General features: G+C 47.0%; 3 protein-coding genes and 1 pseudogene across 15 annotated transcripts in view; 2 read left to right on the forward strand and 2 right to left on the reverse strand.

Annotated features, from left to right (window-relative positions):
* Window positions 1–981, forward strand: part of PRAM1 (PML-RARA regulated adaptor molecule 1) — a 19,605-nt gene extending 18,624 nt beyond the window's left edge. The window contains exons 10-14 of the mRNA XM_032252483.1: window positions 69–177; window positions 303–465; window positions 549–582; window positions 672–706; window positions 815–981. Of these exons, the coding sequence (XP_032108374.1) occupies window positions 69–177; window positions 303–465; window positions 549–582; window positions 672–706; window positions 815–852 (379 nt within the window). The 3' untranslated portion in view covers window positions 853–981. The remainder of the gene's footprint in view (window positions 1–68; window positions 178–302; window positions 466–548; window positions 583–671; window positions 707–814) is intronic.
* A 1,057-nt stretch (window positions 982–2,038) lies between these two features.
* Window positions 2,039–46,081, reverse strand: HNRNPM (heterogeneous nuclear ribonucleoprotein M). 10 transcript variants are annotated; one of them, XM_032251931.1, is made up of 17 exons: window positions 45,549–45,894; window positions 34,993–35,162; window positions 27,980–28,032; window positions 27,055–27,062; window positions 26,871–26,964; window positions 25,204–25,242; window positions 25,051–25,086; window positions 23,879–24,032; window positions 22,743–22,792; window positions 21,813–21,873; window positions 18,909–19,010; window positions 16,746–16,790; window positions 16,212–16,289; window positions 7,533–7,586; window positions 4,647–5,449; window positions 4,005–4,056; window positions 2,043–2,465 (listed from the first exon to the last, which is right to left on the reverse strand). In XM_032251931.1, the coding sequence occupies exons 1-17, from the start codon at window positions 45,659–45,661 to the stop codon at window positions 2,302–2,304; spliced, it is 2,076 nt and encodes a 691-aa protein (XP_032107822.1). In that variant the 5' UTR covers window positions 45,662–45,894; the 3' UTR covers window positions 2,043–2,301. The 10 variants fall into 10 exon arrangements, with proteins under 10 accessions (XP_032107818.1, XP_032107822.1, XP_032107823.1 ...); XM_032251927.1 differs by having other exon boundaries at window positions 2,039–2,465; window positions 25,051–25,242; window positions 45,549–45,694; XM_032251932.1 differs by lacking the exon at window positions 16,746–16,790 and having other exon boundaries at window positions 45,549–46,081.
* Window positions 46,082–51,167: 5,086 nt separating this feature from the next.
* Window positions 51,168–70,393, reverse strand: part of MARCHF2 (membrane associated ring-CH-type finger 2) — a 22,464-nt gene continuing 3,238 nt past the window's right edge. The window contains exons 2-6 of one of the 4 annotated variants that reach the window (XM_032251938.1): window positions 65,340–65,405; window positions 63,493–63,720; window positions 58,744–58,939; window positions 57,676–57,885; window positions 51,171–51,793 (exon numbers count right to left, since the gene is read on the reverse strand). In XM_032251938.1, coding sequence (XP_032107829.1) covers window positions 51,635–51,793; window positions 57,676–57,885; window positions 58,744–58,939; window positions 63,493–63,668 — 741 coding nt within the window. In that variant the 5' untranslated portion in view covers window positions 63,669–63,720; window positions 65,340–65,405 and the 3' untranslated portion in view covers window positions 51,171–51,634. Of the gene's footprint in view, window positions 51,794–53,709; window positions 53,790–57,675; window positions 57,886–58,743; window positions 58,940–63,492; window positions 63,721–65,339; window positions 65,406–70,393 lie in introns of all 4 variants that reach the window. The other 3 variants (XM_032251939.1, XM_032251937.1, XM_032251940.1) reach the window with 3 other exon arrangements.
* On the forward strand, window positions 67,079–68,161 carry LOC116532625 (annotated as a pseudogene).

Genomic DNA, 70,393 nt, shown 5'->3' on the forward strand with positions numbered 1-70,393 from the left:
GCTCCAAGAACCCTGAGAGGAGCACACCTTACTCACAAGTACCCCAATTCCTTGGTGGGCGTTATCAGAAAGGAGAAAGATCCCCAGCCACAGCAGTTGCCACCCATGGACCCAAAGTTGCTGAAGCAGATGAGGAAGGCGGAGAAGGCTGAGAGGGAGTTCCGTAAGAAGTTCAAGGTGAGCCTCGGAGCTAAGCAGGAGTCCTGGCAGGGCTGGGACCAGGGCCCCACAAATCCCACACTCAGAAGACAAAGGCCTAAGGGCAGCAGCACCAGCAGAGGCTCTAATGTTTTGCGCCCCAGTTTGAAGGGGAGATTGTGGTTCACACGAAGATGATGATCGACCCCAATGCCAAGACGCGTCGCGGGGGTGGCAAGCACCTTGGGATTCGGCGCGGGGAGATCCTGGAGGTGATCGAGTTCACGAGCAAGGATGAGATGCTGTGCCGGGATCCCAAGGGCAAGTGTGAGTGTACCTGGCCCCGCAGCCCCAGGAGGCCACCCCGCCACCCTGGGCCTGAGAACCTACCCTGCCCGTTCTCTCCACAGATGGCTACGTGCCCAGAACAGCGCTCCTGCCTCTGTGAGTACTGGTCCTGACTGTGTGTGTAGGGGTGCAAGTGCGGGAAATAAGGCATGGTGCCCCTTGCTGACTTAACTATGCTTTGCCAGGGAGACGGAGGTGTACGATGATGTCGACTTCTTAGGTATGTAGACACTGGTTGGGCTGGAGGGACCCTGGTGATTCCTCTGGGGGCTGCTTACTATTGGGCTTCTGGGTAGAGAGGTCAATGGAAGTTACGTTTCCTCGGCAGACCCCCTGGAAAACCTACCACTCCCACTGGGACGGTAAGGCTTGTAGGCCTGGAGCCAGGACAGCCGGCCAGCTGTGTCATTCACCCAGGAGCTCTGGATCCTGGCGCAGAAGAGTCACAGAGCTGCCTGTGCTGTGCTGAGCCCCATAAAGCCCTGGTTTAAAACAGTCCTTGCTTCCTGTCTTTTATTTTCCTCCCGAATTGGCCACAGTGGAGTAAAGGCACAGGAACCCCCTGACCAAACACAAAAGGGGGTGTGTCTGGGGTCACCCTGCCATGGTCTCACCCCTCAGGGATGAAGGCGAGGAAAGAGCAAAGGGTGGCAAGAAGCTGGCAAGCAAGGGTGGCTCCCGGTGACTAGAACCCCGCGTGCTGCCAGCCAGGGTCAGAAGGGTCTCAGGTAAGACGTGCCCTTCCACAACAGCAGCAGCAAGGCCGCCTCGCCTGCTGCACACGTGTGCTTGGCCTGGGTGGATCCCGAGGGTACTTCATGAGAGTCTGGGGTGGGGCCTATGCCCAATTCTGGCAGAGCCCAGTTATCGGATTTGGCCTGAGCCTCTGGCAGGATTGAACACGCATGGAAGCTGGCACACGGTTCAGTTTCAGCAGGAAAAACACTGAAGCAGAGCCTGATTCAAGCATGGTCTGTGCCACAGGGAGTTAACCTCACAAAAGGGAGACTGGATGGCTTGGGAGGCTTTTTTTGATGGCGTCTCACTGTGCCACTTGGGCTGGAATGCAATGGTGCGATCTTGGCTCACTGCAACCTCCGCCTCCTGGATACAAGCGATGCTCCTGCCTCAGCCTCGAGTAGCTGGGATTACAGGTACACCCCCCCACACACACACCTGGCTAATATTTGCATTTTTAGTAGAGATGGGGTTTCACCATGTTGGCCTGGCTGATCTCAGAACTCCTGACCTCAGGTGATCTGCCCACCTCAGCCTCCCAAAGTGCTGGGATGACAGGCGTGAGCCACCATGCCAAGCCTTGTGAAGCTCTGAACAGCAAATGCCCCATTATCAGCCCAGGGATAACAGCCCACAGGAAGGCAGTTTCCAAGGAAGAGTCTCCCTTTCTGAGGGCAGGCACTCACCTCTGGACCCTCAGACAAGCAAGAGTGGGGATGAGGTTCCTGGAGATCCCTGCTCCTCAGACTAGAAGCCCAAGTGGCTCTGGCTCCCCACACTTCAGGTGGTTGCCCACATACCACACACAAGCAGGCTGCTTTCAGGAACCAGTATTTATTATCAAAGTCATATTCGATGTCAACAAGATGCCACAACTACAAAAAAAATTGCGCACATTGCAATCTCAATGCAAACAGTCAAATGGAACCCCAGTCATTAAAAAAGTAATTCAAATTACCCCAAAAAGCAACTGAATTTTTTAAACATCTTTATACATCCAGCCAACAAATTAAAATGGTTAACAAGAAAAAATACAAATTCAGAGGTCTGGTTTCGATGTTTAAAAAAGGCAACTGCTTAAGCATTTCTATCGATTCGAACGTCAATCTCTCGGCCACTGAGCTTCATGCCATTCATCATCCGGCAGGCTCTCTCAGCCACCTCTGGTGACTCGAACTTAACCACACCACACCCCTTGGACTTCCCGTTCTCCATCTTGATGTCGGCATATAGCACATGGCCTGCACAGGGAGGGAAGGAGAGACCACGTCAGGCAAACCCAGAGCTCAGCCTGTCTAGGCTCCACTCAGTCCCCATCACCTGGTGGATTCTGGTGGACAGAGTCAAAAAGGAGAGGCCCCAGGAACCAGTGACTGTGGCCCTGGGCCCACACTGCCGTTCTTCTGCTAACAGAGCTTGCCCCTGCCCCAGGAAAAGCCTTCCTGAAAGTTCAAAAAAGAAGGCACCATGTCAAGTCAGCTTTAGAGGCAGAAGGCTGGCTATATATATTTTAGAGGCTTCATTTTTGATACGCCACTGTCTCTGGTTACAAAGCCATCCACGATCCAATGGACATCTGTACTGTCCAAGTGTAAGCCAGCAACATCACATATATTCATTTCAACATCTATTCAGCATCCAGAGATGTGTCAACACTGGAAACAGGCCAGGCCTACAGGGTCAGAGCACTAGAGGCTAAAGGTGCTAGGGCCACAAAGCCAGAAGCAGGAAGGAACTCAGCCTAGGAGAGGGCCCAGGGCAGGAAGGATGGAGGGGTCCTCAGGGGTAAGTTCTGAGAGCTTACACAAATTCACCAGAAAGATGACTTGCCAGTAGGGGCTCGCACACAGCACTGCAGGGTGCCTGTAGCACTTGCTGCTCAGGTTCTGGGAGGGGAGGGGAAGGAGATGGAGGAGCAAGGGACCAGTCTTCAAGGGCTTGAGAGGCTAGACTTTCTCTTGAAGGCTAAGGGTCCCTCCAGGCATTGCAAAAGTGGGGGGCTGTGATCCCACTGGCCTTTTCAGAATATCTAGCTACAATGTGGAAACTCAGGAGTGGGGAAAGAAGCAGGTCATGACTCAAGGGCTTGCCCCAAAAACCATGGAGAAGCAGTAATGGTGGTGAAATCGGAGCAGCTGCTGAAACAGGAAGTGGGAGGACAGTGCGGGAGCAACTGCTCAGCCCTGGTTCAGGCCCCTCTGGTTAAAGAGAACAGAGGTAGTGCATGAGGGGTGAGGGCTTACCCTGGAGGGCAGGGAAGGAAGACAACTTGCTTTCAGCCACAGAGGGAGCCTTCCAGAAGGGTTGTCTGCCATGAAACCACGTGACCTTAGCCTCACCCTCACATGAGTAGCTGTGCACCCAGAGCCCACAGCGCCTCCCCATGGCACCTGCTGGTGGGGCATTCTCTCTCAGGTCCTCAATCAGCTGTGCTGAGGGGGAACCAACCTCGTCTGGGATGTATTTGCCACCTAGAAGCCAGATGAGCTCAAAAAGAAGACTTTGCCTGACTCATCTGTGAAATGTGGACACTACTACCTTGTTTCAAAAGCCTCAACAAAGGAGGAAAAAAGTAATTAAGGATGAAATGATAACAGGTGAAAAATGTATGACACATCACAGGACACTCAACCTAACCTGAGCATTGGCATGGGCAGAACAATGGCAAGGCCATGAGTCCTGAGCTGATGGAGAGGGATGGGAGGGAGGCTTTGCTGCTGACTCGGCTGCATCACCAACAAGCGTGAGGCAAGACTTAGAAAGCCGTTCCCAACACTTACCGCACTCGTTGAATTTGTCCTTTAGCATCTTCCATGTGAAATCGAATGGGAGCTAAGGGGGGAGAAGAAAAGGGAGACTGATGTGTGATTAAAGCAAATCCTAAGGCATGCCTCACAGCTAAATTTCTTACTACACCAAGAAGTGCTGCCCTTCAGACTGATGGGATCAGCAGGGACTAACAGGTCCACGTGGGACAAGGCTGTGAAGGGGCACAGCCAGCTCCTCCCTGGGGCTCTGCCAGGGAGAGCACCAAGCAGGGCGGGAAGCTCGGACCTGCAATGCACAGCCCACAGTCACTCAAAAGAGGCTAACGGTGGCTGAGCTGGGGAAACTAATTCTGTTACAGCCACTTCTTTCCCTGGATCACTGTGCAAGACTCGGGCTCATTAAACAATCAGAAACTGGAGTCTCTGAGCTCAGAGTCTGCTCCATATTCTAGCACAGTGGAGAAGCCCAGGCAATTCCAGAACCCACCATTCTCACATTCCTTACTTGTCCTGCTATCACAAAACATTAGGGACAGTGGCAAGGAGGTGTGGTCCCCTCTGTGGGGTGCCACCTCTGACTTCATCCTGCTGATCTCTGCCTCCCTCGTCCCCTCGTGCTCACCACCACCAAGAAGTTACCCAAGAGCCACTTACATTTCTCACAAATATCTGGCAGGCCTTCCTGGCCACCCCAGGGGCATGGCCTCCAGCTCCACCAAAGGAGCCTGCGAAGCTTCCTCCAAAGTTGCCACGCTCCATCTCGATGGCGCGGTCAAAGCTGGCACCGCCACCGCCACCCATGGCCAGGCCCATGCGCTCGATGCCAGCGCCCAGGGCCGGGCCCATGGCAGGGCCCATGCGCTCAAGGCTGTTGGCACCCATGCGCTCCAGGCCCATGCGCTCCAGGCTGTTGGCGCCCATGCGCTCCAGGCCCATCCGCTCCAGGTTGTTGGCGCCCATGCGCTCCAGGCCGGTAGCCATGCGATCCATCACGGGGCCCATGCGCTCCAGGCCAGCCCCCATACCTGCGGGCACCATGCGCTCCATGCTCAGGCCCATGCGCTCAATGGCAGGGCCCATGCGCTCCACGCCAGAGCCCATGCGCTCAATGGTCTGGCCCACACGGTCGATGGGAGCGGCCATGCGCTCGAGGCCGAAGCCCATGCCGGCACCCATGCGCTCCACGCCAGAGCCGATGCGCTCCATGGTCTGGCCCATGCGCTCAATGCTGGAGGCCATGTGGTCGAGGCCCAGCGGGCCCATGCGCTCGATGCCAGAGCCCATGCGCTCCACGGAACCCATACGGTCCATGACCAGGCCCATGCGCTCGATCTCAGAGCCCACGCGATCCATGCCGTGGCCGAGGCCTGCGCCCATGCGCTCCATGCCGGCACCCCCGAGGCGGTCAATGCCAGGACCCATCCTCTCGATTCCAGGGACGCTGCCTCCACCTCCACCTGAAACAGGGACACAAAACAGTGAGTGCCAAGAACTTCTGTGTGCATGTGCACAACATGCCAGACCACTTCAGCTCACAGGCACAGATCAGGGGTAAAGGCCTGCCATAATTTACCATTAAGACACCCCTCGAATGTGACAACAGCTACAGCTGAGTGGTGGGTGCATGGGGGCCTCACAGCATTCTCTCTGCTCTATGCCACAGCTCAGATTTCTATAACACAACTCCCCTGCATGTGCCTGTGAGGTGCTAGTATCTGTGACAAGCTTTGTAAGCCATGGATGTCAACTGCTGAGACCTGAGGTTTCTCCATCAGCAGACACTGAGAAATGCTCCAGGGGGAGGCATGGACATGCCCCACTCAGAGGGCCACCCAGGCTCATGAAAAGGAGTGACGTGGAGGCAAGTCAGAGTCACTCCCACTTGTCTGCTCCCACCCTGTCTCCTAGGATGCTCTGCTGGGGGCCAATCCAGCTGCATTTCCTCAGCACTTCCAGGGTACAGAGAAGAGATTTGCAGAGGTAAAGAAAACACACACCAAGAGAGATCCTCTGTGTACAAATGCACACAGCTGGCCACTTCTGGGGACCTTTTTGTTAGGGAAACCAAATGACTTGCTAGCTTTGGAAAGATGTCGATGGCACTGCAGAGTTAGCTCTGGCAGCGGCTGGGGTCAGTCAGCAGAACGAAAGGACCCCAACTGGTGGTGCTTGCAACTCTGGACAGGAAGGGTCTGGCTCCATCAGTAAGGCCACCCCTTTCCACATGCCAAGCTCAGAGTTCCTCCCCCAAATGCCGCTGCCTGGCTCTGAGGGTGGCTGTCAGCCACGAGCCAGCCTGTGACTGATCCAAGGAGCTAGTCCAAGATACTAATTCAAAAGAAAACTCAGCAGTTTCTCTAACTGGCTCTCTAACTGACCATGGCCGAGTGGCTCTGCTGCTCCTTGCCTGCTTCCTTAGCTGCCCAGCAGCACACTGGGCAGCAAAAAGCCCAACTTGAAGAATGGAAGATTTTCAGAGGGGAGAGGTCTCAGAAGGTAACCAACTTCCCCACAATAGAAAGAACCTAGTGAGAATGGGCACTTTGCCCAAAGGCACCAGAAATGAGGCAACTCCCAATGCCAACTGCAGCAAAAAACTGGGAAAAAATGGTGCCAGTGTGGAGCTCCAGAGCAAGCCCAATACAGAAGTCAGCAGGGAAGATGCCAAGACACTCAGAGCCTTGAGAAAAATCAGGCTAAAAAAGTACATTTAGGCCGGGCGTGGTGGCTCACACCGGTCATCACGTAACTCTGGAGGTGTGCAGGTCACTTGAGGCCAGGAGTTCAAGTTCCTGGGCAATATGGCAAAATTCCGTCTCTACACAAAACACAAAAAATTAGCCAGGCTGGGTGATATGCGCCCGTAGCCCCAGAATTGCTTGGAAGGCTAATGTGGGAGAATTGCTTAGGCCTGGGAAGTCCAGGCTGCAGTGAGCCGAGATTACGCCATGACACTCCAGCCTGGGAGACAGAGCGAGACTGTCTCCAAAAAAACCCCACAAAGTATATTTTGTTCTAAGCGTCCAAAAAACTGTGTATTCATGAAAGGTGCAGAACAGAATGTTTCCAGCACTCATCACTGGGTGTGGGGCTTCAGATAATACTTTCTTCCTATTTTCCTACTGAGTACATGTATGTATTTTAGTAAGCATTTATTACATTTCTTCTACTTACCAAGTAGAAGGAAAACATTTACTTTTAGGAATGTATAGTGTGGAAAACAAAATCCCCAAGTTCAAGGTACCCTGACAATAAGGATGGTCAGCCTGTGCAGAGCCCAGGCTTCAGTACTCTTTCACACATATTCCCTCTCCATAGCGTCCCTGAGGCAGGTACTATTACACTCCCATTTTACAAATGAGCGCCATGAGAAACAGGTTCAGTGACTTGCCAAATGTCACACAGCTAGAAAGCAGCAGAGCTGGTCCCACCCCAGGGAGTCTGTGTCAGAGCCCGTGCTTCTCACCACTAAGCTCTATGGTCCCCAGCGATAACAGCCTATGCTAAAAAAAACAAAACATCAAACTAAGTGGTTCCTACCTCCTCCCTGCTTTGCAATGATCTCTCCTCTCTTCAGTGCATTACTTAGGATTTCTAAGGAAATCAGGAAGAAAAAAAAATTAGCCAAATTTCTCTATGGCAACAGAAATGTGCTCATTACAGAAATACTACTAATAAAAATGAGAAAAAGGGAAAGGGGTTGAGAAACATACACACACAGACAAGATCATTATACAGAGAACTAGGAAGTCCTTGCTGCTGGTCACGATACCAAAACCCCAGGGAGCTCCAGAGTCCGAGGCCCAGAGTGGGGGATCACCTGAGAACGCGCCCGGCACAGATGGAGCCGTGTACATCCGTGAGCTGAGAGCCAGAGCAAGAAGGGGGCCGTCGCGTCTTGCTCAGCGGCAGTTTTCTAATTCTGGTCCAGGTTCTCAGGACTGAGGCTTCCTTGCCTCACCTGAGCTGGAAACTAAGCCCCCAGCTCCACCCCAGGCAACTTCTTGTTCCAAAGACTGCCCAGCATCACCCACCTGAAGCCCACATTTGCCCACCCAGAGGCACCTCTTGTTATGACAGAGCAAATTAAAGCTGCAGCTCCGTGGACAGCCTCAACGCTGAAAGCCCCCATTACCTAACAAATGAGCTCTGCACGGAAATCCTTGAGGAGCATGCCAGTCCTGCCTGAAATGAGCTCCGTGTGCTGTGCTAAGCAATAGATAAGGTTTCAGAAAAATACATCAATGCACCCCCTGCCAAGTGACCCAAACACAATGCTGCTGGCTCACTTACCCATGGCTCACCCACACATCATTAAGGTTTGTCTGATGCTATCATAGCGTTACCTTTCCAAGCTTCTGGTCAGTCTTTTGCTATGTAGAAGACACGTGTACCCACCTGCTCTGGTCTCAAAGTATATGCTCAGCAACCTGGACACTGGCCACCAGGTACATTTCACTTTATGATTGAAGCCACACAGGCATTAACACCTGTCCCATGGCTGCGCATGTTCACGCCTGTAATCCCAGCACTCTGGGAGACTAAGGTGGTTGGATCACCTGAGGTCAGGAGTTCAAGACCAACTTGGCCAACATGGTAAAATCCCGTCTCTACTAATAATACACAAATTAGCTGGGCATGATGGCGGGTGCCTGTAATCCCAGCTACTCATGAGGCTGAAGTGAGAAATATCACTTGAACCCACAAGGTGGGGGCTGCAATGAGCGGAGACTGTGGCACTGAACTCCAGCCTGGGCGACAGAGTGAGACTCTGTCTCAAAACAAACAAAAAAAAGAAAACACCTGTCCCCCACACAGCTGCTTCTTATATCCCAACTGCCCCAGGAAGAGGTAGGAAAGTTCACCAAGAGACACAGACTTCAGCCTACCAGCAGGTACAGTTCACTCCCAGGACGCCTGCAATCCTGCCCAGCGTGCCTGAGCAGAGGCTGGCTTTCCAAAGATAGCACCTCGACCAAGCTTGTCCAACCCACCTTACTTTGCTGTTGTTCTGTTTTGGGCTTTTGGCAGCAAAGCCATGGTTTTTAGTTTCTGTCTCTAGTGATAAGCAGAAAAGAGGGAAGAGGAAGGGGCTATACTAACTCAACCAGAAACAAGCTAAGAACCTATGATTATATTCTCCTCTGGACGCCCCTGACCTAGATCAAGCTTTCAACTAACACACCTCCAAGACACCTGCAAAAGCTTGCAACCAGCAAGCCACTGACAGGAAGAGAATTGCCAGATTCTCCTGTCAGCATTCACAGGCCTCCCTGCGCTGACCACAACTGAAGCCTGTTCTGCCCATGCTCCTCCCCTGCCCCACGTAGACCCTCACCTCCAACCTCTGCACCCAACGCCGCCAGCCGCTCTATCTGTACACACCTACTGCCTGTGCCAAGCCCACTCAGTCCCCAGCCCCACAGCAGATCTGGTGTTCTGAGCAACAGCATCTGGGAACCCACGTCCCCACCAGCGTTCTCACTAGGCCATTTGGATGCAAAGATCTCTGGCGCTGTTCCAAGTCACCCTTAGTATCACCTCGGCTGCACCTTGTCCTTGAAGGTCAAAGACCACAGATCTATCCAAATTTCTGAAGCAGAAAGTACAGTTGTTTGCACAAAGAAGCGCAAAGATCTACTGTCTCGGCACGGGAAGGGACACCAAGTAGGAAGGCACTACAGAAAGGAGTACCACCATGAAAGGAGTACCACCAACTCTCATGGCAAGGACACAGGAAAAAGAGACCAAGAATACAATCTTGGAAAAACCAATCCAACCACTCTGAGAATCTGACTACATCACTTTACTAATGTAGGTCTGATCATAAGCAGCAGCAGGATTCCAGGACAAAGAGATCGCATGGTACCAATCAGAAAGAAGGTGGAACTACAGCAGGAGAGGTGGCACCCTACAATGTTTCTATTCCAGTCAGGACAGGACAGTTTCCTGCGACCACATGAAGCGACCTCACAGGCAAGCAGCCCACATCCACCTCTCGGTGTGCCACTCATGTGCCACTGCAGGAAGTGGAATGAGGCGAGAGGTGCCACATAGTGGCAAGGAACTGAAGGTTCTGAGCAAGAAAAAGTACCTACGAGAGTAAAGTCACATGCCATCTATTCTTGCCACAGCTATCCTATCCACAAATTACTGTTTGCAGCCAAATGGTAGTGTTTTAAAATATATATATTTTTAAATACACCACTAGGGCCTGGTGTGGTGGCTCACACTTGTAATCCCAGCACTTTGGGAGGCTGAGGCAAGCGGAACACAAAGTCAGGAGTTTGAGATCAGCCTGGCCAACATAATGAAACTCTGTCTCTACTAAAAAGACAAAAATTAGCCAGGCGTGGTGGCACACACCTGTAACCCCAGCTACTCAGGAGGCTGAGGCAGGAGAATTGCTTGAAACCAGAAGGCGGAGGTTGCAGTGAGGCAAGAAGATCACGCCACTGCACTCAAGCTGAAGTGAAAGAACAAAACTCCGTCTCTTTCAAAACAACAACAACAAAAATACACTGTTGGCCAGGCATAGTAGCTGCTGCCTGTATACCCAGCACTTTGGGAGGCCAAGGCGGGAGCATCACTTGAGCCCAAAAATTTGAGACCAGCCTGGGCAACATACGGAGACCATGTCTCTACCAAAAGATCAAAACATTAGCAGGGCATGGTGGCATGTGGCTGTGTTCCTAGCCACTGAGAGGCTGAGGTGGGAGCCTGCTTCAGCCCACTACATTGAGATCAAGCCCACTGCACTCCAGCCTGGACGACAGGGCAAGACCCTGTCTTAAAAGAAGAATCAGCCAGGCGCAGTGGCTCACGCCTATAATCCCAACACTGAGAGGCCAAGGCAGGCAGATTACCTGAGGTCAGGAGTTCAAGATCAGCCTGGCCAACATGGTGAAACTCCATCTCTACTAACAATATAAAAAATTAGCTGGGCATGGTGGCAGGTGCCTGTAATCCCAGCTACTCAGGACGCTGAGGCAGGAGAATCACTTGAACCCAGGAGGCAGAGGTTGCAGTGAGCCAAGACTGTGCCATTGTACTCCAGCCTGAGCAACAGAGCAAGACTCCATCTCAAAAAAAAAAGAAAGAAAGAAAAAAAAGAAAAAGAATCTTGCCCCTCTGAGCTGAAGGATGAATCTGATGACCACGTTTCTAGGGCCTTCATAAATTCTAATAATACAGCCAATATAAAACAAGAACAGACCTGGTGCAACGGCTCACACCTGTAATCCCAGTACTTCAGAAGGTAGAGGTGGGTGGAATGCTTGAGATCAGGACTTGAGACCAGCCTGGCCAACATGGTGAAACCTTATCTCACTAAAAATACAAGAAAATTAGCCAGGCATGATGGCACGCACATGCAGTGGCATGATCATGCTTCACTGCAGCCTTGACCTCCTGGGCTCAAGCCATCCTCCCACCTCAGTTTCCCAAGCAGCTAGGACAGGTGTGTAGCACCGTGCCTGGCTAATTTTCTTTATTTTTTTGTACAGATGAGATCTTACTATGTTGCCCAGGGTGAACTCCTGGACTGAAGTGATCCTCCTGCTTCAGCCTCCCAAAGTGTTAGGATAACAGGTAAGAGCCACCATGGCCGCTTTCAATTGTTTTCGCAGCCGCTGCTGCACCGCCGTTGCTCTCCAACACCAGCGCCGCCTCTCGCTTGCCGAACTCCAGCCGAAGGAGAAGGGGGTAAGTAAGAAGGTCTCTCTATACCATAGCTTGTACAAAGCAGACTGTCTGCAAATCTAGCGGTGGTAAAGCACCCAGGAAGCAACTGGCTACAAAAGCCACTCGCAAGAGTGCGCCCTCTACTGGAGGGGTGAAGAAACCTCATCATTACAGGCCTGGCACTGTGGCACTCTGTGAAATTAGACGTTATCAGAAGTCCGCTGAACTTCTGATTTGCAAACTTCCCTTCCAGCGTCTGGTGCGAGAAATTGCTCAGGACTTTAAAACAGATCTGCGCTTCCAGAGCGCAGCTATCGGTGCTTTGCAGGAGGCAAGTGAGGCCTATCTGGTTGGCCTTTTTGAAGACACCAACCTTTGTGCTATCCATGCCAAACGCGTAACAATTATGCCAAAAGACATCCAGCTAGCACACCGCATACGTGGAGAGCGTGCTTAAGAATCCACTATGATGGGAAACATTTCATTCTCAAAAAAAAAAAAAAAAATTATCTTCTTCCTGTTACTGGTAGTTCTGAATGTTACATTTTTTTTTTTTCCATGGGGTCAAAAGGTACCTAAGTATATGATTGCGAGTGGAAAAACAGGGGACAGAAATCAGGTATTGGCAGTTTTTCCATTTTCATTTGTGTGTGAATTTTTAAAATAAATGCAGAGACGTAAAGCATTAATGCAAGTTAAAATGTTTCAGTGAACAAGTTTCAGCGGTTCGACTTTATAATAATTATAAGTAAACTTGTTAAATTTTTCTGGACAATGCCAGCATTTGGATTTTTTTAAAACAAGTAAATTTCTTATTGACAGCAACTAAATAGTGTTTGTAGCATTTTATCATACAGTAGATTCCATCCATTCACTATACTTTTCTGAGTTGTCCTACATGCAAGTACATGTTTTTAATGTTGTCTGTCTTCTGTGCTGTTCCTGTAAGTTTGCTATTAAAATACATTAAACTATTTAAAAAAAAAAAAAAAAAAAAAAAAAAAAAGCGCCACCACGGCCAGCCTTATGATGTCTTTTAAAACAAGGGTCCAGGCTGGGCGTGGTTGCTCACGCCTGTAATCTCAGCACTTTGGGAGGCCGAGGCAGGCGGATCACCTGAGATCCGGAGTTCAAGACCAGCCTGCCAACATGGTGAAACCCTGTCTTTAAAAAAAAAAAAAAAAACACAAGGGTCCTAGCTTCTGCAGAGAAAGCCCACCCCAGTGGTCACTTGTTTGAGAAGGCCTTTCGTGATTCCTATTGCTGGCTACTTCTTTTCTTGTGTGTCCATCTCATGCAGGCTAAAATGGGAATCACACTCTTCTTGCTGCAAGATCCATAAACAATCTCTCCCTCCCATGCTGAGAGGTCCTTGAAGAGTCTAGTTGTTATTAATCTTAGTCCTTAGAAATGTCCGGTAAGACAGGTGCTATGTGATGACTGCCTTGTACTACACAGCTACAAAGAATGTTTCTACACAGCCAGAATCCCTATCTTTCAATGAAATAAGCAACTCCATTAGAGATGTGGCAGCAGCCACATATTATGAATTAACAAGGACTGTGGCCGCCAATGGTGGGCTTAATATTCCTAGTTTGAATTAACTCAAGTGACCTCAAGGTTCAGCATACTCCTCATGGTGCTATCTGCTGGACAGCAGAGCCCAGGAGCCTGGGGGTAAATGGGGAGGGTGGGCAGGTGTGTAAAACAGAACCCCACAGGCCCACAGTGGCATCTTTGTGGAGCTCTGCTGCTCTCCTTCCATCCTGCCACCTGCCTGCAAGAATGCAGCACCCCACTCCAGACACACATACCACACGCCAGCATCAGCATGTTGGCAAGGGCCTCACAACTTATCTTGCTGGCTGTTGACGGGGCCCCAGAACTCAGGGAGCACTCTGCACTCCAATTTACACCTGCAAAGGGCAGCATTTTCACTGTCAAATATTGCCTCACAACAGTCAGTTTCTGACATTTAACAATCTTTTTTTTTTTTTTTTTACTTTAATCCCTAAGTGTTGGGATTACAGGCATGAGCCACCACACCCAGCCAACATTTCACAATCTTTTGATTTAATTTTTTTTTTTTTAAATATCTGAAGAGATTTATTCTGAGCCAATTATTGTGGGTAACCCCCCATACAGGCACTGAGGAAGGAGAGCTAAGGAGAACGCTGGCACAATTAAGGCCTGAAGAATATATCAGTTTATAGTGTTACCACTCAGTTATTTCCTTTTATATAATCCTTTTTTTTTTTTTTTTTTTTTGCATTTTAGGTTTTGGGGTACATGTGAAGAATATGCAAGATTGTTGCATAGGTACACACATGGCAGTGTAATGTGCTGCCTTCCTCCCCATCACCTACATCTGGCATTTCTCCCCATGCTATCTCTCCCCAACTCCCCACCCCGATTTAAATTTTTATAGCCAGTCTATCAAGATTTGACTCACGCTGAGTGATGGGCTCTGGGAGTCTGCCTGACCACTGGTCTAATGGCAGCACCCATGACCGTAATGGCTACACTCTGGTCATGAACATTTTATTAAACCCAAATGCCTTCTTCAATTCTTTTTCCACTGTGATTTACAGGTTCCTTGCAGTGCCCAAGGGCTCTAGAGGTCATTCCTTCTACTCTGCTGTAGAAGGAGCACTCCGAGTGGTGAATCTGAGAACATCTAAGAAAACAGTCCAGGAACATACACTCCACTTGTGGTTCTCCTAAGAGAATCGGCACTTGGAATCCTTTGCCACCCCCTACCCCAGGCTGTGAATCCTGACTGCTAGATTACACCTGCCAGTTCACCACTGACTTTGCCACATGGCTCAGCACAGCTCCCAAGCCAAACCATCCTGGCTTCCATCTACTTATAACTGCACCACTCTGCTTCTCACAGCAACAACTCAAATTCCCTAATGACTAATCTGTTTTTAAAAAATAAGAGATGGGGTTTTGCCACGTTGCCTAGGCTGGTCTTGAACTCCTGAGCACAAGCGATCCTCTCACCTTGGCCTCCCAACGTGTTGGGATTACAGGCGTAAGCCAACAAACCCAGACTAATCTGCTCTGAGTAACATTTTAGCAAGCCAGATTTTGGAAACTTTTCTTTTTTAAATTAAAATCCCATGCACACGCAAGTTACAAGCTTGAATGTACTCTGGAAATACAGACCTTTGTTGCTTTATTACTAATGATGACAACTTTCCTACACCCTTTACCACCTTCTAGAACAAGGCACACATGAAGAGGGCAACAGACATCATGCCCCACCGCTCCCTATGCACCAGAAGGGCCTGATCATCAGAGACAGCCGCCTTTCAAGCCTGACAATGATGTCTGTCCTTGTACCATTTTCACATCCTCTGTTACGAGAAACCCACAAAGAAAGGTTTACACCCAAATCTCTAATGACTTCCCATTCCAAGAAAGTTTGTGTGTATAAAAGCAGCTGCTTTCTTGCAGTGAAGGGGAAGGTCAAAGAGTAACCAGCAACATAGAGGATTTCAAAAATGAAGGCCCCGCTCGTGCCCTGGGGCTAGTGCTGTGCTGGAGGCACTTGTAAAAGGCAAGATCCCCACATGATGAAGAGCCAGATCTGGAGCCAGACGGCCTGGGTTCATATCCAGGCACCACGGTTTACCAGTCAAGTGGCCTTAGACAACCTATGACTCAGCATCCAACGAAATTGGGATAACAGTACGTACATATCACGTGGCTCTCACAAGGACTAAATGAAATATATTGTTATATTTCTGTTAAAATGCTGGGGAGCTGGGTCACGCCTGTAATCCCAGCACTTTGGGAGGCTGAGGTGTGCCTATCACCTGAGGTCAGGAGTTCAAGGCCAGCCTGGCCAACATGGTGAAACTTCGTCTCTACTAAAAATACAAAAATTAGCCAGGCATGATGGCATATACTTGTAATCCCAGCTATGCAGAAGAACTGCTTGAACAGAGGTTGCAGTGAGCCAAGATCGCACCACTGTACTCTAGGCTGAGCAACAGAGTGAAAGCCAATCTCAAAAAAAAAAAAAAAAAAAAAAAAAAAAAAAGTTGGTGGGGGGGGGCAGTGGAGGTTTTGAATTATAGTAAACCAGAATTTGCATTATGAAACTGCTACATTAAAGGAGGCTGTGGTTTTTATTAATGCTTCTGTGGACAATGCTGCTGGGGCAGACGATAAAGAGCTACCTATTCCAGCACTCCTAGAGAGAGACAAACTTGATCAAACTTTAAAGAATCCCTTATACTCGGAGCCCATAACCATGAATGTGTACATGCTTTTTAACACTGTACTGGAAAATTATTGCAGAGCTTGGGAACATAGGACATCTCAAAAGACTAGTGACCAAGTGAATTAAAAGTCTACTATTATGCCTAGTTTTTTAAATATTTAGGGCAATTCAAAAGACATTTGATTCAGTAGAAAAGTGGAAGTGATAAATCACTTATTCAGTGGGTCTGCAGCCTAAAAGTCACCTGAGAGCCAAGAGAAGGCAAAGAGTGGGTGAAAGCAGGAAGAAAACATGATTCTTACCGTTTATCCTGCCCATGTTCATCCCAGATCCAAATCGACCCATGTTTTCCATACCACCACCAAAGGGCCCCTCCATTCCTGCAACAGAGGTTCACATTTCACCATCATCCAACAAGACTGCTTAGACTGAGCAGGGAAAGAAAAATTCTGTCACATGTTTCAACTGGGGTATCCTCTGCCAAGAACTCACCAAGTTTAAGAGCTTTTGAAAAACAAAAAAATGCTACTGCCCTTCTTTAAAAATCACCATCTTCAAAAAGCTGGTCTGATCCAACCCCCTCAATGAATAGACAAGCAAAAAGAGGCACAGAGATGGAGTGGTTTGCCCAAGGTCACAGAGCTAGTTAGTGAGACAGCCAGAACCAAAAGCCAAGACACCTGCTAAAGGGATGGACAGGCAGGAGGAAGTCATCTCTAGACTCAAACTGAAACCGATGGTAATTTCATGCAGGGCTTAAACAAGAAAGAAAAGAGGAAAGAGAGAAAACTATGCCTAAAAGTGATTATGTTTGTACTTCATTTTAAATTTCTTACCTCCCATTTTATTTATTCCAAATCCTATGCCTTCCATTCCCATTCCTTAAAAAGAAAAAGTCAATGCAAACTAAAATTATGTCAAAGCAGTAAATAACATTTGAATTTAAAAAGCATAATTCCAAACCAGCAAATGAACCCAAAAGAAAATCTCTGATGACAAGTATATTGGTTATCAATAAAAAGAGGCCCTACCATTTCAATTGTCAAATATATCGCTTAAAATTCCGATGGATCGTCTGGGTGTGGTGGCTCACGCCTGTAATCCCAGCACTTTGGAGGCCGAGGAGGGCGGATCACGAGGATTTCAAGACTAGTCTAGTCTGGCCAACACAGTGAAACCCCATCTCTACTAAAAATACAAAACATTAGCCAGTATGATGGTGTGTGCCTGATATCCCAGTTATTCGGGAGGCTGAAGCAGGACAATCGCGTGAACCCAGGAGGCAGAGGTTGCAGTGAGCCGAGATCACACCACTGCACTCCAGCCCTGGCGACAGTGGGAGACTTTGTCTCAAAAAAAACAAAAAACAACAAAAAAACACTGTCCAACTGGGTCATTAAACTATGTAGCTCCCTCAGATTTTTTTTTTTTTTTTTTTTTTTTTTGAGACAGGGTCTCCTTCTGCCACCTAGGCTGGAACACAGTGGCATGGTCACTGCTTACTGAAACCTCAGCCTCCGAGGCTCAAGTGATCCTCTTGCCTCAGCCTCCCAAGTAGCTGGGACTATAGGTGTACGCTGCCACACCTGGCTAATTTTTAAAAAATATTTTGTAGAGACAGGGTCTCACTATGCTGACTAGACTAATCTCAAACTCTTGGCATCCAAAAGTGCTGGGATTACAGGCATGAGCCACCACAACACGCCTCAAGTCAGGCAGTATTAAACATGAAATAGAATTATAAAACACATTTTATGGAACATTAACTTTTTAGAAAAATATTTTAGGGAACAGAAGTAGATAAAAAGTCCCTGTTAAAGGTAAAATCTTCAAAATAAAAACAGTTCCTAAAAACACCAAGACTTCCCCAACCCCCTGTCTTTCTGTTTGGGTGTCAGACATGGGGACATGGTGGGGGCGTGTGTATGAGGTGGGGGGGGATTGGTAGGGCCATTCTCAGTTGCGGCCCAGGACTTTGAAGTCAGCACCAGGGGTGGTGGCTCTGGAAAAGAGACTAGGGATATGCAATCCACACTGTAATTTCCAAGGAGTCCAAGAAAGACCAAAGTCTGAGGCCATAAAAATGAAACATTCCTTAATAAAAATACATCACTACACAGAAATGAAAACGCTCAACAGCAAAGCCTAAGTTTATTCTACATGTCAAAGCTTTCATGCAGTAGCTACTCCTTGTCCTTTTACTATTATTTTTAGACAGAGTCTTGCTCTTGTTGCCCAGGCTGGAGCAGTGGTGCAATCTCAGCTCACTGCAGCCTCCGCCTCCCGGGTTCAGGTGATTCTCCTGCCTCCACCTCCTGGGTAGCTGGGATTATGGGCCCACACCACCATGCCCAGCTAATTTTTGTATTTTTAGTAGAGACGGGTTTTTGCCATGTTGGCCAGGCTGGTCTCAAACTCCTGACCTCAGGTGATCCACCCAACTCAGCCTCCCAGAGTCCCATCTTTGTCTTCTTAAAGACAACAATGTCCACCATGTTTCTTGTGTCGGCCATGTTGTCATGCAGTAAGGCCCTCTCCGCCTTTCTTTGATCTATCAATGCCCCTAGCTCTCCAGCAGCAGCTGTGCCCACACCAGGAGGGCCCAAGGGGGTCCGGGTAAGAAACTTTTTAGGGCACTGCAGCAGTGCCACGGTTCCATGCTCAGGAGACCTGCAGCCTGTCACTAACTGACAGTGTGACCTTGAGCAAGAGCAACTCTCTGGCTTGCCTCCTCTTATCAAATGGCATGACTATCTCAGCTCAGAAGGTTGTGAGGTTACAATGAAAAAGCATAATGACTTTTTAAAAAAGGATTCAACTCAATAAAAATACAAAATATTGCCTTTATTCAAAATGAAGCAAAGATGAATGAGGAGGGATTTTTGGCCCAGTTAAATCTGTATTTCATTTAAACTGCTCAAAGTCCAACTGCCCCAATAATTAACTTTAATAATTTTCACTTCCCCAAACCCCCAAGCAAGGTGCACTGTCAATCTTACCGGCGGGACCTATGTTTCCCATTCCAATGCCTTTATTCAGGTGATTGGCATCAATGGGTTGCCCTCCTGGTCCTAACCCCATGCCAATACCACCAAGGCCATCTGGAAGGAAAAGAGAAAGTGGCTTAGTTTTCCCCTACTTAGCAAACCTTGACCCTCAAAGGAAATGAGTCTTTGTTTATTCAGTTGCAGCTATCCACTCCAGCCTACCGCCCCCACCCACCAGCATCCCCAGGACCTAATGCAGTATTTAACATCAGCACACTTAGAAACAAAACCTTGTTCTGGCGTTTGGGATGTGTGTGTATACCACAAAGGCAGCTAAAAACCAATGCACCTGAAAGTCAACAACCCCCATACTAAGATTCTTGAGCTCCTATTTGTTTCACTAACCCACGGACTGAGAACCGTCTGATCAGAAACAGTGACTCAAGACATCAGATGGCAAGCAGCACAAGTGTGCCCAATCCCTAGTAGCCCAAAAAACGTTTCTCATAAAAAAGCAGTTTACAAACCATCCAATCAACATCCTGGGTATACACTACTCTCTGAATCTGGGTGGCTTTAGTAACAATGACACTAATGTATTCAAGGAACCTATCTTCCTGTCCCCAAGCTTCCTAACCCACAATTGGGGACCAGCCCACACTCAGTTCCATGCCCCACAAGTATAAACAGGAACACAGAAATACAGGCTGGTCTCTGGAAACAGCCAAAAGAGCTAATTACACTTGCAATATTTGGGGTAACCACCACCTAAGGCTTAAACCATAACCAGGTAAAGTTTTAAAAATGAATGCTGGCCAGATGTGGTGGCTGACACCTGTAATCCCAGCACTTCGGGAGACCAAGGGATGGATCACCTGAGGTCAGGAGTTCAACACCAGACTGGCCAACATGGCAAAACCCCATCTCTACTAGAATTACAAAGATTAGCCTGGCATGGTGGCACACACCTGTAATCCCAGCTACTTGGGAGGCTGACAAGAGAATCGGTAGAACCCAGGAGAGGGAGGTTGCAGTGAACCAAGACTGCACCACTAAACTGCAGCCTGGGTCATAGAGTGAGACTCCATTTAAAAAAAAAAAAAAAAAAAAAAAAATAGGCTGGGTGCAGTCGCCCGTAATCCCAGCACTTCAGGAGGCTGAGGCAGGTGATCACCTAAGGTCAGACGTTCAAGACCAGCCTGGCCAACATGGAGAAATCCCATCTCTACTAAAAATAGAAAATTAGCCTGGCATGGTGGTGATGCTTATAATCCTCAGCTACTCAGGAGGCTGAGACAGGAGAATTTCTTGAACCCGGGAGGTGGAGGTTGCGGTGAGCCAAGATCGCGCCATTGCACTCCAGCCCAGGCAACGAGTGAAACTCCCGTTTCAAACAAAACAAAACAAAACAAAATTCATTTAAAAAGTAAATAAAACCATCAGTCAGTTGAAAGGCCACACACAAAAAAAGTAAATAAATCCTGCTGCCAGTTGCCAGGCATTTAATCTGATTAACGTTCCATCTTTAATTGCATAGCAACAGCAGCAAGAGATCACCAAGGTTACTTACTCCCCAAAGCACTGAAGGCTTTGAAGTCAACCCCCTGAAATGTGCTGGGAGACCAAGAGCCATGGATAACGGGCTCCCTGGGGTGTGTGCTCCTCCTCCTGCTCCAGCACAAGAGCCATCAAGAGCCATCGCCATGGTCCAGGGAGACCACTGCTCAGGTGAACACCCTGAGTATGTATTTGGGAAATGAGTAGGTTATGTCCAGGACATGCAATCCTTCTCTAAGTAACGATGCCCTTCAACAGATGAGCCTTCTCATGAAGCCGCAGATTTGTTCTCAAGATACATCTGTCACGCTGCCTTAATGCTACGCTGCAAAGGTGCTCTGGCTGGGCTCCCATCCAACTCAGTAAGTGAGCGGGGTCCTCAACTTGAGCAGCTGCTCCAGACCAGGCCCCCTCAAACCGCCTGGTGGAGGGCCCCCAGCACAGCACACACAGGCCTGTCACCCTCACCCATCTTCCTTCTCCAGGCTGGCCCTACCTGTGCCAGTGATTCCCTGAACCCTCCCACCGCTGTCTGCACTCAGGTTCTGGCTTCCCGCCTCAGGCTTATCTAGGACTTTGCACTAATACGTGCCTCTGCCTCCTATGTGGTGGCCAATCAACTAGCCTTCCCTGTCCCAAGACAGATTTTCACCTGGAGTCACGCATAGCTGATCCCTTCCCCTTCTGCAGAGAAGTTATTTGTTCAGGACACTTCACATACTATAAAACTCACCTAAAGTATTCAGTAGTTTTTAGTATATTCAGAGATATGCAACCATCACTACCATTTAATTCCAGAACACGTTCATCATCCAAAAGAGAAATCTAACCTTATTAGCAATCACTTCCCCACTTACTCCTTCCCAGCCACGGGCCACCACTAATCTACTTACTGCCTTTATGAATTTATATATGCTGAGCATTTCCTACAGATGAAATCAAGGTTCATCCACACTGCGACACGTGCATTTCATCCAGCTGTAAACATCTATGGATGAATTTCTGTATGGATGTCTAGTGTGTACTGCTGGCCCACATGAGACTAATCAATGTCTTCTGAATTCGAGGGCAGTCTGGTTTTCATTCCCTTAGCAGGTTCTGATTCTTCCTTCCCCAGGACACTTTCAAAATGCCTAACTACATCCTCTACATCCTGGGGCTCACCACAAGGTAATCCTAACAATATCCTCGAGTTGTGAATCTCTGCTCATTTCTCACCCTGAAAAATCTATAGAAAAGAACTGGCCAAAAGAACTGAGGGCTAACCTGGCAGAGGTTCAAGTGAAACTCTGTGATCATTTTCTTTTTATCAGTATAACTCAAATTCAAACTCTCAGCCATAATCAATGAAACACTTACGGGGAAGTTGTTGTGGGCGCTCAGGAGGGAAGAAATCTCCCTTTGGTAAGGCCCTCTCATCCTGAAAGAGAATGAAAATGAATAAATCTTAGTATCCAGTGCAGCAGTGTTTGCAACAGCAAAAGACTGGAATGACCCCCCCCAATCAACAGAGGAACAGTTGAACACACTATCCCTGCCATGGAATCATATGCAAGGATGGAAAGGCATGTGGAGTGTACTTGCTATTTTATGTCAAGGGGAAGGATCAAAGACACATAGATATTATTGTGGGAGATGATGGGAACCTGGACAAGAAGTCCAAGTAGGATTCTCACTATCTTTTCATGCTTTTTGGCTTTTGAATCATGTGAATCTATTATCTATTCAAAAAACTTAACTATTCTATTTAGAGTAATGAAAAAATTGCTGTAATAGCTTCTTTTATCATTTTCGTGAACTTGAGTCCCAACTAGATTGCCATCAGCATGTTCCAGTCAGGTCTGTAGTAACTATCATTTTTGGCACAGCCACAGCAGAGCAAATGTTTATTAAGACTGAAATGCTCCAACTGACCTTTAACAGCTGTCTGAATCAATGCTTAATTATGTTCACAACAGATTTGATGCTAAACAAACATTATATTGTAATACTTTGAAAGCTGGAACCCCATATAATAGCCATTCTTTGAAACGGATCACTTGCTCAACCAGGATACCCAGGTGACTTCCTGAGCGAGCCATGAACAGTCAACTGTGCAAAGGGAAAAATATCTAATGCAGTTCAAGAGCTGCTTGAGCAAAATGTTATTTCTCTCACAAATTTGTTCAACATACTGCATCCTATTTAGAATAATCCATAAATATTTTACAGTGGTATGTGTACACTCTTATTAATTCCATGTTTTTGCTAGACTTGAGTGTATCACAAAGAAAGATCCTACTGACTTACCATCTTGACATGCATTGGTCTATCAAATAGCAGCTGGCCATTAAACATAGCTGGTATTACAATTAAGGCTATTTATTGCAATTCTAAAAATGTGCACAAAAAAAATACAAAGAAAAAAGAAAGAGAAAATACTCCCTAACTGCTACCAGTCCCTCTAAGTGATGAATTTATGAGCAGTTTCAATTCTTCATTGTGCTTTCAACAATAAACATAAAAGGAACAATAAATAAAGCTTCAGGGGGGAGGACAAGACAGCTTCCGCTTATTCCTTAGGTGTGAAGCTTCATTCATAACCTTAAACTTTTCACCAAACATCCTCTTAAGCATCAAGGTTCTCTGAATGTGGCCAATGGGCCAGGTGTCTACCACCATCTAAACTGAAGCACCATGTTATCTGGGTAAGACATGTCTTGCCTGAGTTGCATGAATGTGCTCATGTGGGGTACTCTCCATGGGATTAAAAACTCTTGGGTAAGCCTAGGGTCGAGGACAAGTGGCCTACTCCAAAATGATGTTTACTCACTGGACAGAGTAAGGTCCTGTAAGGATCCATTATATAGGAAACAACAGCCCAGTTTCTCTCTAGTGGTGCATTCTTTGGGCTCCCTCCTTCAAACCTAGACTTTTCTGAAAAGAAAACCATCCACACTGTACTGAATCAACTCCACCCCCAGAGAACTTTTTTTTTTTCTTTTTTTGAGACTGAGTCTTGCTCTGTCGCCCAGGCTGGAGTGTAGTGGCATGATCTCGGCTCACTGCAACCGCTGCCTCCTGGGTTCAAGCAATCTCGTGCCTCAGCCTTCAGAGTAACTGGAATTACAGGTGCCAACCACCGCGTCTGGCTCATTTTTGTATTTTTAGTAGAGGCGGGGTTTCACCATGTTGGCCAGGCTGATCTTGAACTCCTGACCTCAAGTGATCCGCCCATCTCAGCCTCCTAAAGTGCTGGGATAATAGGTGTAAGCCACTGTAGCCAGTCTAGCCCAGAGAACCTTTTAAATCCACGGTAATGCATTCCCTCTAGTCATATAAAAAGCATTAATACACATAGTCACATCTTCCTCACACAAACCTACATTACTAAAACAGCAATTTAGGTCAAATTGTTCACAAGCTTAATTCCTGCAAAAGGATACATATAGCTTGCACGGCTTCAATGGACTGTTCAAAAGTAACAGTGCCTATTCCACGACTTTTTCCATCTTTATCCTCAAGAATGTCTGCTCGGACCACCACACCAGCCATACTAAATACTTCCTTTAGTTTCTTCCAGCCAACTTTATAATCCAGCTAATCAAGAGAGAACGGGGTAAAAACTTCAATGTAAGTATCTTAAGAAACACAACATTTTAACTACGTGAATGAGACATGCTATGGTTGGGAAAAAAGTATTAGAAAATAATGTCACAAAAACTAAGCAACTGCAATGGAATTTTAAAAATAGGATTATAAAGTCTGACATTCACTATAAACAAACTGTACTTATAGTAAATATACTGTCTCTTTTCTCAGAAGCTTAAGTTACCTCATACTTTAAATTAATACTCATTTTCTGAACTTTTTTTTTTGAGATGGGAGTCATGCTCTGTCACCCAGGCTGTTCAGTGGCGTGATCTCAGCTCACTGTAACCTTCGCCTCCGAGGTTCAAGTTGTTCTCCTGCCTCACGCTTCTTAGTAGTTGGGATTACAGGAGCCCATCACCACGCCTAGCTAATTTTTGTGTTTTTAGTAGAGACAGGGTTTCACCATGTTGATCAGGCTGGCCTTGAACTCCTGACCTTAAGATCCGCCCACCTCAGCCTCTCAAAGTGCTGGGATTACAGGTGTGAGCCACCGTGCCCAGCCCATTTTCTAAACATTTAAAAAAATTGTTTCCCTGATAAGCTTTACCATACCCTACCCCACCCAACCTACTTTCTTCTAAAAATATTTCCCCTTGCAGATGGCAGAGGTATTATCATCCACCCCGGACATAAAAGGAAGGTGTCAGTGCACTGTCTCTGCTCATACACTCTTATTCTGCACCAAAACCGCACAAAATAAACCAACAGAGAATGCAGACTCAAGTTACTGCTTATGGGAACACCTGCAAAACTCAGGAATCACAGCTCCAATGAGACCATGGTCAAGCTTGTGACTTAGGAATGCAGACAAAGTCCACCCCTAAGGCTGATTTAAAGAAATGAAGAACACAACCCTTATTTACATTTTTCTTCTCAAATGTCAGAATTACTTTTGTAACATATTGACAAGGTCATTTCATCAAGTTCTGATTTTCCACTTTAGACGATGGCTCTGTTTACTTACGTTTGCTACAAATACTGTGCTTCCAAGTCTTCCAGCCTGCAATGCATGGATAATCTCATTTGGGATGTTGGGATTATTTAGGATACTGGGTGGGATAGTAATCATTCCTGGGCCACCTGGTCCCATACCCATCCCACCAGTCGTAGCCATCACCTTTTGCATTGCTCTCCTGGCATGTTCACCATCAGGATCCTAAAATAAGCACAAAACGTGTTACGTTTGACCCATTACGTTTGACCCAGAAACAACAAAAACCATACTTGCACAGTAAATGATATTCTCAAGACTTAGAAACTGAAAGGTTGTTTGAAAAGCATCTCTCAAATCTATTAACAAGAAAGTCCAATGAACTCAACAACCAGCCTAGAAGAGACCAGCTAAAGGAATAGGAAAGGAAGAAAGGACATGAAATGTGGCACTAAAAACACAGCTCTTAACTAAATTAAGTAAAAAAGAAAACGGGGGCAGGGAGAGAAACAGGATTAGCTGATATAACGTAGAACTGCCAGACTGAAATTAGAGCTTCTTGGGCTTGGTATAGCTGAATCTATTACTAATTCATTGGGGAGGTTTTGTGATTTCTGCAAACCCCGTCAATAACTTTTCCAAAAGTTTGAAAAAAAACAAAACAAAACAAAACAAAACAGTTTTAGATAACACAAGTACCCCCCCATCCTTCAAGTCCTTCAGGTGTTTGAAGTCATGTATGTAAGGTCTGGACAATATAACAACATCTGGACAGGTCTGTGAAGCTCTGGTATTGACTCTCTTCTCGAACTCTCTGTCCTGTCATTTACCACCAACAGCACTAAAAAAAGACATCATGAACACATGAGAGATCTTAGACCCTACCACGCTTCGCTCTGAATCTACTCATCTTCCTCCCCAAGAGGTAAAAAGAAGTCAAGAGGGTTTTCTTTTTTTTTGAGATGGAGTTTCACTCTTGTTGCCCAGGGTGGAGTGCAATGGCGCACTCTCAGCTCACTGTAACCTCTGCCTCCCAGGTTCAAGTGATTCTCCTGCCTCAGCCTCCTGAGTAGCTAGGATTACAGGAACTGGCCACCATGACCAGCTAATTTTTTGTATTAGTAGAGATGGGATTTTACTAGGTTGGTCAGGCTGAGCTCCAGTGATCCACCTGCGTTGGCCTCCCAAAGTGCTGGGATTACAGGCATGAGCCACTGCGCCCAGTCAACAAAAAACCTGTCTTCCTCGAGGAAGATATCTGATTCAAATCAAATGTGAAAGCAGGTTTGAGGAATAACAAACTCACTTTATTTTTTTTTAGACAGGGTCTCACTCTGTCACCTAGGCTGGAGTGCAAGGGCGCAACCTCAGCTCATTGCAATCCCAACATCCCGGGCTCAAACAATCCTCCTGCCTCAGCCTCCCAAGTAGGTAGGACTACAGGCATGTACCACCATGCCTTGCTAATTTTTATATCTTTTGTAGAGATGGAGTTTCCCTATGTTATCCATGCTGGAAAAAACTCACTTTAAAAAAAAAAAGAAAAAAGATGGGCCAAGAAGAGGGTTCGGACAGAGTAAAACTTAATGGCACAAACCCACAGGCTCACGGATTGAGAGTCCCTGAGACAACAATGCCGCAGACAAATCACAGATGTTAGAAGGCGGTCACCACCCCAACGTCCTTGCAGGGAGTGGCTGCTGTAGGCTGTGACTGATACTCTTCATTAAAAATAACAGGCTGGCACTTGCTTTGCAAAACGCCATCTAGGACCATGACAGTCTTTCCCTAATTCCAAAGAGGGATCACTCAACAATTACATACAGGATCCGCAGTGTTAAGCCAGAGCTTACTTCTTTGACTTTCAGTGGTCTTCCACTTAGACTATGCTTGTTTAGGACTTCTGCAGCTTTTTTCATGCTCTCTTCCATCTTGAATTCAACAACACTATAAAAAGTCAAAAGAAAACAAATAGAGTGAATCCAGTCCTACAAGTTAGAAAGTTCAAATACCAGTAAGTAACTAGATGATACTTACGCACATCCCTTTGGAGAAAGCCAGAGACCAGTCAGAAGAGCAAGGAAGGGGAAAAAGAAAAGAAAACAATAGTAAATACCAGTGACAGTTATAAACAGACTAAAAATATGATTAATGTCACAAAGTTAGTCTTTTAAAATGAACCCTTTTAAGGGGAAGCTGACAGAAGTGCCTCGCCTTGCCTTCCTTGTAAAAAGCTGGGCTCCTTAATATTTCCCTCTCCTACGCGTTACCAGCATTGCACTAGAGCTGCTGACGTTGTAATAAGCAGACCTAAATTCAGGGTCTCCAAGAAATCACACCAACTTTAGATCTGCTTCCCTCTAGTACTCAATCGAGTCCTTATCATATTCCTCCTAAATCCATCCCTTTCATAAGTTAAGCTCATCCTTTTGATTATTCTAAGCCATTCTAATGCACGACAGAAAATAGTTTATGTTCTCTTTAAACTAGGCCAATTTTGAACATTCAGGTTTTTAATATTTGGTTTACAATTTACTGGCACAAAGGCAACTTTTCGGAATCTTTGGTTCACACAACTTTCAAATTCAGCAAACAACCAAGAGTAAAATTTTCTAGACAAGAACACACTTTTTACATTAATTATACCACCGCTAAAATTCCATGCATAATTCACACACAGCCAATTCCTCTGTTAACAAAGAGACAATGCTGCTATTGGTCCCCAGTTATCCAAATTGGGCATCCAAACAGAATACCAAAAAGCTCTTTGGCCAGCCATTTGGAAAAGCAGGACTCCCATTTGCAAATCCCCTCCCACCCCACTCGAATGTTTGGCAAAATCAAACATAGCTACTGTAACATGAGCACTCACTGCCTTCCTGATTTCATTCGATTCCACGCCACCATACAGTTACATTTTTCATGTAGTAAATCCACAGAAGAAATTCTCTCAGACACTTACCCTTGACTTTCCTTCAGCGTCCATTAAGAGCTCCACGTATGTTACCTCACCAACTACAAATCAGTTTCCAGACGACACATAAACCAAGGGAGAAAAGCCAAGAAAACAATGGGAATTTAGAACAATCATCAGCAACCTTGTATGGAGCCTCTGCCTTATAAGAAAGCCCAGAAACACTCCATATTCTCTAAACCACCGAACTAGGCATTACAGGTGTGCAGTAAAAGTAGGTGAAAACACGTTAACAATATGTCCTTGATTTTCCTCCCACCACAAACAAGCTATTCCACAGATTTCCATATCAATTTCCCTGTCTGGAAAACTCATTCATGACTAGAGGCAATCCAAATCTACAGGAAAGAAGTCTGCGTGATTTACTTTTTTGGGGAGGGGAGGAAAACAGTTTTACACATACAATCTCATTGGTGGCAAGTAGGTGAAATGCATACAAATTACGATGCCATCGTGCTGAGCTCACATGGTATAAATACAAGGACACATGTATGCAAAGGTATAAGCTCACAGGCACACATGGCCGGGGGGCCAGCTTCACAGGTGAGCAACCCGTGCAGTCGTCCACAGCCCCGCACTCGGGGGCCTCAGCTTGGTTTAATGCTGTTAATGCTGCCATGACATTCTTAATCTTTTAACAAGAGGCCCCTTGTTTTGGTTTTGTGTTGGGCCCCACAAATTCTATAGCTGGTCCTGCACACAGCACTAGGCTCCACAGCTGTAGAGGCAGAATGTTTGAATATAGTAAGATCACAAAACCACAGCAGCATCTGGATTCTCTTCAGTGAATTAAGCCAGGCTTCATTCTTGCTGCTTTCTAAACCTCCCCATTAAAGGACACAAATAAATTCAAATTTAGGACTCAGATTTTATATCTAAAGAGTTAAACAGACTCACATGATTCTAATCTACACAAAAGGGAAAAAAAACCAAAGCATTTGAAAAGTTTCTGCAGCTTTTCCTCAAGGTTTGGATTGCCAATTCATGACCACCATGACCAGATGTTAGACTCCATAAAGACAACCACCAAAATGGCTGCTGAACTTGAAGATGGCACACACAAAACAAATGTCAAGTGTTAACCTGGAGAAAACAATCTCTAACCAGACTCTCCAAAGTCAAATCATGGGCTTTTGTTGTTCTCTGGATCAGTTTGGTTTAGCAGAAAAAGGATAAAAATAACCCACCTAATGACCTTGACAAGTCCTGCCTATTCCAACTCTTTTGTTGAAAGGACATTAAAATTATGAGGCTATAGGAAGGAAAATTTTTAATAAAAAACAAGATAAAATTATTTTACAAAAAATTTAAAAACCTGAAGGACGTATTAATGGCTCTACACACTCAGTGAGGCAAGAAAGCCAAGTGTTTAAATCTAGAGCCTCACCTTCTTTGTCCTCTCCTGAAATGTTTCAGAACCAAACTAGCACTTTGTACAAAACAGGAAGGACAAAGAATAATTAGTGCAAAGAAATGAAGAATGAAAATAGGAGGGATCGGTTTAACTTAACTTTTGGAGTATGTACTCCTGTGGGGTAAACTGAAAAATGACTGCAGCCAAGGGACAGTTGTACGGAGTGACTTTACTTAACCTTTAAAAAGCAAAGCAAAAAATGCAGCAGCCCTGAGACCACGTTAAAAGCCATTTGTTTCAAAAGCAGCAGCCATTCAAGGACCACCAACCCTTGTCTCCACTTTGATGAAAATGCCACAGTGTCAAAACAGTGAATGAAAAGGCCCCAAGTTTACTTCCTACCAGCTATGACTACCACCTAATAACCTTTAAAAAAATAAAAGACTCACAATAACTAATTCAAGATAGCTGCAACCATGTTGTCCAAATTCAAATCCTGTTACATTTGAAGTTTCTGGTCTGTGTCCATAAAGACACTTGATCAAAAAGCTGTCATTGCAACCTAGAAACCAAGCAAGTCCAAACCAAACTTTTTTTCCATGGCTATAACCACTTTAACAAAAAGAGAGGTTTAGAAATTAGGACTTTTTCCATGTAACAGTATAGTCTAGTAATGGCACACCTAACTTCAATCCTTTGTACTAAAAATTTGCTTAAAACCTTCTCCATCTTTTTCCCCTAAATGGTATCATTGTTTAGCAGTCACCTGAGGGTCCAGGATGAGTAATGCTGTCCCCGAGATCATCAGTAATGACCACGCTCCTCACAAACTCATAAAATTCCAACCTCTACCCTGACAGACCATCAATTCAGTGTTAAGGGATCTGTATAACAGCTGCTAATTCATAGTTTCCTATAGGAAGATGAAGCCTTTAAAAGACCACCTCCCTTTTGGTTCTACAATAAACAAAGCAAAGATTTGTTTCATATAGTCAGCACAACTATTGACAAGAATGTGAGGGCAAATTTTGACAAGTAACCGCAGTCTGGTCACATTCCACGAAGTTTAATGAACAAACCATCCAAAGCAGATCACACAGTCAGGACTCAGGGGCAGAGGTGACAGCTTGGCAGTAGCAGCGGTCTTACAGAAACGGCACTCGCAGATATTAATAAAAAATACGGTTGCTCCTCTCCCTGGGTAAACATGGATGTAATTCACGGAATCCCAAGAGTAGGTTGCTAAGACAAATTCTACTGCACTTAAAAATCGAAACATCGAAATGAAAAAACTAAGACATTAAAAAATCTAACACCAAATGTTATCTTACTTCTATTTAAAATGCTCTAAGACACCATTTTTGACCAACATTTAAGTGAATTATTAAAAAGATTGCCTTATTCTTAAAACACATCAGAAGGATAAGATGCGCAAACCAAAAATAACTCAGGTGTCCCTTGGAGCTACTGTGATCTCACTCTCCCTGCACAAACATTTATCAAAATAAGTATTTGTTTTTGTGTTCCCATTTACTGCCTAAGTCTGAAATGGGGGAAAAAAAAAAAAAACATAGAGGGAATACAGAGGCTAAAGCTTCACTGAAGAGAATTCATATGTGATAAAGCCTAGAATTTTTTTTCGCAGGGGTGAGGTGGCTTGAAAGTCAGGCATGTTGTCAAACATTCTTCACCTCATAATGATCTATTCTTAGGTAGCCACTCTATTGGGGTAGGGGGGTGCACAGAACACATGCATACTCTTTAATATAAAGACATCTTGAAACATGGCAAAATATTTATTCTACACAACTACTTGGCTTATGGACAAGTTAGGAAATGACTGAGCCCACACTCCTCCTTAATTGCATGGCAATAGCAGAACGGTATTGCTTCCCTAACACCAAAGAACACATAGTAAACCAGACAGGCTGCAATGCTGGGGCTCAACTATTCACAAACATGAACACTTTAGCATAACAGGCCTTTCTAAAGTGCAGGCCGTGGCCAGGCGTGGTGGCTCACGCCTGTAATCCTAGCACTTTGGGATGCCAAGGAGGGTGGATCACCTGAGGTCAGGAGTTCCAGACCAGCCTGGCTAACATGGAGAAACTCCGTCTCTATTAAACATACAAAAACTAGCTGGGTGTGGTGGTGGGCACCTATAATCCCAGCTATTTGGGAAGCTGAGGCAGGAGAATTGCTTGAACCCTGGAGGCGGAGCTTGCAGTGAGTCAAGATCACGCCACTTCATTCAAGCCTCAGTAAAAGATTGAGACTCCATCTCAAAAAAATAAAATAAAATGAAATACAGGCTGCATTTCCAACCAAGAAAAATATGGAGGAACATGAACAGACTGGGCAAGAATTTTATTTAAATTGAAAATACATTTCTGCCTAATACAATACATTTCTGCCACAACGCTGGGAACCAAGATGGGAGGCTTTCTATTGGACTACACTTGCCCTCTGGGCCTTAGTTTTCTGTCAGCTGCAATTTGAAATTTACTTAAAGTGGAGCATTAAATACTAACAGAAGGATTAACTGCTTAAAGAAATCTTTGCTTACACAAGTTAAACTGACTGCTGCTAAACTTGGGATTGACTGAGGGCAAACTACATCCCCAACCTTCCTTTCTTTCTCAACCCAGGCTCTGTTTACTCACTGCAGGTGCAGCTCAGTTCTGCTCCGGTGGCGCTGCCCCATCTGGGTGCTGCCGGCTGCCTGGTGAGGCCAGGAGAAGCAGCCCAGCAAGGAGCTTCCTCTTTCCACACAGGACTTGATGGTCTCAAACACATGTAGCACAACACTGAGTTTAAAAGCCTAAGATCGCCTTTTGCTCACAGAAATCTTTGTATTTCCTACCCAGTACTTATGGTCAATAACTTTAAGATGTGTAACCCTTTACCTGTCAGGATACAAACTGGGGAAGTGTGGACTGTTAAGTCACTTTCAAAGGCATGAATGACCAGTTCACTTCCTATGTGGATTATCAACAGGAGATTCTAGATGCTGCTAAATGCCAAAATTAGAGCTGGAGAATATGTAGCTGGTATGAAAGATGGGGGAAGAGGATCAAGAGTGAGGGAGGCGCATGTGAGACAATCTCCCCCGGGAGTATCCTTAGGAAAAAAGCCCCCCTCTTGCTCTCTCAAAGCTAGCTACTTTAGTTCTGAGAAGCTACAATTAGATAGTGCTACAATGACAGAAAATTTCAACAACTAACTCTTGTTCTTGTTCTACTCATGTCCTGAAACAAGGCCAAGATTCATCAGACCTTAAAACACAGTGATAGACTGCTTAGATTATGACGGCCCAAATCTCTGTGGTTTGGAATTATTTTGAGACTAATACTTTTAGGGTTGTGAGTGCCTCAATCTGCCAGTTCTTCCTGTGTATTAAATCTTCAAAAAACTTAAAGCTTATTGGCAACAGATTTCAAATAAATATTTCAGATTTAAACTAACCACTTAAACATTTTTTGTATGCCAAAACAGGAATAAAAAATGTACCTTTAAAAACACATAATAAAAAGAGTATTTCTTAAGGAGTCATGTGTATGTAAACAGTAAACTTCTTTAGACTTCGCATACTGAATATAAGCATTACCATAAAAAGATTACCTTTCTCTTCTGAGTCACTTTACCCACAATCCTATACTGCTAATAATTTTAACAGCAAAGTAATTAATTTAGCCAGTACAGGGGAGCTCTAAACAAGAACATTTTAAGGCTCATTAAAAATAACTGATTTACTGCACACCTGTAATTCTGAATTACACCACCAAAAATACACTGAGAGGGCTGAGCCCAGGCATTCATAGCAGTATGCCAGGGGAATATGAGAACCAGTTTGGAAGTATCCGAATCAACCACCAGGCTGGCTCCACACTTAAGGGTGCAAAATAGTGAATTAAGGTGAACTGCTTCTACATCCAGAAACACCATGGCTGCTGCTGCTACCAGCTTTAAGGTTTCCCAAACCGAATTACTGAATGGTAAAGCAGTAAAAGTGTCACCTACTTTATCCATCATGTCCCAAAACTGGTTCACACACTCCTAAAAATGAAAAAATAATTTGGCCTGCAATCTCTTACAAAATTCTAACAATTGCATTTTCAAAGCCACATTCCTGGTTCTTGGAACTACTATACCTTATTATCAATGGAAATAGCAATTCAGCAGTTCAACCAAATCACGAGAACACAAATTTGGAGGTTATTCCAAAAGCTAATTCGAATGAGGCCCAACTGTACTGTACAGAAATTCTAAGCTTATATTGAAGCAGCAGTCCCAAAAACCAAGAACACTGCATCTGGGATGCAGCATGACACGCCCTTCAGACAAAAAGAAGAAACTTCACTCTTGCCCTAGGAGCATTGGCAGGAATGATTTGGCTGATCAAGGCAGGAACATCAATCGCACACCAAAACGTTTTTCCATCTGTGTTATCTGGAGAAATACCACGTGGGAGCAGCACGCGTTACTGTACGGAGAGTTTCACAGTGCCTAGTGCTTCTTGCATGTCATGGTCAAAACAAGTGATGGGACAATGATGGCAGTGCCATTCATAATTTCCAAACCCAATGCAGGGAGCACCAGTACACATACCAAAATGGCCTATCCATGGGGCATCTCTGTCACTGAAATGTTAAATCATTTGACAAATCAAGCTCACATCTCTTTTCATAATGAATGCTCCAGAAAACCAATACCTTTCAGTCATGCAAAGATTCCATGAAGGGTAGTATGAGTCTAGGACAGGGTGGGTGGTTGGGGGTGCCTCAAGGCAATATACAAATTGTTCTCTACCACAGTGTTGTCTAAACCAGGGTTAAGCAGCCTCTTTAGTCCTAAATGCCACCAGCAGGGCCAAGAAATCAGGAAAGAAAGGAAGACAACAGCAGCACAGGAGGGAAAGAGGATAGAGAAAGAGGATACTGCAGTGTGCACGAGGGTGAGGACCAGAGACAGGCCTCCTGGTGGCAGCAGAGCTTGGTTGCTTCCCCTGCCTCCCCACTGGAAAGTGTCATCTAAGCTATGACAATGCACATGCTAAGGCACCGCATTACAAAGCAGATACCTTATTTTGAGCTCTACTCTATTTTTTCCCCAGAGGGGAAAAACCCTAACAGTTAAAATAGAAGATAACATTTTATAGTTTGGAATCTGAGAAGGATAAGGTCCAGCTACCAAATTTTGATCCCAGGAAGACACCCATAAAATTTTAAACAAGCTATCTTCCTGTGAAACTTAAAAAGCTTAAAAAAAAAGGAAAAAAAAGAAAAAAGAAAAGAAAAACCTCTCCCACCTAACGTGCAAAATTCAAAAAATTTCAACAGAAAAAGGATCCCCTGAAGCCTAATTCAAGCCCTATTAACCATACTAAGCCAGTAAAATAATCTGTAGGCCAAAGGACCATACAAACCATCCGGTTTGACACACAGGGGAATGACCACAAAAAAAGAAAAAAACAACAACAAAAAACAACAAAAAAAACTGGGGTGAGGTAAGGGGGCTTCACTCTTAAGCCTGGAAAGAACATGCTCTACCCAGAGCCAGTTTCACTGACTAAAAATAACCAAGGAATTAGCCACAGAAAAGATGACACACCAACCTTCTTACCCTATTCAACCACCAGTACCATTACCTTTTTCTTTAACCAGGTCTTTAAGTGACTGCCACTTCACATCAAAAGGTATGTTTGTAATGAAGGCTCTGTATCTTTTAGTTGGATTGGCATATGGCTCAAAGCGATTGCCTCCTCTCTTTATGTTTTTCTCCTTCCTCTTCTCATTCTGAGCAGGTCGTTCTCCTTCACTAAATTCAAGAGAGGGAAAAAAAAGAGTTTATATGTCAGCACAATATGAAAGATAATTATTTCATTTGCCAGGTTTACAATTCCACATAAAGTTACATATGACACAAGACTGCTACTGTTCAGATGCGGTGGTTCAGACCTGTAACCCTAGCACTTTGGGAAGCCAAAAAGGGGGGATCGTTTGAGGCCAAGAGTTCAAGACTAGCCCAGGCAACATATCAATACCTGGTCTCTACAAAAACAAAATAAAACTTAGTCAGGTGTGGTGACGCACTTGTAGTCCCAGCTAGCAGGGAGGGCAAGGTGGGAGGATCACTTAAACTCAGGAGTTCTAGGCTGCAGTGAACTATGATCACCCTACTGCACTCCAGCCCGGGGTGACAGAGGGAGACCGTCTCAAAAAAGCAAAGACAAGAGTAATGTTGGTTTTGAAATTAAGACATTCAAAGTAAACTGCGTCACAGGGCAGAAAGTCTTCCCAAGGAAAGGTACACTTTCCTGCACTTACAAATACTCCTATGGACAGTAACAGAGACAATGGGGGGCCAACTCCCGACCAAGGTGTGTTAATTCCAAGACAGAAACAGGAAAAGAGAAAGATGATTTCCAAGACTTCATGGAATAGAAATACGAGGTAGTGCATATAGGTCCCACCAATTTTAGCTTGACAAATAACTGTCTTTCACAGTGTTATTATAAAAAAAAAAAAAAAAAAAAAAAGGGGAAAGGAGCCATAAAATGATGCAGCCGCCATGGGAAGCAGGGTCACTCAAAATTAAACACAGAATTACTATATGACCCAGAAAATCCACTGCTAGGTATATATACCCAAAAGAATTAGAAGCAGAGACTCATACACGTATGCCAATGCTCACAGAAGCATTATTCATACAAACCTAAAGGAAGAAACAACCCAAGTATCCACCAATAGATGAATAGAATAAACGAAAACATGGAATATCCATGCAATGGGATATTATTCAACACAAAAAGGAAGGAAATCCTGACACAGGCTACAACATGCACAAACCTTGGGGACACTATGCTCAGTGAAATAAGTCCATCACTGGAGGCCAAATATCATGATTCCACTTATTAAATACCTATAATAAGCAAATCCATACACAGAAAGTAGAACAGAGGTTACCAGGACCTAGGGGGAGGTGGAAATGGGAAGTTATTAAACACTGAGCACAGAATTTCATTTGGGATGAGAATAAAAATTCTAGGAATGGGCAGAGGTGATTGTTGCAAAACACCATACTTCAACTGTACACTTAAGCTTTAAAACGGTCTATTTTATGTATATTTTAACCACTTTTTTTTTTTTTGAGTCGGAGTTTCGCTCTTGTTACCCAGGCTGGAGTGCAATGGCGCAACCTCCGCCTCCTGGGTTCAGGCAATTCTCCTGCCTCAGCCTCCTGAGTAGCTGGGATTACAGGCACGCGCCACCATGCCCAGCTAATTTTTTGTATTTTTAGTAGAGACGGGATTTCACCATGTTGACCAGGATGGTCTCGATCTCTCGACCTTGTGATCCACCCGCCTCGGCCTCCCAAAGTGCTGGGATTACAGGCGTGAGCCACCACGCCCGGCCCTATTTTAACCACTTTTTAAAAATCCAAAAAGGTGACAAAGAAACTATTGCTATACAACCGTACTACTTAGAAGCTGGGCAACTCAAGTCTGAGCAACCCTGAAAGGTGGAAGACAGCAAGCAAACAATCCCACCTTTGGCAAAGAAGGGTGGCTGTTTTTCCAGCATGGCCTTCCCAGTCATACTCTACCTTTGTGTGTTAGGTGCCACCACAATGTGATACCAGCCATCTTTAGGCAGCAGCCATCAGGCTTGGAGGCCTGTGCACTGGCTGACAGGGCTCTTCCCTCAGCTGCCAGCTCAAGTGCACCCCCTCTGACTACAGGGAGGCACGGATGAGAGCTGACTAGGAATAAGTGAGAAGCCAGAAGCTACCCCAAGTTTCACAAGCAACTGAGCCTTGTACTTTATGCTTCCTGAGACCTATGTGTTCCGCCAGTGAGAATCCAGTGACTCCCAGACCACAGGCTCTACTACACAGTTTGTGATCCATGACAAAACTGGAAAAAAAGAAACAAAAAGCCAAGACTACGGTACTCATGATTTATAAAAGTATCTTTAACTAAATGGCTAATTTTTATTCTGGGATGTAACTTTCTTTTGTAAAAGAAAGGTAGTGCCTACATACCAGGTAGTAGCTGGAGGAGTTTTTAAAAGTGTATTTATTTGAGTCTGGGCGCAGTGGCTCCCACCTGTAATCACAGCACTTTGGGAGGCCACGGAGGGCAGATCATCAAGGTCGGGAGTTCAGGACCAGCCTGGCCAATATGGTAAAACCCCATCTCTACTAAAAATGCAAAAATCAGCTAGCGGTGGTGGCATGTGCCTGTAATCCCAGCTACTCAGGAGGCTGAGGCAGAAGAACTGCTTGAACCCAGGGGACGGAGGCTGCAGTGAACAGAGGTTGTGCCATTGTACTCTGGCTGGGTGACAGAATGAGACTCTGTCTCAAAAAAAAAAAAAAGTATTTACTTGAGGCCAGGTGTGGTGGCTCATGCCTATAATCTCAGCATTCTGGGAGGCCGAGGCTGGTGGATCATGAGGTCGGGAGTCACTTGGCCTAGGAGTTTGACACATTAAGACCCTGTTTTGTTTTTTTTTTTTTTTTTTTTTTTTTTTAAAGACAGGGTTTCACCATGTTGGTCAGGCTGGTCTTGAACTCCCGACCTCAGGTGATCTGCCTGCCTTGGCCTCCAAAGTACTTGGATTACAGGCATGAGCCACCACGCCCGGCCTAAGACCCTGTTTTTATTTTAAAAAACAATAACTAGCTGAGCATGGTGTCGTGCACCTGCAGTGGGAGGATGGCTCAAGTCCAGGAGTTCAAAGTTACAGTGAGCTATGATTGCACCACTGCACTCCAGCCTGGTAGACAGAGCCCTGTCTCAAAAGTAAATAACAATGTATTTACTTGGAAAAATTTTGAAGTCACTAACTTTTTGTAGCCCCCAAACACAAGAGTGCCAAGGGGTATCCCAGCAAGGGTATCACTGGTATGAGCTACACCCAACTCAACACAAGGTAATAAACCAAGGAAAGGCTGGGCGTGGTGGCTGAAGTCTGTAATCCCTGCACTTTGGAAGGCTGAGGCAGGCGGATCATGAGGTCAGGGGTTCAAGATCAGCCTGGCCAACACGGTGAAACCCCATTTCTACTAAAAATACAAAAAATTAGCCAGGCGTGGTGGTGCATGCCTATAATCTCAGCTACTCAGGAGGCTGAGGCAGAAGAATCGCTTGAGCCTGGGAGGCGGAGGATGCGGTGAGCCGAGATTGCACCATTGCACTCCAACCTGGGCAACAAGAGTGAAACTCTGTCTCAAAAAATAAAAAATAAAACTAAGGAAAGCAGGTTCCTCTGTGATCTCAACTATACCAATACCAATCGATAGGCTTCCTTTTCCACAGGCTGGCTGATAAGGTGATGTTATGGCCACTCCAATCCCTAGATGCCTAGAACGTAATCTACCTGAGTCCACAAGACTGGTTTCACACCACAAAGCAGATTTCACAGGAGACTTACGACTGTTACCCAGGCCACTTGTCTACTCCAAAAGAAAGTCTTTCACCAAAGTCCACCAAACAGAATACATCTGCCAATGCATCTCCTACTCTTTCCTGGAAAATGATGACGAAAGTGTTAGAAAAACTCATAAAATGTAACACAATCTACACATTGTGGTCCACTACAGGATTCACAGATGGAAATGAATTTTAATATTGTTACTTTGAAGTCCCAAATACTTTAAGATTTACAATAAAAAACATTCTGGGCCAGGCGCACTGGCTCACACCTATAACACAGCACTTTGGAAGGCCAACCTGTGTGGATCACGAGGTCAGGAGTATGAGACCAGCCTGGCCAACATGGTAAAACCCCATCTCGACAAAAATATAAAAAATTAGCTGGGCATGGTGGTACACGCCTATTGTCCCAGCTCTTCAGGAGGCTACGGCAGGGGAATTACTTGAACCCAGGAAGCAGAGGTTGCAGTGAGCCAAGATTGTGCCACTGCACTCCAGCCTGGAGACAGCAAGACTCTGTCTCAAAAAAAAAAAAAAATTGACAGAGTCCATGATGAATATTTCCAGTCTGTTTTCACAGACTGCTTAAGCTTACCTATAAGCTACAAAATGTATAATTAACTAATTACAGCCAAAGCAGGTAACAAAGTAGCTAACCTATATTCCACAGGTGCATACTATGGCTACGAATAAACCACCCAATCTAACCACGTAAGCTGAGCATTTGGTTTGGGGTTAATCCACATCACATGACTCACCACTGAGAAAGCAGCCCTCACCATGCTTAATGGGCACAGCACCTCTGTAAACAAACCCTTCTCTGGCTAATCATTTCCTCTGAGAGGTTTCCTCAGTAAATGAGGTTAGAACTACCTCTTGTCATTTCCAGCTTTTAAAAAATTGATCTTTTTGGAAATCTACCACCAACAACTCAATTCCTGACAGACTTGTAGAGAACAACCCTCAAAAAGAAGTATCATTCAAGACTCATATTCAAGCAGACTAGCAATGGTGGCTCATGCCTGTAGTCCCAGTAGTTTGGGAGGCTGAGGTGAGTTGAGTCCTTGATTCCAGGAGTCTGAGACCAGCCTGGGTAACATGGCAAAACCATGTCTCTATGGTGGGGGAAAAAAAAAAAAAAATACAGAAAATTAGCCAGGCACCACTGTGGTCCCAGCTATGCAGAAGGAAGACAGTCCGGCCCCAGGAGGTCAAGGGTACCATGAACCATGACTGCACCATGACACTGCAGCCTGGTAACAGAGACACTCTATTTTAAAACAAACAAAAAACATATTCAAGTTTAGATCACGTGATAGTAAAAGTGTGATGTCCTGAAAAGCTCTTTTTTAACATGCTCAATCCTATTTTCTCATTATCTTCAGGATAAAATTAGAGGAATGTTCTTCTCTAGTCCATATATATGTGTGTGTATATATATATATATTAAAAAACACTCAACTTTTTTTTTTTTTTTTTAAACTTTTGGCCAGGTGTGGTGGCTCATGCCTGTAACCCCAACACCAAAGAGGCCAAGGTGGGTCGACCACCTGAGGTCAGGAGTTCAAGACCAGCCTGGCCAACATGGTGAAGCCCCATCTCTACTAAAAATACAAAAATTAGCTGGTCATGGTGGTGGGCACCTGTAATCCCAGCTACTTGGGAGGCTGAGGCAGGAGAACAGCTTGAATCTGGGAGGCAGAGGTTGCAGCAAGCCGAGATCACGCCACTGCACTCCAGCCTGGGCAACAAGAGCGAAACTCCATCTCGAAAAAATAAATAAAATAAAAAGATTGAGTGCCTAACCTACAAAAGACTACCAAATAGTGACTTCCTACCCTATCTATGTCTCCATGCAGCTCCTGTGCATAACACTCACTACTTTTGAGTTTCTAAATCAAGGGAAGGGTGTGCAGTTTGAAACAGCAATCTCAATACCCTGAAACTCTCATCACATCTCCTGAGGAAAAGGACCCCTCCGGCCACGTGAGAACCATCCCTTATATAAAGTGACTCTTCACAGAAATCCTGCATTCCTCTAATGCATTTAAGGTGTGGAGAGCACTATTCATAGCACTATCCCAGCTCCAAGTCCACCACTTAACTACCCACATGACTCAAGCTCTTTCCACCTCTAGTGCTTTACCAGCAAAACCAGCGCAACCTGTGTCCATGGTAGCTCACAGGGACACTGCTGACAATCCACAAAGAATGGTATAACAAGCAGCAGCTTAACTAGGGGAGCAGTACTGCATGTGGCTAGGACCTACGGTCACCTCAGTCCTATGGAGGTTACTACCTACACACTTACAGCTTTAAAAGAGGCTCCTGGCACACAGTAACTGAGGCAATGATATATTTCTCTACCAATAATTTTATTGAGGAGGGTAGAAAGGGGGATTGATTCACTCCTAGCCTTCTACTGTTCAGGTTTTAAAACAAGCCAACCAGAGCCAAGGCTGAGAAAACCTAGGGACAACTCAGCTTTTAACCCTACGACTGCAAAATATGGTAATGGAAAGCCCACAGGAGAACCGCCCCTCCCAAAAAAACAAGCAAGCTAATCTTCGCAAGCCAGCATGTCTTTCCCTAACCAGAATAAAATCAAAGGGCAGAGGGAAAGCAAAGCCCTGGCAGAATGCATTCAAATAATCCAAAACCCTGTCTTCTAATCTTGAGCTCACTATCTGATGTGCCTCCAAAATCCTTTTTACCAAATATACAATCACTTTTTAAAGCACAGCAAACACTCGGATGTATTGTATAGAGAATCTGATTAAGTAAAACAATTCAAATGATTTTTACTAAGTGGTTACCAAGGTAGTATTAGGGAAGCAGCAAGCTGCCTGGGAGTCAAGATGGCTTCCCTTGGAGTCTTTAGGCCAAGTTTCTGAACCTGGGTTTGCTTAATTCTATAAAACCAAAGTTTTCTTTTTTCTTTTTCTTTTTTTTGAGACAGAGTCTGGCTCTGTCACCAGGCGCCAAGCTGAAGTGCAGTGGTGCTATCTTGGCTCACTGCAACCTCCAACTCCCGGGTTCAAGCAATTCTCCTGTCTCAGCCTCCCGAGTAGCTGGGACTACAGGTGCATACCATAATGCCCAGCTAATTTTTGTGTTTTTTAGTAGAAATGGGTTTCACCATGTTGGCCAGAATGGTCTTGATCTCTTGACCTTGTGATCTGCCCACCTCGGCCTCCCAAAGAGCTGGGATTACAGGCGTGAGCCACAGCGCCCGGCCCCAAAGTTTTCTGGATTGTAAAATGTAGTTAACTCTACCAGTACCTCCTAAGGAATATAAATTTTTATTTTTAAAATAACCAATCCATCTGTTGCTGATTTACCCATAAAATTACTCAGGAACGGCAACAGGTTAAGTCATTGCTTTTATATATGGTACAACACTAAAAAAAAATTTTTTTAACTTATACATTCCCCTAAAATGAATGCGTTTTCTCCTGACTATACCATAACTCTGAATCTTGACTGACTTTAAATAGAACAGATTTCTCATCAAAAGCAAGCAAATCCTCTTCTCACAACCAGAAGAGGACAGCAAAATAAGATTTCCAACCTGGGGTCCCAGATCAAGCTTGCTAGCTCACTATGTTTTTGTCTACTGAACACTCCACTCCTGGTAGAGACAGAAGTCCAAAGAATCAAGTATCTATTTTCCTCCTGTCTCTCAAAGGCTTTCAAGAGAAAAATGTGAATTCACTGCCCATCAGCGGGCCACCAGTGATCCAACCTTAAACGCTATAGCAATTTCAGTGTTTTTTTGTTTGGTAGTGCTAGGGTTTCACCATGTTGCCCAGGATGGTACTGAACTCCTGAACTCAAATAGTCCTCTCACCTCAGCCTCCCGAAGTGTTGGGATTACAGATAGGAGCCACTACACCCAGCACAACTTCAGTTCTTAATAAAGCACAGACTCAAATTTCTGGTCTTTAGATACTCTCTTCTCTGCCTCTCCCCAACCATCTTCTTCTTCACCACTTCCACAAGTCTTCCTGTCATGGAGGAACAGGTCCCCGCCCCCAGCAGGTTGGGAGGGTCACCTCCTCCATTCTCCCTACCAAGCAACTCCACTAACTTCTATCACAGCATTATCACCTTACTATAAATATGTTAATGGTCTCCCCATTCTGGGCATGGGCTTGTAAAGAGCTTTCCTGGCTAAGACTTGTAATTAAAAAAATAATAAATAAATAAAAAGACTTACAATGAAAAAAAAAGTTTTCCACAAGCCCTGTGAAAAATATCCAAGTGATGCCAGCTTCTTATTCTCTATGAAGCCAGTACTAAACTTTGAGATTCTGAAGCTCTTTCCAACAAGGGCTATTTTATTCTAAAACTTTCAGGTTTCAACAGTTCACATCTATTTGTAAAATGACTCAGTCACAAAATGACTATTTGAAAATGGACAGGGGAAAACAGAATATTTGAGAAAAGCACCCAAGATGCTAATCTATAACTAATTTACTCTCTCATCTAGCAAGGTTCTACCAGCACTCCTTCCTGCATGCTGTAAATAAGTTTATCTTCAAGCCCTCCAAATACCACCCTCAGAAATCCTACCGGGCTTCCCTAGATAGATGCTGATTAAAGTCAAAATTAACACATCCCTTCTCAGAGTTTTCAACAGTAAAGTGTTGAGGATGGAGGAAGCTTTTCTCTTCATTTCTAAGGGCCAGTAACCTTGTTATTTTATTTCTCCCTACCTATGGAGAGAAAGAATCCCGAATTTTCTCCAGATTTATTATCTAACAATATAGCTAGCACTTAATGAACACTCTTAAGGTAAGCGCTCAACTACACAGGGCGCAGTAGGTCACAGCTGTAATCTCAGCACTTTGGAAGGCGAGGCGGAAGGACGGCTTGAGCTCAGGAGTTTCAGACCAGCCTGGGCAACACAGAGACCCCGTCTCTACAAAAATTTTAAAAAATTTAAAAATTAGCTGAGCATGGTGGTGCTGCGCCTGTTATCCCAGCTACTTGGGAGGCTGAGATAGGAGGATCGCTTGAACCCGGCAGTTCCAGGGTACAGTGACCTGTGATGGCGCCACTGCATCCCATCTTGGGCAACAAAGCGAGACCCTGTCTCAAAAAAAATTACATATATAAGTGTTCAACCACATTCACTTTTAATCTCCATAAACTAAGTTTCACACATTAAAATATAAGAGAAGGCAAAATCACAAACAGAAAGGTAAGAAAACGGAGTTAGTGTTTAATAGCTACAGTTTCTGTTTCCGATGACGAAAAGTTCTGGAGAGGAGGCCAGGCGCCGTGGCTCACGCCTGTAATCCCAGCACTTTGGGAAGCCGAAGCGGGTGGTCAAGAGTTCGAGACCAGCCTGGCCAACATGGTGAAACCCCGTCTCTACTAAAAATACAAAAATGAGCCGGGCGTGGTGGCACATGCCGGTGGTCCCAGCTACTAGGGAGGTTGAGGCAGGAGAATCGCTCGAACTCAGGAGGCAGGAGTTACAGTGAGCCAAGATCTCACCACTGCACTCCAGCCTGGGCAACCAGAGCGAGACCCAGTTTCCAAAAAAAAAAAAAAAAAAATAAAAAAAAAAAATTCTGGACATGAAACAAGAGTTGGTTACAGCACAGCAGCACTGAGTCAATGTACTCAATGCCACTGAATTGCTCGCTTAAAAAGTTAAAATGGCAAACTCTACCTTATGTCTATTTTGCCACAATAAAATAAATCTCTGGGAAATCCAATGTGTACCCAGGCTTCCCCTCCCTTCCCGGCCCTCCGGTCTTGCAGCTAAAACCTCTCTCCCTCTCTCTCTCTCTCCCTCTCTCTCTCTCTCTCTCTCTCTCTCAAGTGGCTGTAATCAGAATAAGTGAGTTTCACGGGGGCACAAGTCGACGCTTCCTCCTTGATGGAAACTTTTAAAAGCCAAGAAGTCAAAGAGCCTGAGCAGGTCTCAAAAACCTAATGGAGCCCGCAAGTAAATGAAACCGCCTTATGACAAAACAGTTTCCCCAGAACTACGGGAGGAAGGGGATTCTTCCCCCGACTTCGTGTCTGTCCGCTTCTGAGGGTGAACGCTGAGCAGGAGATCCCATCTCTCCGCTAATGCCTGCGGCGCACCCGGAGAGGAGGAGCGGGAAGCGGAGAAGGACTTGAGCCCGGGCCAGAGCGTGGGGCGAGGGGCGGTTCCGAGGGAGGCACTTCCCGTCGGGCGGGGAGGAGGGTGGGCGCGCGGAGGAGGAGGAGGCGGAGGCGAGACCCGGACCCGGCCTCGCGGCCCTTCCTGAAGCCTCGGTTACCGTTGACTCGGGCTGACGGCGCGCGAGGCGTCGGGCGCGCACCCCCTCTCCCCCACGTTACGGATCGGGAAGCTGAGATCCTGGGCGGAGAGGAGATTGGGGGTGAAACCCGGTACCCAAGGTCACCCTCCCGGGAAGCGGCCGGGCCAGCCTCGGACTCCGGGGCTCTCCAGCTCAGGGGCCCGCGCCATCAACCCCGGTGCGCAGCAACTGGGCCTGAGGCGTCGGCAACGAGGTTGGTCCCGGCCTGGAGAAACTGAGGGAGCCGAGGCTCCAGGCCCAGAGTAGGGAACGATTCTGGAGGCTCCCCCCGCTCCCCTCTCACGGACTTGGCCGCCGCCACCCGGGCAGGCGGTGCGGGAACAGCCGGGGCCGAGGACGCGCGGGGGCTAGGCCGCCAACAGACCTAACGGAGCCGCCGCCGGCGCCCGGCCGCGGAGAGGAAGCCCTACCAGGAGTAAGGGACCGTGGAATACTCACCCCTTAGGGCCCGGAGCCCCGTTGCCACTCGGCACGCCTGCCGCGCCGCTCTCCTCCTCCATTTTGATCTCCGTCGCCGCCACCTCGGCCGCCGCTTCGACCCCTGCCGCCATTTTCTCCGCGTCTGGGCTTTGTGTGAGCGAGCGGGCTGCGCCGCGTAGCGCCTGCGTGCCCACGTGACCCGACGCGACCAGTAACACCTGCGCGCGCCACTGCCGGCTCCCTCCTTGGCCCCACCCGCCCCGGCCCACGCCCCCGCCGCGCGCAAGCGCAGACCGGCCGCTGTTGATTCCTTCGTTCTCGAGTTAACTCTTGAGTTAGGCACCGGCTGACTGTGCCGGCTGCGCGTCCTCGGAGTCGCATAGAAGACTCATCTCCCCACCTCACAGACACCTAGGCCTAGTCACTCTCAGCTTTCTGTAACCAGAGCTGGAACAGAGGAGGGGAAGCAATGATTCTGTCTAGTGATTCCTGAAAGTTGTAGATCAAGCTGGTCCAACCCGTGGCCCAGCACACATTCGGAAACTTTCTTAAAACATTGTGTCTTTTTTCTTGAATTAATTGCTTTAAAAATTTTTTAAAGAAAAATCTTGAATTAATTGCATTAAAATTTTTTTTTAAATTGTGTCTTTTTGTGTAATTTATTTTTTTTGTAACGCAGTTGCGCTGTTCTCCAGCGCGAACTTTGTAGGCAACAACGGAACGGAATGGAATAATCAGAGTATGTTATGTCCACAAATAATCGGAGTATTATGCGTAATTCGCATTATAATTAAAACAATTCGGCCAGAAGAAACAGAAAACTGTTAAAATTCACTAATAAGGGAGCCAGGCGCGGTGGCTCACACCTGTAATCCCAGCACTTTGGGAGGCCAAGGTGGATGGATTACCTGAGGTCAGGAGTTCCAGACCAGCCTGGCCAACATGGAGAAACCCCGTCTCTACTAAAAATACAAAAATTAGTTGGGTCTGGTGGCAGGCGCCTGTAATCCCAGCTACTCGGGAGGCTGAGGCAGGAGAATCGCTTGAACCCGGGAGGCAGAGGTTGCGGTGAACCGAGACCGCACCATTGCACTCCAGCCTGGGCAACAAGGGCAAAACTCCATCTCAAATAATAATAATAATATTTCAATCTGCCTTTGTAAATGATAGCTTACTGCAACCTTGAACTCTTGAGCTAAATTGATTCTCCCCTCTTAGCCTCTCAAGTAGCTGGGATTGCAGGTGTATGCCACTTGGCTAATTTTTTTTTAATTTGGTACAGATAAGATCTTGCTGTGTTGCCCAGGATGATCCCAAACTCCTGAGCTCAAGGGCTCCTACAGCCTTGGCCTCCAAAAGAGCTGGGATTACAAGTGTGAGCCACTGTGCTCGTCCTTAGAGGATTATTAAAGACAGGCTAACACCAAACTAAAACACTTGAAAATATTGGATTATTAAAGACAGGCTAACACCAAACTAAAACTCTTGAAATATTTCATATTGTCTATGAAAATATTGGAATACATTTGCAAAGAAGACAGTTTTCCCGGCCGGGTGCAGTATCTCACGCCTCTAATCCCAGCACTTTGGGAGGCTGAGGCTGGCGGATCACCTGAGGTCAGGAGTTCGAGACCAGCCTGACAAACAGGGAGAAAACCCATCTCTACTAAAAATACAAAATTAGCTGGGCATGGTGGCACATGCCTGTAATTCCAGCTACTCGGGAGGCTGAGGCAGGAGAATTGCTTGAACATGGGAGGTGGAGGTTGCAGTGAGCCAAGATTGTGCCATTGCACTCCAGCCTGGGCAACAAGAGCGAAACTCTGTCTCAAAAAAAAGAAAAAGTTTCCTTCTTTCTCTGTTTCTTTTTGTAGAGAGAGGGTCTCACTATGTTGGCCAGGCTGTTTTCTAACTCCCAGCCTTCAAGAGATCCTCCTGCCTTGGCCTCCCAAAGTGCTGGGATTTCAGGCATGAGCCACCCCACCTGGTCTCTCTCTTCACGGCATGTCCTGAGGCATGTGTACATCACCTCCTGGGGCACAACATGCCAAATTTGGCCTGAGGAAAAATGGGTGCCAGGCTGTGTAGGGAGTTCAGCTGCAGGGGCAAGGAAGACCCTCGAGGGCCAGCAGAGCGCATGCACACCGGTGTGATGCTCTGTGTCTGCAGACCGCTGGTGTATCAGTCAGTCACCCCATGCCTAGGAGGCCCTGCCCATCTCTCCGACTGCCTGCCCCTGAATCACACTGCTCCAGCTGCCACGGGGTCCTCCCTGCTGCTTCTCCTACAAGCTAAGCAGGATCCAGTCTCTGGGCCTTTGTATTTTGCTGCTTCCTCCACTCCATGGCCACATAGGCTTCTCCTTACCCTTCCTGTCTGAACAGAAAGTTTTTCTTCCTTTGTGGGAGAGCTAAGTACCAGGTAGGACTTCATATGAAAAACAGACCTTGAGCAATCAGCCCCGCCACTCTGAGGCTCAGTTTGCTTAACTGCAAATATGGATAATAAGAAATGCACCAGGCCAGGTGCAGTGGCTCACATCTGTAATCTCAGCACTTTTTTTTTCTTTGGCACAGTTTCGCTCTTGTTGCCCAGGCTGGAGTACAATGGCTCACTGCAACCTCTGCCTCCAAGGTTCAAGAGATTCTCCTGCCTCAGCTTCCCAAGTACGTGGGATTACAGGCATACACCACTATGCCCGTCTAATTTTGTATTTTTAGTAGAGACAGGGTTTCACCGTGTTGGTCAGGCTGGTCTCGAACTCCCGACCTCAGGTGATCTGCCTGCCTTGGCCCCCCAAAATGCTGGGATTACAGGCGTGAGCCACTGTGCCCGGCTAATCCCAGCACTTTGAGAGGTTAAGGAGGGTGGATCATTTAAGGTCAGGAGTTCAATACCAGCCTGGCCAATATGATGAAACCCTGTCTCTACTAAAAATACAAAAATTAGCCGGGCGGGGTGGTGGGCACCTGTAGTCCCAGGTACTTGGGAGGCTGAGACAGGAGAATTGCTTGAACCCAGGATGCGGAGGTTGCAATGAACAGAGATGGCACCATTGCACTCCAGCCTGGGTGACAGAGCAAGACTCTGTCTCAAAAACAAACAAAACGAAACAAAGAAATGCACTTGAACTCACCTTTCAGGGCTGCCCTGAGCTTTAAAAGCAGACAGATGCCAAGAGACTTTACAGGTATTGATCGACTTACGACCTATGCAACTTACGACCATTTGACTTTACGACTACAATCGCTAGCCACGACTGCTCCACGTCTGGCAGCGCAAACGTTGCCCAGCTGGGCGTACAACAGTGTGGACCAGCTTCTGGCAGCACTACCATCTCCGCGTGCATATAGCCTACTCAACTTATGACCAAAATCGTGTTATCACCGGTCTGTCGGACCCAATCGTGGTTGTAAGTCGAGCACTAGCTGTAAATGTAAAAGAATCAGCAGGCAGAAAGCACTTAAGAACTAGGCACTGTTGCTGGGCGTGGTGGTTCATGCCTGTAATCCCAGCACTCTGGGAGGCCAAGGCGGGTGGATCACCTAAGGTCAGGAGTTCAAGAATAACCTGGCCAACATGTCGAAACCCCGACTCTACTGAAAATACAAAAAAATTAGCTGGGCATGGTGGCGTGCACCTGTAGACCTAGCTACTCAGAAGGCTGAGGCACCAGAATTGCTTGTACTCGGGAGCTGGAGGTGGAAGTGAGCCCAGATCGCGCCACTGTACTCCAGCCTGGGCAACAGAGCAAGACTCTGTCTTAGAAAGAAGAAAAAGAAAAAAAAGAAGTAGGTGTTGTTATTAGAATAATTGCATTCTGACCAGGTGCGGTGGCTGACGTCTGTAATCCCAGTACTTTGTGGGGTGCCCAGGTGGTAGATCACCTGAGGTCAGGAGTTCGAGACCAGCCTTCCCAACATGGCAAGACCCCCATCTCTACTAAAAATACAAAACTTAGCTGGATGTGCCTGTGGTCCCAGTCACTTGGGAGGCTGAGGCAGGAGCGAATTGCTTGAACCCGGGAGGCAGAGGTTGCAGTGAACCAAGATCACACCACTGCACTCCAGCCTGGGTGATGGGGTGAGATTCTGTCTCAAATAAAAAAAAAAAAAAAAGCATTCTGCATCTTTCCTGAGTCTTCCTCCAAAAGGAGTCCTGGGGTCACCCCAACTCTAATTCCTACAGCTCTGGGACCTTAGATTAAGGCTTCCCTGCTCTGGGCCTCAGTCTTCTCACCTGAAAAATTGAGGTAGTAACCACTTCTTCCCTAACAAGTGAGAGTCAAAGGAGGGAAAGACTCACAACTATGCCTCATCTATAATGACCCTGAGTCAGTGTGGATATTGTCACCATTTTTTTTTAATTGTTTGCTTTAGAGACAGTCTCGCTCTGTCACCCAGGCTGGAGAGCAGAGGTACGATCATAGCTTACTGCAGCCTGGAACTCCTGAATTCAAGGGATCCTCCCACCTCAGCCTCCTGAGTAGCTGTGATGACAGGTGCATGCCACCACGCCCAGCTTATTTATTTATTTTTGTAAAGAAAGGTTCTCACTATGTTGCCCAGGCTGGTCTCAAACTCCTAGGCTCAACTGATTCTCCCACCTCAGCCTCTGAAAATGCTGGGATTACAGGCATCAGTCACCAGGCCTGGCCCATGCTGTGCTCTCTACACTCACTAAAAACTAATAGTGGCTAGGGGCAGTGGTGCATGCCTATAGTCCAAGCTGCTGGGGAGGCTGAGACAGGAGGACTGCCTTAGGCCAGGAGGTTGAGGCTGGAGTGAGCCGTGATTATGCCACTGCACTCCAATCTCAGCAACAGAGCAAGACCCCATCTTAAAAAAAAAAAAGAAAGAAAGAAAGAGGCCAGCGTGGTCTTTGGACTGGTAAATGCAAAGTAAGTGGAAATTGTTCTTATGTCTACTTTGCCTGTAATCCCAGCTACTCAAGAGGCTGAAGGAGGAGAATTGATTGAACCAGGGAGGCAGAGGTTATGGTGAGCCAAGATTGTGCAATTGCACTCCAGCCTGGGCAACAAGAGCAAAACTCCATCTCAAAAAAAAAAAAAAAAAATACAAAAAAATTAGCTGGGCCTGGTGGCATGTACCTATAGTCCCAGCTACTCGGGAGGCTGAGGCAGCAGAATCGATTGAACCTGGGAGGTGGAGGTTGCAGTGAGCAGAGATCACACCACTGCACTTCAGCCTGGGCAACAGTGAGATTCTGTCTCAAAAAAAATAATAATTTCTTTTTGCTACCTGCTCTTCACTTGAATACTGAGACTTTGCTTCTTCCCATGGGCTTCAGAACAAATCCCTAAAAACAAGTCAGTGTTATTTTCAATATTTTGTAGAGACAAGGTCTTGCTATGTTGCCTAGGCTGGCCTGGAACTCCTGGGCTCAAGTGATCCCCCCACTTCGGCCTCCCAAAGTACTGGAATTACAGTTCATGAGCTACCTTACCAAGCCTCATTTCTTTTTAGCACTGAATAATATCTCATTATCTTGAAGCACCACTGTTTATTCATTCAGCTATTGAGTGACACCTTTTCTACTTGCAAGTTTTGGCAATTATGTCACTGATTGCCTTTCACATCACTGTGACTGAGGCCTTTCAGAAACGTAACTGACAGGTCAATTTTGTCCAGCCAGGGCTCCTTTTATTCATTCAGGGGTGGGTTTTTGAAACGAATGCAACTTTTATAGAAAGTCGAGGGTGCCAGGAAAGTGAGCCTGCCAGGTGCAGGGAAGTGCAAGAAGCTTGCTGGAACATTCCAGCTCTAAGGGTGCCCTTGATACACTGGCCACAGCTGCTGGCCCAGAAGGTGCCACGTGGACCTCAGCATGAGATCAGGGTGCCTGCTCCATCCAGAGCTCAGGACCGTATACCTGTCCTTGACACGAACAACAGTGTGCAAAAAAAAAAAAAAACCTGAAAATATCATCACACAGGATCACAGACTCAGCTCTGCGTGGTGTCTCTTGGCCTAAGAAGCATTCAGGCTGTGCAGGAAGTGTTGGGCAGTTTCCATCCTTCCACAGGACAGGGCATTGCCAGCTACCTCTGGGGTCTCTGCTGCAAGGCCTGGGGAGCCCAGCCTTCACACTGGTGTCTCCTCAGCCACCTTCTTCAGGAGTCCAGCCACCAGCGGAGAATGCTGGGGGCCCTCAGGGCCGTCGGCCTCCTGGATCTTCAGGCGTACTTTCTGGTTCGTCTTTCTCCACTCGGAGTACAGCTGGCAATGGTAGCGGAAGGAGACCTGCGGGGCAGTCCTGCAGTGAGCCGGAGCGGTGAGAAGGCCTCTACCCCCAAGGGAGGAAATCAAGTCCCTATGGCACCTGCGTTGCCCAAACCAGGGCTGGGGCTCATGCTTCCAGGAGCAGAGAGGGCTTATGAACATTCCCCCTACAAAGGGCACACATAGTCCGGCTGCGGTGGCTCATGCCTGTAATCCCAACACTTTGGGAGGCCGAAGTTGGGGGCAGGGGGATCACTTGAGCCCATGAGTTCAAGGCCAGCCTAGGCAACGCATTAAGATCATGTCTCTACAAAATATTTAAAAATTAGCCAGGTGTGGTGGGTGGCCCAGGCCTGTGGTCCTAGTTACTCAGAAGGCTGAGGGAGGAGAATCATTTCAGCCCAGGAGGTTGAGGGTGCAGTGAGGTGTGCTTGCGCCACTGTACTCCAACAGAGTGAGATCCTGTCTCAGAAAAAAAAAAAAAAAAGGCCGGCTGTGGTGGCTCACACCTGTAATCCCAGCACTTTGGGAGGACGAGGCAGGTGGGTCACCTGAAGCCAAGAGTTTGAGACCAATCTGGCCAACATGGTGAAACCCTCCCTGTCTCTACTAAAAATACAAAAATTAGGGCCAGATGCAGTGGCTCATGCCTGCAATCCCAGCACTTTGGGAGGCCAAGGTGGGCAGATCACAAGGTGAAAAGGTCGAGATCATCCTGGCCAACATGGTGAAACCCCATCTGTACTAAAAATACAAAAATTAGATGGGCGTGGTGATGAGGCAAAAGAATCGCTTGAACCTGGGAGGCAGAGGTTGCAGTGAACTGAGATCACTCCACTGCATTCCAGCCTGGGAGACAGAGCGAGACTCCATCACAAAAAAAAGAAAAAAACATAACAAAAAAAAAAAAAAAGCTGGGCATGGTGGCAGGCACCTGTAATCCCAGCTATTCGGGAGGCGAAGGCAGGAGAATCCCTTGAACCCGGCGGGCAGAGGTTGCATGAACTGAAATCACACCACTGCACTCCAGCATGGGTGACAAAGTGAGACTCTATCTCAAAAAAAAAAAAAGAAAAAGAAAAAGCCCTTAAGCCATGAAAAGAACCTTAAATGCATATCACTAAATGAAAGAAACCAACCTGAAGACGCTACATGCTGAATGACTCCAAGTATAAGACATTCTGGAAAGGGCTAAACTATGAGGATAGTAAAAAGATCAGCGGTGGACAGGGGTTGGGGGAAAAGAGGGTAGGATGAAGAGGTAGAGCACAGAGGATTTTTTTTTTTTTTTTTTGAGACGGAGTTTTGCTTTTGTTTCTCAGGCTGGAGTGCAGTGGCATGATCTTGGCTCACCGCAACCTCCGCCTCCCACGTTCAAGCAATTCTCCTGCCTCAGCCTCCCGAGTAGCTGGGACTACAATCGAGCGCCACCATACCCAGCTATTTTTGTATTTTTTAGTAGAGACAGGGTTTCTCCATGTTGCTCAGGCTGGTCTCAAACTTCCAAACTCAGGTGATCCATCTGCCTCGGCCTCCCAAAGTGCTGGGATTACAGGTGTGAGCCACTGTGCCCAACGAGCACAGAGAATTTTTAGGGCAATGAAACTACTCTGTCTGATATAATGGTGAATACATGTCATTATACAGTCATCAAAATTTATAAATGTCCAACAGCAAGAGTCAACTTTCAGCCTGGGCAACATGGTGAAACCCCGTCTCTACCAAAAAAAATACAAAACTCAGCCAGGTGTGGTGCACACACCTGTAATCCTAGCTACTCAGGAAGCTTAAGCAGGAGGATCAATTGAGCCTGGGAGCTTGAGGCTGCAGTGAGCCATGATCACACCACACCAAAATGCAGTCTGGGTAACAAAGGACGATCCTATCCCCTCCCTGCCACCCATATGTAAAGAAAGGCCAGGTGTGATGGCTCACACCTGTAATCCCAGCACTTTGGGAGGCGAAGGTTTGAGCTCAAGAGTTTGAGACCAGCTTTGGCAACACAGAAAAACTCTGTCTCTACAAAAAAAATACAAAACTTAGACACGTGTGGTGGTGGGCACCTGTGGTCCTAGTTACTCAGGGGGCTGAGGTGGGAGGATCATTTGAAACCAGGAGGTTGAGGTTGCAGTGAGCTGACATCACACCATTGCACTCCAGTCTGGGAGACAGGGTGAGATACTGTCTCAAAAAAAAAAAAAAAGTCCAGGCATGGTGGCTCACACTTGTAATCCCAGCACTTTGGGAGGCTAAGGCGGGCAGATCACCTGAGGTCAGGAGTTTTAGAGATGTTTGTCCAACATGGCAAAACCCCATCTCTACTAAAAATACAAAAATTAGCCAGGTGTGGTGGCATGTGCACCTGTAATCCCAGCTACTTGGGAGGCTGAGGCAGGAGAATCGCTTGAACCTGTGAGGTGGAGGTTGCAGTGAGCCGAGATGGCACCACTGCATTCCAGCCTGGGGGACAAGAGCAAGACTTCATCACACACACACACACACACACACACAAAGTGAATCCTAATGTGAACTATGGCTTTAAAGGGATAATGAAGGTTCACTGATTCTAACAAGTGCATTACCTTGGTACATGATGTTAACAGTGGGGGAGGCTGTGCAGGGTGTATGTGCAGGGGGGTGATATACAGGAACCCTCTGTACTTTCTGCTAAATTTTGCTGTGAACCTAAAATTGCTCTAAAAACTAGTCTATCAAAAAATAAAAAATAAATATTGCATGGCACAGTGGCTCACACCTGTAATCCCACCACTTAGGAGGCCAAGGTGGGTGGGTCACCTGAGCCCAAGAGTTCGAGACAAGCCTGACCAACATGGTGAAACCCTGTCTCTACTAAAAATACAAAAATTAGCCGGGCATGGTGGCAGATGCCTTAATCCCAGCTACTGAGGAGGCTGAGGCACGAGGATCACTTGAACCTGGAGGCAGAGGTTGCAGTGAGCTGAGATCGCACCATCGCACTGCAGCCTGGGTGACACAGCGAGACTCCATCTCTATCGATCAATCAATCCATCAATTAATCAATCAATGTCAGTGGTTCACATCCTTTGACCAAGCAATTTCCCAAGAAACATTTGCATGGGCAGTGCCCAAAGCAATGTTCATAATGGAAAAAAAAAAAAAAAAAAAAAAAAAAAAGAAAGAAGTAGAAATAAAACCACACACACATTGGAAAGAATCCCAGTGCCTGTCAAAAGCAATTGGTTAAATAAATGTGGTTCACCCATACAATGAATGTCTGCTGGGTGGCTGCCTCATTGTATGTGTGTTTTTTTTAATACCAGCAAAGTGAAAACAAGCAGATGCTAAAACAGTAGCTATGATTTAGTCCTGTTTATTTATACATTTTAAAATATGCTGGTAGGAGCCAGGCACAGTGGCTCATGCTTGCAATCCCAGCACTTTGGGAGGCTGAAGCAGGCTGATCACCTGAGGTCAGGAGTTCAAGACCAGCCTGGCCAACATGGTGAAACCCTGTCTCTACTAAAAATAAAAAATTAACCGGCCATGGTGGCACGGGCCTGTAATCCCAGCTACTCAGGAAGCTGAGACAGGAGAATCACTTGAACCCAGGAGGCAGATGTTGTAGCAGTGAGCCAAGATCACGCCACTGCACTCTAGCATGGGTCACAGAGCAAAACTCTGTCTCAAAAAAAAAAAAAAAGAAAATGCTGGTAGGTGCATTGAAAAATACTTTGTGAGGCAGGGACTCCCCTGTAGCTGGACAATAGTGGTTATGTCTGAAAGGCAAGATTAGGGAAGAACTTTTGCCTCTGAGCAAGGGTTCTGCTGCCTACCAGAGGCCCAGAACAATACCTCACACCCCCATCATTCTGTCTGTCTCTCATTCAGACTTTTTCCCTCTCTCTCTCTTTTTTTTTTCAGACAGAATCTTACTCTGTCATCCAGGCACCCAGGCTGGAGTGCAGTGGCATGATCTTGGCTCACTGTAACCTCCACCTCCCAAGTACAAGTGATTCTTATGCCTCAGCCTCCCGAGTAGCTGGGATTACAGGACTGCGCCACCACAGCCATCCAATTTTTTGTATTTTTAGTAGAGACAGGGTTTGGCCGTGTTGCTCAGGCTGGTTTGAACTCCTGATCTCAAGTGATATGCCCACCGTGGCCTCCCAAAGTGCTGGGATTACAGGTATGAGCCAACACACCCACCCTTTTTTTCTTTTCCTTTTTCTTTTATTAATATTATTATCTTCTTCAAGACAAGGTCTGGCTCTGTTGCCCAGGCTGAAGTGCAGTGGTGCAGTCTCAGCTCACTGCAGCCTCTGCCTCCACTGCTCAAGCGATCCTCCCACCTCAGCCTCTGGAGCAGCTGAGACTGCAGGCACACACCACCATGGCCAACTAACTTTTATATTTTTTGTAGAGATGGGATTTTGCCACTTTGCCCAGGCTGGTCTTGAACTCATGAGATCAAGCAATCTGCCTGTCTTGGCCTCCCAAAGTGCTGGGATAACAGGTGTGAGTCTCCACACCTGACCCTATTATTTTTTGAGATGGGGTCTTACCATGTTGCCCATGCTGATCTTGAACGTGTGGGCTATGGCAATCCTCCTGCTGCAGCCTCCTAAAATACTGGGATGATAGGCAGGAGGCACCGCACCAGGCCTTTTTTCTTTTTTTGATACTGGGTCTTGCTTTATCACCCAGGCTGGAGTGCAGTAGTATGATCACAGCTCACTGCAGCCTCAAACTCCTGGGCTCAAGTGATCCTCCTGACTCAGCCTCCCAGGTAGCTGCAACTACAGACATTTATCACCATGCCTAGCTAATTTTAAAAATTTTTTTGTAGCCACGGTGTCTTTTTATGTTGTCCAGGCTGGTCTTGAACTCCTGGCCTCAAGGGATTTTCCCACCTTAACCTCCTAAAGCATTGGGGTTACAGGTGTAAGCCACCATGCCCAGCTAATTATTTTCCTTTTGTAGAGATGGGGGGTCTCCCTATGTTGCCCTGCTAGTCTCAAACTCCTAACCTCAAGTGATCCTCCCATCCTGGCCTCCAGAGTAGCTGGGACTATAGGTGTGTACCATCACTAATTTTTTAATTTTGTGTAGAGATGGGCATCTTGCTTTGTTTCCCAGTCCTGGTCTTGAACCTCCTTGCTTCAAGCAATCCTCCTGCCTTGGCCTCCCAATGTGCTAGGATTGCAGGTGTTTCAGCTACTGAGCCTGGCCTTGCTCAGTGTTTTAATCTCAGTTCCTCTCTCTCTTCCCCTTCAATTTCTTTTTTACTTTTTTTTGAGATAGAGACTCTCTCTGTTGCCCAGGCTGGAGTGCAATGATGCAATCTCGGCTCACTGCAACTTCCACCTCCTAGGTTCAAGTGAGTCTTCTGCCTCAGCCTCCTGAGTAGCTGAGATGACAGGAATGTGTCACCAGTCCCGGCTAATTTTTGTATTTTTAGTAGAGGTGGGGTTTGGTCAGGCTGGTATCAAACTCTTGACCTCAGGTGATCCACCCGAGTCAGCCTCCCAAAGTGCTGCGATTATAGGTGGGAGCCACTGCGCCCATCCTCCCTTTCAATTTCTTAATCAATATCTATTTCCCCACTATCTTGTTCTCCCCCAGTCTCTCTCTCAGCCTTTTGCTCCTCTCTGCCCATTCCTAATCTTGGAGGTTCATGGATGGGGGTTCCTACACTCACGTCAAGGCTCACACCTGGCTCAGGGATTCCCTAGACCTTTGTCACACTTGGAATCTGGAGCTTCCGGAGAGGCAGAGCAACCTCAGAAGCTCTCTTCCACCCAGGGCCATAGGAAGAGGCAGCCAGAAAGCCCCGTACCCCACAAGCCAGGGGCCAAATCCCTGGCCCTGCTACTCCTGGTGGCAGAGCTCTGGATGCATGCTGCACAGTCTTGGCCACTCACCAGTGTCCAGAGGACATAGATGGTGAAGAGGGCAATGGTGAGGGCAATGAGACCCACGGCCTCCAGCTGGCTGTGGAGCCGGAGGTGGTCCTGGGCCCCGCGCAGGCACAACCAGCCTGAGATGGCAGCCAGCGGCGTGATGAACAGGAAGCACACCATGTCGCAGCACAGCGTCCGCTTCTCCGTCCGCGGTCCCGGGTCCTTCAGCCACTGCACAGAGAGAGGACAGGGGAGAGGGGGCAGGGAAGGGGCTGCTGAGGGTGAGGGATCAGGACCTCCAGGCCTGGGCCTCCCTCTGTCTTTTCCTTTTCTTTTTTTTGAGATGTAGTCTCGCTCTGTTGCACTGGCTGGAGTGCCACTGCACCTGTCATCCTAGCTACTCGAGAGGCTGAGGCAGAGAACTGCTTGAACCCAGGGGGCAGAGGTTGCAGTGAGCCCAGATTGCACAACTGCAACAGCTTGGTCAACAGAGCAAGAAGCGGTCTCTGGTCTCAAAAAAAAAAAAAAAAGAAAGAAAGAAAAGGGCAGGTACAGTGGCTCATACCTGTAATGCCAGCACTTTGGGAGGCAGAAGCTGGTGGATCACTTGAGGTCAGGAGTTCGAAACCAGCCTGGCCAACATGGTGAAACTCCATCTCTACTAAAAATACAAAAACTTAGCTGGGTGTGGTGGTACGTGCCTGTAATCCCAGCTACACAGGAGGCTGAGGCAGGAGAATCATTTGAACCTGGGAGGCAGAGGTTGCAGTGAGCCGAGACTGCACGATTGCACTCCAGCCTGGACAAGAGTGAGACTCTGTCTAAAAAAAAAAAAAAGAAAAAAAGAAGAAGAAGAAAAGAAAACAAAGACTGAATCAAAACCAGAAGAGGGTAACAGGTTTGGGAGCTCTTAAACCCCAGGCCACACCCCATCAGCAGACCCACCCAGTGGACAGGGTGGTAGGGAGGTCTGCCCTAGGGAGAAGCTGCTTCCCCAGCCCACCAGATCCCCCAGGGCAGCTCCTGCCTTTGGCCCCCATGCCTGCCCTCTCCCTACTGCCCACCGAAGTCTCAGACTCTTAAGGGTACCTCTGTGAGGGGTCGAGGCCGTTTCTCCACTGCAAACTCCGTGTGGCACAGCTCGCAGTAGCTAGTGTTAGACGAGGAAAGCCACCTCTCCAGACAGCTCTTGTGCACGGCACCCAGCGTGCCAGTGCAGCCACATGGGGACAGCAAGCACTCCCCGTTTGCTCCCTCATGGCAGATCCGGCAGAAGGGACCGTCGCTGGACATGGAGACATGACCCGTGAGCAATGATTGGGCTTTCTGTCTATACCTGCTTCACTACCCACTGGATCACAAGCTCGCTGTTACCCCATGCTGCCACTTGCTGAACTCCTACTCATTCTTCAATGCCCAGCTCCAAATGTCCTCCCCTTTCAGAAGGAGATGCAGGGGAAGTAACCTTGCAAAGCCTTCCCAGTGATGTGTTCCCTTCCCACGGATCCTGCAGCACCCTCTCAGACCCAGGATGGGTATCTCTTATACCCACCCCTCAATGTCCTCTCCAGATTTTTCTAAAATACTATCCTGATTATCCTGCACAGCTCCCCACCCTCAACTCTTAATCCTCAAGGACCTGCTGGGTGAGGTGGCTCATGCCTGTAATCCCAGTACTTTGGGAGGCTGAGGCGGGCATATCACTTGAGGTCAGGAATTCAAGACCAGCCTGGCCAATATGGTGAAACCCTGTCTCTACTAAAAATACAAAAATTAGCCGGATGTAGTGGTGGGTGCCTGTAATCCCAGCAAGTGGGGAGGCTGAGGTAGGAGAATCACTTGAACCCGGGAGGAAGAGGTTGCAGTGAGCCGAGATTACACCACTGGACTCCAGCCTGGGCAACTGAGCAAGACTCCGTCTCAAAAAAAAAAAAAAAAAAAGTCCTCAAAGACTAGGGCAGAGCAGACAATACTCCTGATGACCTCAGGCCTCAGGCTTGACCAGTCAGAACACCAGGCCAAGTGCAATAGCTCACGCCTGTAATCCCAGCACTTTAGAAGGCTGAAGCAGGAGGATCACTTGAGCCCAAGAGTTCAAGGCCAGTGTGGGCAACATAGTGAGATCCCATCTCTACAAAAAAAAATGTTTTAAGACTTAGCTGGGCATGGTGTCACATGTCTATGGTCCCAGCTACTTAGGAGGCTGAGGCAGAAGGATCACTTGTGCCCAGAAGTTCAAAGCTCCAATGAGTCGTAATGGTACCACTGCACTCCAGCTTGGACAACAGAGTGAGACCATTTGAAAAAGAAAAAAGAACACCATGCAACCCTGCTCATGGTGACCAACGCAGGCTTGTATGATATAATCAGCCACCAATAAAATCCTTTTCTAAAATTCTTTGTTTTCCCCTAAACTCCATAACTGTCAGCCGCAAGGCTGACATAAGCCTGGAGCTGATGGCAGCTGCCGGCAGCTGCCTGGTCTTTGCATGGAGCCTGTGAATGATGCCAGCACAGAGAAGAGCAGAGCCAAGAGACAGGGAAAGGTAGATTCTTAAGGACATCATCAGAGGCCCCTGGATCTAACCACACCTGAAGCCCATGCTGCTTGAGAAACCTATGCATCCAGAGAAAAGTGCTCACCTGCTCCTCTGCCCTTGTTGGGGGAAACAGATATAAAAAGCATTTGCAGAAAGCCGCCTCGGAAAAGTCTCCAGCCCTGGCCCAGTCTCTGGAGATGCTGGGTCCTTCCTGTGGCAGCTCAGAAGGCAAGGAGTGTGGCCCAGAGGCCATCCACTGTTTCCTGAACATTTCTGACTGGAAGGCAGACTGTGAGGTTGCACAAAGAAGAGCTATTTTCCGGACAATGCCAGTTTCCTCTCAGAGAGACTGTATTCTTTTCTTTCTTTCTTCCCCCCCCCTTTTTTTTTTTTTTTTTCAATGTCACTCAGGCTGGAGTGCAGTGGTATGATCTCAGCTCACTGCAACCTCTGCCTCCTGGGTTCAAGTAATCCTGCCTCAGCCTCCCGACTTGGGACAACATGCACATGCCACCATGCTTGGCTAATTTTTGCATTTTTAGTAGAGATGGGTCTTGAACTCCTGTTGGCCAGGCTGGTCTTGAACTCCTGATCTCAAATGATCCACCTGCCTCAGCCTCCCAAAGTGCTGGGATTATAGGCGTGAGCCATCACGGCAGGCCTTCTTTTCTTTTTTGAGACAAGGTCTAGCTCTGCTGCCCAAGCTAGAGTGTAGTGGTGCAATCACAGCTCACTAGCCTCAAACTCCCTGGCTCACGCGAACCTCCTGCCTCAGCCTCCCAAGTAGCTGGGACTACAGGTAGCGCCACCCTAAGCAGCTCATGTTTTTTTATATTTTCTAGAGAGGAGGGGTCTCACAATGTTGACCAGGCTGGCCTGGAACTCCTAGGCTCAAGTGATCCTTCAGCCTTGAACTTTCAAAGTGCGGGATTATAAGCACGAGCCACCATGCCTACCTGGAAATGACTGTTTTCTTTTTCCTTTCTTTTCTTTTTGAGACAGTATCTCACTCTGTTGCCCAGGCTGGAGGGCAGTGGTGTGATCTTGGCTTACTGCAACCTCTGCTGCCTAGATGCAAGCAATTCTCTTGCCTCAGCCTCCCAAGTAGCTGGGATTACAGCCACATGCCACCGTGCCCGACTAATTTTTGTAGTTTTCATAGAGACAAGGTTTCACCATCTTGGCCAGAGTGGTCTTGAACTTCTGACCTCATGATCCCCTGCCTTGGCCTCCCAAAGTGCTGGGATTAACAGGTGTGAGCCACTGTGCCCAACTGGAAGACCGTTTTCTTTTTATCTTTTTTTTTTTTTTTTTTTTTTGAGACAGTCTGGCTCTGTAGCCCAGCTGCAGTGCAGTGGTGTGATCTTGCCTCACTGCAACCTCCACCTCCTGGGTGCTGGCTCAAACAATTCTCCTGCCTCAGACTCCCAAGTAGCTGGGATTACAGGTGTGCGCCACTGTGCCTGGCTAATTTTTGTATTTTTAGTAGAGACAGTGTTTCACCATGTTGGCCAGGCTGGTCTTGAACTCCTGACCTTGTGATCCACTCGCGTTGGCCTCCCAAAGTGCTGGGATTACAGACATGAGCCACTGTGCCCGGCTGGAAATGACTGTTTTCTATCCTTTTCTCAGATTCTCATGCTGCGGGTGGGGTTGGGCTGATTTGAAAGGAGCACATCAGGCTGCTCATGTCAGCTTTCTCAATAGTCCTATCACTGGCCTATTATTTCCTCCTGCAAAGACAAAAGAGGAGGCCTGCCTGCCTCCTTTCTAAATCCATACCCTGATCCCATCCTCCCCCAAGTATACACACAAACAAAGTTAACAGAAAAGGAGCCCCTGCTCCGGAAACCAACTCAGGGAAACAGAAGTGACGAGAATCTTGAGGAAGAACCACGTCAGTTTGGAGCTTGTTCTGGAAAACCCTGAAAAAGTTTGGGAAGAGCAAATACAGAGGAGAGGCCAGGCATGGTGGCTCACGCCTGTAATCCCAACATTTTGGGAGGCTGAAGTGGGTAGATCATCTGAGGTCAGGAGTTCAAGACCAGCCTGACCAACATCGTGAAACCCCATTTCTACTAAAAAAATACAGAAATAAGCTGAGCATGGTGGCAGGTGCCTATAGTCCAAGGTACTTCCGAGACTGAGGCAAGAGAAATGCTTGAACCCAGGAGGCAGAGGTTGTAGTGAGCCAGGTCACGCCACTATACTCCAGCCTAGGGGACAAAGTGAGATTCTGTCTCCAAAAAAAAAAAAAAAAAAAAACTGGGTACAGTGGTTCACACCTGTAATCCCAGCACTTTGCGAGGATGAGGTGGGCAAATCATTTGAGGTCAGGAGTTCGAAACCAGCTTGACCAATATGATGAAACCCCATCTCTACTAAAAATACAAAAATCAGCTGGGTGTGATGTCTCATGCCTGTAGTCCCAGCTACTAGGGAGGCTGAGCCAGGAGAATCACTCGAACCCAGGAGGTGAGGTTGCAGTGAGCTGAGATTGCACCACTGCACTCCAGCCTGAGCGACAGGGTGAGACTTTCTCCAAAAAAAATTTAAAAAAGAGAGGGTGTTTGTTGGTTCTTTACTAGTGAGTGTAGAAAAAAAGAAAAAAAAAGAGAGAGGGTGGGCATGGTGGTTCACACCTGTAATCCCAGCAGTGTGGGAGGCTGAGGTGGGCAGATCACCTGAGGTCAGGAGTTCGAGACCAGCCTGGTCAACATGGTGAAACCCCATCTCTAAAAGAAGTACAAAAATTAGCCAGGCATGATGGCGGGCACCTGTAATCCCAGCTACTCAGGAGGCTGAGACAGGAGAATTGCTTGAATCTGGGAGGCGGAGGTTGCAATGAGCAGAGATTTCGCCACTGAACTCCAGCCTGGGCAACAAAGTGAGACTCTGTCTCCAAAAAAAAAAAAAAAAAGAGATACAGTGGTATAATAACTTGTCCCAGGTCACTCTGGGAGAGAAGGAGGTGTCCATTCTGGGTCAGAGCCCAGGCACTGAGCCGTAGGCTGCACTCCTGACCATCCCCTATACTGCCTCCCAAAAGTGTGAGTTACTTGCCAACATTTGAACTTCAGATTTCACATAATAATCTGGAATTTCAGCTTTTCCTAAAGAATCAGACCTGGCCAGAGCTAGACATCTGTTTCCGCAAGGCAGTAACTGTGTCTCTTTCTCTATTTACCCATTTGGCCCTCTTTGATGGTTGGACTTCGGATCCCAGGCTGCGAGAAAGTCACTGGGCCCAGAGAGAAAAGGCAGCCAAGGCCAGGACATCCATGTGGTCACTACTCACCTTGGTGTGTCCAAGGCACGGATGACAGTGGAGAGGAGCCGGCCATCCCTTGAAGTCACTTGTGCCACATAATGGGGTGGACCGAGGCTTGTGGCCTCCACGACCTTGGAGAAAGCAGGGCTGCCAGAGCAGTCACACAGGGAGCCAGGAAGGTGGCAGCAGTCACCCGTCGTCATGGCCACAGGGAGCCCCGTATCCTCAGGGCCCGAGGCCCATGGTCAGAGGAGCCTGGGAAGAGGCCAGTGCGGAGATTAGGGGCAAGATTAGTGGGCCTGACAGACTAAGGTTTGAGTCCCCTCTTATTAAGGCTGCAGGGACCACTAGACCATTTACATCTCTGAGCCTCAGTTTGCATGATCTGTAAAATGGGCCAGTGAGAAATGAGATGACGCATGTAACTCAGCACAAGTAAAGCTAGGCTTGGCCAGGTGTGGTGGCTCACGTCTATAATCTCAGTGCTTTGGAAGCCAAGACAGGAGGATTGCTTGAGCCCCAGGAGTTTGAGACCAGCCTGGGCAACACATCAAGACTCTGTCTCTACAGAAAAAATAAGAAAATTAGGCTGGAAGCAGTGGCTCACACCTGTAATCCCAGCACTTTGGGTTCAAGACAATCTGCCCACCTCAGATTGCCTGAGCTCAGGAGATTGAGACCAGCCTGGGCAACATGGTGAAACTCTAGCTCTACAAAAAAATAAAATAAAAATTAGCCAGGCATGGTGGCACAGGGCTATAGTCCCAGCCACTCGTGAGGCTGAGGTAGGAGGATGACTTGAGCCCAGGAGTTTGCGGCTGCAATGAGCTATGATGGTGCCACTGAACTCCACCCTGTGCCACAGAGTGAGAGCTTGTATCTAAAAAAGAGAAGACAGGCTGTGCGCAGTGGCTCACACCTGTAATCCCAGCACTTCGGGTGGCTGAAGAGGGCAGATCATGAGGTCAAGAGATTGAGGCCATCGTGGCTAACATGGTGAAACCCCGTCTCTACTAAAAATATAAAAATTAGTTGCGTGTGGTGGTGCGCACCTGTAGTCCCAGTTACCCAGAGGCTGAGGCAGGAAAATCACTTGAACCTGGGAGGTGGAAGTTGCAGTGAGCTGAGATCATGCCACTGCACTCTCCATCCTGGGCGACAGAGTAAGACTCCGTCTCAAAAAAAAACAAAAAAAAAGAGAAGACATGAAAAGATAGGCCTGCTCATACCCTCAAAGCCTCCAGGGCTAGGACCATCTTTCAACTAATATCATCTTTCCAGATACGGTATCAGCACCAGTTCTTTTTTTTCTTTTCCTTTTTTTTTTTTGCTTTGAGTCTCGCTCTGTCGCCCAGGCTGGAGTACAGTGGTACAATCTTGTCTCACTGCAACCTCTGCCTCCCAGAATCAAGCTATCTCCTGCCTCAGCCTCCCGAGTACCTGGAATTCCAGACACCTGCCATCACATCCGGCTAATTTTTGTATTTTTAGTAGAGACGGGATTTAATCATGTTTGCCAGGCTGGTCTTGAACTCTGACCTCAAATGATCCACCCATCTTGGCCTCCCAAAGTGCTGGGATTACAGGCTTGAGCCACTGCAGCCAGTCAAGAATTTCACTGAAGAAACAAGGGCCCTTTCTGGAGACCTCCTTGAAGCCAGTACAAGTGCCCTGGAGCCAAAGATCTCTGTCCCCAGCTTGTCCAACCCCCAAGAGCTACAACATCCAGAGCCACTGCATCTCCTAAAGTGTTCAGAAAGCCCAAGCAAGAGAGGCAGTCAAGTACTCACTGAAGTACTCCCACCCCCACCCCAAGTCCGCTTTTAAACTTCCAATCAAAACCCAAGCCCTAGGCCAGGTGCAGCTGTTCATACCTGTAATCCCAACGCTTTGGGAGGTCCAAGCAGGAGGATCACTTGAGGCCAGGAGTTTGAGACCAGCTAGGGCAACAAAGAAAGATCCTAATCTATGAAGGTTTTTTTTTTTTTTTTTTTTTTTTAATTAGCCAAGCATGGTGGTGCAAGCCAATAGTCGCAGCTACTTGGGAGGCTGAGGGAGGAGGATGCCTTGAGCCCAGGAGTCCAAGACTATAGTGAGCTATGATCACACCACTGCACTGCAGCCTGGGTGACAGAGCAAGACCCAGTCTCTAAAACAAAACAAAAGAAAGCAAAAAAAAAAAAAAAATCTGAGACCCAAAGTGGGGAGGTGAGAGCACTTATTGACTAACTGTTGTACTAGGACAGTCCACCGATGGATAAATGCCCTCTAGACAGCTCAGCCAGCAGCCTGCCTGGCTCTACATGTTCTTCTGAGCATCACAGCGGGCCCCTGCAGGCCAGATAAGCAAGTATTGCCCAAAGGCAGGGGCCCAAGAGGAAGGCTGCAGGCCTGAGATAACATGCACAGGGCAGTGGCCAGGCCTGACACGGGTGCCTGCTGCTGTCCCTCCCAAGTCCCTGCAACCAGAACCTTCAGCTCAGAGGCCAGAAGGGAAGCTGCTGGGCTCTTTACGGGAAGAAGGGCAGAGGAAAGTCCCTTCCTCCGGTCCTGGCCCCTCTGAGGATAGGTCTTTACATTTCTTTTTCCTTTTTTTTTTTTTCAAGACAGGGTCTTGGCCAGGCATAGTAGCTCACTCCCATAATCCCAGCACTTTGGGAGGCTGAGGTGGGTGGATCACCTGAGGTCAGGAGTTTGAGACCAGCCTGGACAACATAGCAAAACTCCGCCTCTACTTGAAGTACAAATATTAGCCAGGTGGGATGGTAGGCATCTGTAATCCCAGGCACTTGGGTGTCTGAGGCAGGAGAATTGCTTGAACCCAAGAGGCGGAGCTTGCAGTGAGTCAAGATGTCACAAAGCCAGGGAACTCCAGCCTGGGCAACAAAATAAGACTCCATCGAAAAAAAAAAAGAGAGAGGGTGTCACTCTGTAGCCCAGGCTGGAGGGCAGTGGTGTGATCTCAGCTCACTACAACCTCAGCCTCCCGGGTTCAAGAGAGTCTCCTGCTTCAGCCTCTTGAGTAGCTGGGACTGCAGCTATGCATCACCACACCCAGCAAATTTTTTTTTTTTTTTTTGAGATGGAGTCTTGCTCTGTTGCTCAGGCTGGAGGGCAGTGGTGCGATGTTGGCTCACTGCAACCTCTGCCTCCCAGGTTTAAGCAATTCTCCTGCCTTAGCCTCCTGAGTAACTGGGATTACAGGCACATGCCACAATAACCAGCTAACTCTTTTTTTTCTTTTTTGAGGCAGAGACTTACTCTGTCACCCAGGCTGGAGTGCAGTGGTACAATTTTGGCTCACTATAACCTCTGTCTCCTGGGTTCAAGCGATTCTCTTGCCTCAGCTTCCTGAGTAGCTGGGACTACAGGTGTCCACCACTAAACCCAGCTCATTTTTGTATTTTTAGTACAGACGAGGTTTCACCATGTTGGCCAGGCTGGTCTCGAACTCCTGACCTCAAGTAATCTGCCTGCTTTGGCCTCTCAAAGTGCTGGGATTACACGCATGAGCCACTACCCCCAGCCCCATCTTTACATTTTTGCAAATAACTGGACATTACAGGAAACATCCTAGCTCCTGTATATAATGTTCTAATGTTTCTTCTATCAGGAAGAAAAAAAACCACACAGGGCTTTGCAGATGCCGCCGCCACCTGGAGCCTTCTAGTATCAGCCATGGTCAACCCCACCGTGTTCTTTGACATTGCCGTCGACGGCGAGCCCTTGGGCCGCATCTCTTTCCAGCTGTTTGCAGCCAAGATTCCAAAGACAGCAGAAAACTTTCGTGCTCTGAGCACTGGAGAGAAAGCATTTGGTTATAAGGGTTTCTGATTTCACAGAATTATTCCAGGGTTCATGTGTCAGGGTGGTGACTTCACACGCCATAATGGCACTGGTGGCAAGTCCATCTATGGGGAGAAATTTGATGATGAGAACTTCATCCTAAAGCACACAGGTCCCAGCATCTTGTCCATGGCAAATGATGGACCCAATACAAACGGTTCCCAGTTTTTCATCTGCGCTGTCAAGACTGAGTGGTTGGATGGCAAGCATGTGGTCTTTGGCAAGGTGAAAGAAGGCATGAATATTGCGGAGGCCGTGGAGCGCTTTGGGTCCAGGAATGGCAAGACCAGCAAGAAGATCACCGCTGCTGACTGTGGACAACTTTAATAAGTTTGACTTGTGTTTTATCTTAACCACCAGACCATGCCTTCTGTAGCTCAGGAGAGCACCCCTCCACCCCGTTTGCTGGCAGTATCCTAAAATCTGTGCTCTCGCTGCAGTTCCCTTTGGGTTCCATGTTTTCCTTGTTCCCTTTCATGCCTAGCTGGATTGCAGAGTTAAGTTTATGATTATGGCCGGGCGCGGTGGCTCAAGCCTGTGATCCCAGCACTTTGGGAGGCCGAGGCGGGTGGATCACGAGGTCAAGAGATCGAGACCATCCCGGTCAATATGGTGAAACCCTGTCTCTACTAAAAATACAAAACATTAGCTGGGCATGGTGGCGCGTGCCTGTAATCCCAGCTACTCAGGAGGTTGAGGCAGGAGAATTGCCTGAACCCAGGAGGCGGAGGTTGCGGTGAGCCGAGATTGCGCCATTGCACTCCAGCCTGGGTAACGAGCGAAACTCCGTGTCAAAAAAAAAAAAAAAAAAAAAAAAGTTTATGATTATGAAGTAAAGACTAAATAACAACAACAACAACAAAAAACCACACAGGTAAATCTGCTAATGCAAGGCCTGAAAACCACCAAAATTATACTAGTAGCTTCTATCTATTAAGAACCGAGGGCCGGGCATGGTGGCTCACATCTGTAATCCCAACACTGTTCGAGGCCGAGGCGGGCGGATCACAAGGTCAGGAGACAGAGACCACCCTGGCTAACATGGTGAAACCCTGTCTCTACTAAAAATACAAAAAGTTAGCCGGGTTTGGTAGCGTGCACCTGCAGTCCCAGCTACTGGGGAGGCTGAGGCAGGAGAATCGCCTGAACCCGAGAGGTAGAGGTTGCAGTGAGCTGAGATCGCACCACTGCATTCTAGCCTGGGCGACAGAGTGAGACATGGTCTCCAAAAAAAAGAAAAAAAGAACCGAATACTGTGCCAAGCAATCTCCATACATAGTCATCATCTTACTGAACTCGAGACAGTTTTTATAAGTATCTCCTTCAAAGGTCACCTTCCTGGGGAAGCCTTCTCTGACAATGTTGTCTGGGAGCCGGGTGCATTGGCTCACACCTATTAATCCCAACACTTTGGGAGGCTGAGGTGGGAGGATCGCTTGAGCCCAGGAGTTTGAGAGAAGCCTGGGCAGCATACCAAAACCCCGTCTCTACAAAAAATACAAAAATGAGCTGGGCATGGTGGTGTGCGCCTGTAATCCCAGTTACTTAGGAGGCTCAGGTGGGAGAGAGTCACTTGAGGCCAGGCTGGAGTGCAGTGGTGCAATCATCACTCGCTGCAGCCTCAACCACAGAGCAACACCCTGTCTCAATCAATCAATCAATCAATCATGATTGGAGTCCACATGATTCCCCTCGTGGCATGTGTCCCTGTCTGAAATATTCTACTTATTCATCTATGTATTTAACCATGTCTGTCATCTCATCCTACAGAGAATTCTATAAAAAGGAGATCCTATCAGATTGCCTCCTGCTGTCCCCAGAACCTAGCCCTGTGTCTAGCCCAGAGCTGCTGTATTTGTGGTTGCTGCTGCAGTCATTTCTCTTTTCTTAATTTTTTTTTTTTTTTTTTGAGACAGAGTTTCACTCATGTTACCCAGGCTGGAGTGCAATGGCGCGATCTCGGCTCACCACAACCTCCGCCTCCTGGGTTCAGGCAATTCTCCTGCCTCAGCCTCCTGAGTAGCTGGGATTACAGGCACGCGCCACCATGCCCAGCTAATTTTTTGTATTTTTAGTAGAGACGGGGTTTCACCATGTTGACCAGGATGGTCTCGATCTCTTGACCTCGTGATCCACCCGCCTCGGCCTCCCAAAGTGCTGGGATTTTCTTAATTTTTTTGAGGTGGAGTCTCGCTCTGTTGCCCTGGGCTGGAGTGCAATTGTGCGATCTCGGCTCACTGCAACCTCCACTTCCGGGTTCAAGGGATTCTCCTGCCTCAGCACCCCAAGTAGCTGGGATTACAGGCACTCACCACCACGCCTGGTTAATTTTTGTATTTTTATTTTATTTTATTTATTTATTTTTTGTGAGAAGGAGTCTCGCTCTGTTGCCCAGGCTGGAGTGCAGTGGCACCATCTCAGCTCACTGCAACCTCCACCTCCTGGGTTCAAGCAATACTTCTGCCTCAGCCTCCCGAGTAGCTGGGTCTACAGGCACATGCCACCATGCCCAGCTAATTTTTGTATTTTTATAGAGATGGGGTTTCACCATATGGGCCAGGCTGGTCTTGAACTCCTGACCTTGTGATCTACCAGCCTCAGCCTCCCAAAGTGCTGGTATTATAGGCGTGAGCCACCTCACCCTGCCCATTTATTTATTTTTTGAGATGGAGTTTTGCTTTTGTTGCCTAGGCTGGAGTACAATGGTGCAATCTTGGCTCACCACAGCCTCTGCCTCCCAGGTTCAAGTGATTCTCCTGACTCAGCCTCCCGAATAGCTGGAATTACAGCTCACCACCACACCCTGATAATTTTTGTATTTTTAGTAGAGACGGGGCTTTTACCATGTTGGCCAGGCTGGTCTCAAATTCCTGACCTCATAATCCACCCTTCTCAGCCTCCCAAAGTGCTGGGATTATAGGCATGAGCTACTGCACCCAGCCAAGTGCAGTCATTTCTCAATCCTCAATCCGTATAAGAACAGCGTGGGAGAGCCACATCTCTCGACCCTCCAGTCCTGGTCAGCCAGCCCCTGTGGTGGGCATCAGAAATGTTTAGATGCTAGAAGTCCACTCAGACCACA

The sequence above is a fragment of the Sapajus apella genome, unplaced genomic scaffold, assembly GCF_009761245.1.
Source record: "Sapajus apella isolate SASKATOON/1434 unplaced genomic scaffold, GSC_monkey_1.0 scaffold77, whole genome shotgun sequence".
Taxonomy (NCBI): domain Eukaryota; kingdom Metazoa; phylum Chordata; class Mammalia; order Primates; family Cebidae; genus Sapajus; species Sapajus apella.

Excerpts from the sequence above, each read along its gene's own strand:
- HNRNPM (XM_032251927.1), bottom strand. The coding sequence starts at position 45,661 with ATGGCGGCAGGGGTCGAAGCGGCGGCCGAGGTGGCGGCGACGGAGATC. Across the intron at positions 25,243-26,870 it reads GACCACTGAAAGTCAAAGAA|GATCCTGATGGTGAACATGC; the intron begins GTAAGCTCTGGC and ends TGCTTATTTTAG. Across the intron at positions 16,791-18,908 it reads GGGAAACATAGGTCCCGCCG|GAATGGGAATGGAAGGCATA; the intron begins GTAAGATTGACA and ends TTTCTTTTTAAG.